Source organism: Dendrobates tinctorius, unplaced genomic scaffold, assembly GCF_039654945.1.
Source record: "Dendrobates tinctorius isolate UK_male_01 unplaced genomic scaffold, ASM3965494v1 ptg000007l, whole genome shotgun sequence".
Classification (NCBI taxonomy): Eukaryota; Metazoa; Chordata; class Amphibia; order Anura; family Dendrobatidae; genus Dendrobates; species Dendrobates tinctorius.
This window is the reverse complement of record NW_027361675.1, coordinates 25,448,847-25,520,935: the sequence shown is the minus strand read 5'-3', so window position 1 is coordinate 25,520,935 and position 72,089 is coordinate 25,448,847. Positions and strand designations below refer to the sequence as shown.

At 45.3% G+C, this 72,089-nt stretch overlaps 1 protein-coding gene and 1 long non-coding RNA gene across 4 annotated transcripts; one reads left to right on the top strand and one right to left on the bottom strand.

Moving 5' to 3' along the window:
- The first annotated feature begins 25,819 nt into the window (after positions 1 to 25,819).
- Positions 25,820 to 45,020, top strand: LOC141086618 (uncharacterized). Its single transcript, XR_012231624.1, has 3 exons — positions 25,820 to 28,129; positions 35,297 to 35,393; positions 44,885 to 45,020. It is a non-coding gene; the product is annotated as an uncharacterized lncRNA (long non-coding RNA).
- Positions 38,627 to 53,241, bottom strand: MTFR1L (mitochondrial fission regulator 1 like). 3 transcript variants are annotated; one of them, XM_073572805.1, is made up of 6 exons: positions 53,030 to 53,241; positions 46,799 to 46,903; positions 45,586 to 45,692; positions 44,755 to 44,963; positions 38,928 to 39,228; positions 38,627 to 38,822 (listed from the first exon to the last, which is right to left on the bottom strand). In XM_073572805.1, the coding sequence occupies exons 1-6, from the start codon at positions 53,204 to 53,206 to the stop codon at positions 38,711 to 38,713; spliced, it is 1,011 nt and encodes a 336-aa protein (XP_073428906.1). In that variant the 5' UTR covers positions 53,207 to 53,241; the 3' UTR covers positions 38,627 to 38,710. The 3 variants fall into 3 exon arrangements, with proteins under 3 accessions (XP_073428906.1, XP_073428926.1, XP_073428916.1); XM_073572825.1 differs by lacking the exon at positions 53,030 to 53,241 and adding an exon at positions 52,793 to 53,023; XM_073572815.1 differs by lacking the exon at positions 53,030 to 53,241 and adding an exon at positions 48,541 to 48,615.
- Between the last annotated feature and the right edge of the window lie 18,848 nt (positions 53,242 to 72,089).

Here is a 72,089-nt window from a genome sequence, read left to right as displayed (position 1 = left end):
CTTCAGGAGCCAAGATGTGAGTATTCTTCAACATAATGTCTGTGTGTCCTGTACAATTTTATAATGTACTAATGTATTTTTTGTTTTCATTTCAGCATGTCTTCTTCTGGATCACTGTATTCGCCATCTCGGCAAGAACTGGCACAAGCTGATCGTGAGGTGAGGATGTTGCTGCCTTTGGGTAAGTATAGCTGCCTCTAGAAATGTGTTTTAATTTTTTCTTTCTTTACAGACATCGGACACGGGCACTGAAGATGAAGTGCGGGAGCGGTCTGAGCAGGAGCAGTCTGAGCGGGAGGATTCTGAGCGGGAGCAGCGTAGTCAAGTCGTGGCGAGGAGACGCAATGTTATATATTATTTTTTTTTTCTGTCTTTATTTATCTTGCTTTTTCTCTGTTTCTTTTTGTATCTGTTTCATTTTCCAAAATTCAAAACATTATAATATTATTTTTTCTAGGTTCCACAACGGGATGACGAAGAAGTAGTGTACATCGACAACGAGCATCTGATCTGCCTTGTTGAGGAGCGTATCCCGTTGTGGGACAGCCGTAACCAGCAGTACAAAGACACAATGGTGACCCGGCAGCTCTGGAATGAGGTGGCCGCAGCGATGATGGATGGCTGGGACAGCGCCTCTCCAAGTTCAAAAAGGGCGTTCAGTAAGTATAAAGATGCTCTGTGATACTGCATTGATTTTTGGACCTGATGTTGCTGATGTGTTTTTTTGCAAGATATATTCTTGCATTAAACACATCAATGCCTTGTGGAATACATTGATTGATTTTTGTTTTCAACTGCTGCATTGATTTATGGTACTGATGGTGCTGGTGTTTTTTTGGCAAGATATATTCTTGCATTGAAAACACCAATGCCATGTGGAAAACAGTGATTGATTTTTGTCTTCAACTGCTGCATTGCTTTATGGTCCTGATGGTGCTGGTGTTTTTCTGGCAAGATATATTCTTGCATTAAAAACACCAATGCCATGTGGAATACATTGATTGATTTTTGTCTTCAACTGCTGCATTGCTTTATGGTACTGATGGTGCTGGTGTTTTTTTGGCAAGATATATTCTTGCATTAAAAACACCAATGCCATGTGGAATACATTGATTTATTTTTGTCTTCAACTGCTGCATTGCTTTATGGTACTGATGGTGCTGGTGTTTTTTTGGCAAGATATATTCTTGCATGTGGAAAAAAGTGATTGCTTTGTCAACTGCTGTTTTGATCCGGTTTCACTCTTGCTCCGGATGATACTGTCGTTTTAGCTGCTACATATATTCTAGCAGGAAACATAACAGTGTCCTCAGTATCAACAGTGACTGCATTTTGTCTAGAATTTTATTTGTGCTGCAGCATTTACTGTTTGCAAAGTTCTATCTGGTGTGTGTGCTGATAATTAAGTTGCCTAAAGTGTATTTTCTAATTTTTTTTCTTTCTTTTGTCCCCAACAGTGAACAAAATCCACACACGTTGGCGCTCGATGAAGGACCGCTTCAACACTGATGTTCATGCTGAGGGACAGGTTCGGAGTGGTTCAGCGGCAAGGTACAGAAGAAAGTACCGCTATTATCGAGAGTTGGCTTTCCTGAGACCGGTCCTTGCCAGCAGAGCGTAAGTTTTTTTTTTTGGTTTGTTATTGCTATGTGCTTTTCTATTCCACAGCTGATGCTTCTTGTTAATGCATGATACTAATGGTTTTCCTTTCTTTCCACAGCACTTGGAGCAGCACCCTGCAACCTGTCCCGGGAGCGGTTCTTCATCGATCGACCTCAGACCCGTCCCAGCCATCCGACAGCCAGGAAACATCTTGCAGGTCAGCAACACAGACAGCTGGTGACCAGGAAGCTGGTCCATCAGGTGTTCCCCTGTCCCAGGTCTCTGTCACTGGTTATGCGGGCACTACCCGCCAGCGACAGAGGGCCTCGGACAGGCCTGTCATGCCCGAGTTCATGCTCTTGAACGAGGCCTTTAAGGGCAGCCTCAGGGCGCTGTCCGCCAGAATGGAAAGCGGTTTTTCCCTGATGGAAAGTGGTTTCAACCACATGGAACACCGCTTCCACTCTGTAGACCAGCGCCTTGACCGTCTGGAGGCCGACCTCAACAGACCAGCGCACCATTTTTTCAGTAAAATTGAACAGGGCATGGCGGAACACCTTAGTCCTGAGCAACAGCTGAGTGTTACAGGCCTGCAACACTTCTTACTTGCAGGCTATGCGGCAGAATCGATATGTGCAGCAGTGAGTGGTGTCATTTCCCACAGTTCCACCGCTGACTCGCTTCACCACACTACCGACTTCTGCTGCATACGACTGCACGGCCACCTGCATTCCCAGCGAAGCCAGAAACCACTACACCACCCCAAGTCTGAGTGCTGCTGGACACTCCTCTGCCACCACCACTATAGCAAGCGCTGCTCCTGTATGGAGCACCACCACCGCCACAGCACCACCAGTTTGGAGCCAAACCACCACAGAACCTGCTTGGGCCACAGACACCACCAGTCAACACCAAAGGAGCACTGCCAGCACTCTTCAGCAACAGAGCACCGCCAGCACTCCTCAGCAACAGAGCACCGCCAGCACGCCTCATCAAAGGAGCACCACCACCAATACTCCTCCTCGGAGTCCCCCAAGAACTTTGGCTGAGATACCAGACAGGCAGCCTCCTGCTCGGAGCACCAGCCAAACTTTCTCCCCTTCTAGGAGCACCGCCACTGCCACTTCTATCAGCACCGCTACCGCCACCACAGAGCAGCAAAGGGGTGATCCGCATTCCCTATTTTACGGGGCAACGACACAGTCCACCATCACCAGGCGGTCGACCAAAGTAAGGCGGTCACAGGCTGCAAGTCGCTCCGGGCAGGATATTCCTGCGCCAAACAAAAAAAAAAAAAAAACTTTGTTCGTCCATCCACCCTCTCCTCCTAATATGTCTCAACCTGCCTCCATGTCCATTCCAGAGCTCCCTTCCCCCAGTACTTTCGTCGCCCCTTCTCTTAGAACCCCTTCCTCAACCTCCAGTCGTTCCTCGTCTCTCCACACACCCAAAGTATCCCAATCTTCCCCCAAACGTCATTCCTAATAAAAAAAAATTTTTTTTATTTTTTGTTAAAAAATAAATGTGCAATTGTGCTTTCAAAATATTTTGATTGGTTACTGTGTCAATCACCGATTACACACACTGCGCGGTACACTTAGCGTTTTTGTCACCAGATATCTCCATTACTGAGACATGTTTCTTCTGTCAGTCTTGGAGATATGTACGTATTGTCAACGAAACAAATCTGCATGACTTGTCTTTTCAACAACAGTCTCTACTTTCTTGTAATATTGCACAGACTGGATCCAGCATACTTCCACAACTCTAGTCCTCAAGATACACCATCAGATCATGTTGTATGGAATCCTCTTTTTTTTGTGCTCTTGTGAAGCAGTTAGCAACGGAGCTATAGATTTCATTACAACATGATTGGTGTTGGACCTTGAGGAGTGGATTTGGGGAACCCTGCTGGATCCAGTCTGTGCAATATTACTAGAATGTAGAGACTGCTGTGGAAAAGACAAGTCATGTAGATTGGTTTCGTTGACAACACATATCTCCTTGACTGACACAAGAAACATCAGTACGGAGATATCTGGTGTATTGCACACACTAAATTATGGAAGGGTTCCCCAACTACAGTGTTAAAAGCCAACAAGCAAATCATGTTTTTTAGTAATTCGATTTGAGTTACAAAAAAAAAAAAAGGGAAACATGATCTGTTGGTTGACATTTAGGACTACATTTTTGAAACCCTGGCATAGAGGATAGGATGGTGTTGAGTGCAAGGCATATCTATTGTTACCTTCCTTTTTTTTTCCGTTCGCATTTAACTATTAGAGAAAAGGCTAGGAACTATAGATATACCTTGTAAATAACCACATACTCTATTACGTGTTTGTGGAAGAAACACATTACTGATGGTGAAAATAAATGTTATATATACTTCCCAATACCCTGACCTTGCATCACTATCACACCTGGGCAGGTGAATTCAATTTGAACCTGCAGCGTTGCTATAATTCTCCATATATTTTGCAGAAGAGTGTAGCGATGCTGCAGTTTAATCTGTATTGTAATGGCCATTTGTGATAAGTATTCAGCATGACACAAGGCCTGGGTATTTTACCTGACACAGTTGTATTATCTCCACCATCGCTGTTAATTGAACACACTGTAGAGATTATAAAGGTAATACAGCTTGTGTGTGTATGTCACCTACTCAGGAGTATTAGTGAATTCATGATGCACAAAACTCACCATCATAAATTCACTGAGACACCCGGCTACTTGCTAATGGTATTGGGAGTGTAAAAACAGAGAATGCACTCAGTACAGGTAGCAAAACAGTTTTTTTTATTGACATACCAACAACATGCAATAACATTTTTTTACACCATTTGCTCTTGCCATTCCACCCGTCCTACATCTGAGTTGAAGTAGGCCACAAATTGGTCCCTAATTTGGCCAACTTCGACGGATGATCTGAGAGGGTGCTGTGTAAATTCAGGCAATGGATTAGGAGCAATATCATCAAGATCAAAGTTCGGGTGTTCTCGAGAAATTACAAAATTATGTAGAACAACACAAGCCTTGACCACCTCATCCACTGTTACCAGTTTCAGATTAATAGCTGTGCCAAGAATGCGCCATCTAGATACAAGTATAACAAATGCACACTCTACTGTTCTCCTGGCCCTGGTGAGCCTGCAATTATAAATTCTTTTGTGGAGGTCCAAGTCCGGCTGGAGTAGGGTTTGAGCAGGTTTTGGCACATCTGGAACGCTTCATCACCAACCATTACAAATACCTGTAGCGGACCTTCGGTGTTGGGAAGAGGCCGTGGCATGGGGAAATTGAAGTTGTTGCCATACAACCTCCTGCCCATGTCAGAGGTCTTAAAAGCCTGGGAGTCATTCCCACAGCCAAATGCTCCAATGTCCAGTGCAATAAACATACAGTCTGTATCCGCAATGGCCATCAGTACAGTTGAAAAGTACTTTTTGTAGTTATAAAACTCAGAGCCTGTTCTTTTGGGCTTGATAATCCTGATGTGTTTCCCATCCACCGCTCCCAAACAGTTAGGGAAATTGCATACAGTCCAGAATCTGTCGGCGATTTCCAACCACTTTTCTGCGATTGGCATGGGCATGAATTCGGGACAAAGAACGTTCCAGAGAGCCCGGCAGGTGTCCGCAACAATTCCAGACAAGGTGGATATTCCAATCCGGTACTGGAAGTGCAGTGTAAAGAGGGTCTCTCCAGTAGCCAGGAATCTGTGACACAAAGAAAAAAAAAAAATTAATTATTTGTGTATAGGGATTTTTGTACACACCTAAAATTCAATAAAAAAAATATATATCTTCAGCCTTTTGTTCAATACATGCCATAAAAAAATTACCACAGCCTTTTGTTAACTACATGGAAGTATAATTCTGCCAGATTTAGAGTACATGTCACAACAAAGAAAATTCGGCAGACATTGGTTTTGCAAAACTACATACCGTAATGTGACCAGGAGCCGTTCCTCAGGAGTAATCGCACGCCGGAGCAGCGTGTCCTGTCTCCGGATGACTTCTTTTACCCGAACAAGCAAATAGTGAAAGGTTTCTTGGGTCATCCGGGTATAATCCGTAAATTTCTCCGGGTTTGCCTGGAGCTGGCTGTAGAGGGTGTGGTACGCTCCACGGCTCTCCCGGAGTTCAATAATGGGATGTATCCACATACGCCGCTGCTGCCGTCTTCGCTGCCTCTCTCTCTCCCTCTGTTCATGGCAAGCAACGGCATAAGCCTGAGCCATCCTCATGTCCAGATCCAAGTCAAGGTCAAAGCTCTTCCAGCGTAGATCCATGTTTCTCAAGTCAAATGCAAGCAAATGTGAAGAATTCAGCTGTAAACAGGGGCTATATAAAGAATTTCAATAAGACACGCCCACTGCTGTCCCATTGGTGGAGTGTGTTGCAAGAATTTTTCAAGGATTTTTTTCTCCAGTTTATTGCGCATAAAAAATGCAAACGCATGAAAAACGCTTACAAACGCATAAAAACGCTGCGATTTTTTGTAGTTATGCGCACAATAATGCTTCAAAAAACGCAGCTTTTACAAGCCTTTGCATGCGCTTTTGACATGCGTTTCATGTGCGCTCCAAACGCAGCGCAAAAAAACGCTAGTGTGAAACTAGCCTAACTTTGGTTTATCATCGTGATGTATTATTTTATTACATTTAAAGTTTATGTATTAATAAAGATAAATATATATTTATAATACTTTTTTGCATCTTTGGTTCATTCTTACATCTTGTTTTTATATGATTCATAACAACTAAACTGATACAAGGTAGGATGGACAGATTACCAAATAATGTCACAAGCTTTCTATCTTTTTAAATGATTCAATACTATAGACAATACTACCCGCGCTATGAATCGAGATTAATTACCTGTAATGTTGAAGCAGTGACCTCATAAGCATAAAGCCTCAAAGAAAAATGAAATTTGACTAACCAAACTGCAAAGAAAAAAAGGGGGAACAGACACTTTAAATGTGGCAATACAAAACCAATTACCCAATATACATAAAAGGTGTCAAGGTTGCGCTCTAATGCTTAAAAACAACTGCTACCAATATCTGTGCAGATGTAACTAAGAGTAATTAACTGGGGGAGCCATAAATAGTGCAGTGCTATAAATGTGGTCCGTGCTTAACCCCAATATGACAATTACCTCTAAAGAGGAGTGCAGTAAAAAACGCCAAATGTTTCACCGCTGTAAGCGGTCCTATAAGCGGTAGCACTATAATGAAGTAGATAGAGGCCAATGGCGTGTACTTAGCTTGTACTTCACTTGAGGAGACTCCCAGTTATTGGATGTGAACAAAAAAGTCCCCGAGGTCTGTTACCGGCCGTTATCTGCACAGATATTGGTAGCAGTTGTTTTTAAGCATTAGAGCGCAACCTTGACACCTTTTATGTATATTGGGTAATTGGTTTTGTATTGCCATATTTTAAAGTGTCTGTTCCCCCTTTTTTTCTTTGCAGTTTGGTTAGTCAAACTTAATTTTTCTTTGAGCCTTTATGCTTATGAGGTCACTGCTTCAACATAACAGGTAATTCATCTCTATTGATTCATAGCGCGAGTAGTATTGTCTATTGATTATTGAATTTTATCCCTTGTGGTGTGGGTTTTTTTTTTACTCGCTGCTGAATCAATCTTGTACACTAGCGCCGTTGGTTTATTTTTATGATTCAGTACTATGCATTCCTTTAAGTCTTGGTCGGTAAGAAAAGTCCCCCATGAAGAAAATACTTTCTTTAACCACAGCCGGATAAGGCATGGATTTCAGTGTGATGATGTCAGGGCCTCACTTTGCTCAGGAACCTCCAGTGAACACGAAGAATGCAAAGATGCTTTGTGGGAGGTAATGTCACAGATACCGTATTTTCCTCCACACTGACCCATGCTATCTATGTTGTTTCTATTATTTAACAATAGATTTTGTATCCAGTAGTTACTAGTGGAAAATCACTGTACTATACACAGAGGTTCAGCTGTATTATGGGGTGTACGCCGTAAAACACTTTAATAAGTCGTAACAATTTTGTGCAACTTGGAACTTGCATACAAATATTTTGACTTTTGGCCTTTACACACCACTCTCGGCCAATATGGGTGTAAGATGGACCGGGCGTGACTATGTCTGCCCATCAAATTTATGAAATAGTACATCACCATAGAGGTGTAACTTAAGAAATGTACTCCAGTCCCCGATGCCAGTTAACAAATTTGTTTATTTCATTAACCCCTTTCTGTCATGTGACATACTATCCCGTCCATGTGCCCTGGGACTTAATTCCCAGGGACGGGATAGTACGTCACAGCGATCAGCGGCGCCCACGTGGTGAGCGCCGCTGATCGCGGCCGGGTGTCAGCTGATTATCACAGCTGACACCCGGCACAATGTGTCAGGGGCGGTCACGGACCGCCCCGACACGTTAACCCCTTGCACACCGCGATCAAACATGATTGCGGTGTACTCGGGGTTAAAGGGAAGCATCGGCAGGGAGGGGGCTCCCTCCGTGCTTCCCTGAGCCCCCCACAGCAGCGCAATGTGCAGCACTGCTGCGGGGGCTCCATCCCTGCAGGTCCCCGAATCCAAGATGGCGACGGGGACCTTCGGGGGCCTGCAAGGAGCTGGCTTCCTCATGCCTGCAAAGCGATCTGTCACAGGACAGTGATGTCCCACCTGGGACAATGTAATACAGTTAAAAAAAAAAAAAGTAAAAAAAAAAAGTGTAAAAATAATTTTAAAAAAAATCGCTAAATAAATTAAAAAAAAAATAATAATATTCCCTAATAAATTCATTTTTTTGGAAAAAAACAAACAAACAATAAAAGTACACATTTGGTATCGCCGCGTCCGTAACAACCCACCCTATAAAACTGTCCCATTAGTTAACCCCTTTAGCGAACCCCTTAAAAAATAATAAAAAACGAAGCAAAAAATAATGATTTATTATCATACCGCCGAACAAAAAGTGCAATAATGCGCGATCAAAGAGACGCATATAAATATGCATGGTACCGCTGAAAACGTCATCTTGTCCCGCAAAAAATGAGCCACCATACAGCATCATCAGTGAAAAAATAAAAACGTTATAGCTCGCAGAATAAAGCGATGCAAAAATAATTATTTTTTATATAAAATTGTTTTCATTGCATAAAAGCGCCAAAACGTAAAAAAATGACCTAAATGAGGTATCGCTGTAACTGTACTGACCTGAAGAATAAAAGGGCTTTATCAATTTTACCGTACGCGGAACGGTGTAAATGCATCCCTCAAAAGAAATTCATGAAACGCTGGTTTTTGTTCATTCTGCGTCCCAAAAATCGGAATAAAAAGCAATCAAAAGATGTCACGTGCCCAAACATGATACCAATAAAAGCGTCAACTCGTCTCGCAAAAAATAAGACCTCACATGACTCAGTGGGTCAAAATATGGAAAAATGATAGCTCTCAATATGTGGTGATGCAAAACTATTTTTACAATAAAAAGCGTCTTTTAGCGTGTGACAGCTGCCAAACATAAAAACCGCCATAAATAGTAAATCAAACCCCCCGTTATCACCCCCTTAGTTAGGGAAAAATAATAAAATAAAAAAAAGTATTTATTTCCATTTTCCCATTAGGGTTAGGGCTAGGGTTAGGGCTGAGATTAGGGTTAGGGGTGTGTTGGGGTTAGGGTTGGAGTTAGAATTGGGGGGGGGGGTTTCCACTGTTTGGGCACATCAGGTGCTTTCCAAATGCAACATGGCGTCTGATCTCTATTCCAGCCAATTTTCTGTGAAAAAGTCAAATGGTGCTCCTTCCCTTCCAAGCTCTGCCATGCGCCCAAACTGTGTTTTACCCCCACATATAGGGTATCAGCGTACTCAGGACAAATTGCAAAACAACTTTTGGGGTCCAATTTCTCCTCTTACCCTTAGAAAAAACGTCAAGTGGCGCTGCTTCCCTTCTGAGCTCTGCCATGCGCCCAAATAGTGGTTTACCCCCACATGTGGGGTATCAGCGTACTCAGGACAAATTGCACAATAACTTTTAGGGTGCTGTTACCCTTGGGAAAATAAAAATTGGGGGTGAAAAGATTTTTTAATTGTACCGCTGTACGTTATAAACTTCTGCAAAGCCCTTGTTGGTTCAAAGTTCTCACTACATATCTAGATAAGTTCCTTGGGGGTTCTAGTTTCCAAAATGGGGTCACTTGTGGGGGGTTTCCACTGTTTAGGTACATCAGGGGTTCTCCAAACGTGACATGGCGTCCAATCTGAATTCTAGCCAATTTTGCATTGAAAAAGTCAAACGGCGCTCCTTCCCTTCTGAGCTCTGCCATGCGCCGAAACAGTGGGTCCCCCCCACATATCAGGTATCCAGGTATCAGTGTACTCAGGACAAACTGCAAAATAACTTTTGCAGTCCAACTTCTCTGGTTACCCTTGGTAAAGTAACAAAAATTGAACCTGAAGTATTTTTTTTGTGAAAAAAAGATAAATGTTCATTTTTTTTTTTAAATATTCAAAAAATTCCCGTGAAGCACCTGAAGGGTTAATAATCTTCTTGAATGTGGTTTTGAGCACCTTAAGGGGTGCAGTTTTTAGAATGGTGTCACTTTTGGGTATTTTCTATCATATAGACCCCTCAAAGTGGCTTCAAATGTGATGTGGTCCGTAAAAATAAGATGGTGTTGCAAAAATGAGAAATCGATGGTCAACTTTTAACTCTTATAATTTCCTAAGAAAAAAAAATTTGGGTTCCAAAATTGTGCTGATGTAAAGTAAACATGTGGGAAATGTTACTTATTAAGTTTTTTGTGTGCCGTATCTCTGTGATTTAAGGGCATAAAAATTCAAAGTTGGAAAATTGCGAAATTTTCAACATTTTCGCCAAATTTCCGCTTTTTCACAAATAAACACAAGTTATATGAATGAAATTTTACCATGAAGTACAATATGTCACGAGAAAACAATGTCAGAATCACCAGGATCCATGGAAGCGTTCCTGAGCTATTACCTCATAAAGGGACAGTGGTCAGAATTGTAAAAATTGGCCCGGTCATGAACGTGCAAAGGGGGGTTAAAGGGAATCTGTCAGCAGGATTTTGCTTCCTCATCTGAGAGCAGCGTGATGTAGGCAAAGAGAAGCTGAATCTTACGATGTATCACTTAGGCCTGTTTCACACTTCCGTTTTTGACCATCAGTCAAAATCCGCCTTTTGTGCAAAAAACGGATCCGCCATTTTTTTGGGCGGATCCGTTTTTTTCCCCATTGACTTGCATTACTGGCGGATCTTGACGGATGGCCATCCGTTGGATCCGTTTTTTTGCAGATCCGTCAATTTTTTTGCGTCCGCCGAGATGCCTGGACGGACCATGTAACGTTTTTTGTGGTGAAGGATCCACATCTTTATACAGCGCATGCCCGGAGGAATGAAGTCAGGAGGAAATTTAACCCCGAAATCATTTCTGGCGGCCAGAGAAGAAGAAAAAAATTCTCTCTCTCTCTCTCTCTCTCTCTCCTTCCCGGGCAGCGATTCCTTTAAAATTCTTCATTCGGCGGATCCGTCAAAAAACAGATCCGCTGGCATCCGTTCACATCAGTTACGAATGGATCCGCTTTTCCGCCTTTTTGGCGGATTTTAACTGACACAAATAACTGAAGTGTGAAACAGGCCTTAGTCTGTTGGGTGCAGCCGTTCTGACACAATCAAAGTTCTTAGATCCAGCATGAAGCAGGGCTGAGAAAGCTAACTCCGCCCACATTAAGCTCTCCATGTACATTGTATATTAACAGGATGCTGAGAGAGAGAGAGCGCTCTGGGCATGAGCACAGGGTCGAATGGTGCATGCGGCGGCCAGATCAGGTGTAAGCCTGATCCGGCGGCCGGAATGTGCCATAGAGTAAGGCTGGAGTCACGCTTACCTGCGCAAAATACGGTCAGTATTTTACATGCGTAATACGGATGACAGACCCCTAAATAGTGCTCCGTATGTCATCCGTAATCAAGGTGTGGTCGCGTATTTTGCGCATGTCAGCATCCGTATGTAATCCGTATGGCATCCGTATGGTGAGATTTTCTCGCAGGCTTGCAAAATGGACATATAATGGAGCCCTATGACAGTTTTAATAAAGAAATGAAAGAATAGATATAGACACATAGAATGCATATATATATATATATTTATATATATATGTATTCTGTGTGTTTATATCTATTCTTTCATTTCTTTATTAAACTTGTCAGTGTGAGTTTACTGTATAGCGCACTGAATTGCCGGCTTTGCTAAAAGACACCTGGTGCGTATTTCTCGCAAGTCACACGTGTGGTCCGTGTGTAATCCATATTTTTTGCGCACCCATAGACTTGCATTGGCGTATTACGGCCGTAGTACGCTGACAATCGCAGCATGCTGCGAGTGGCACGGAGTGTAGGATACTGAGGAGAAATATACGCCTGGTGCGAGTGACCCCATAGAGAATCATTGGTCCATGTCTAATGCGTGCTTTTAGCGCCTCTCACTCTCCCGTATTCCTCGCCAGTGTGACCCCGGCCTAACATTGTCCCGCAGAGCTCGGAGGGCCGCATCCGGCCATGTCCGGCTTTTTGCGCCGGACAAAAAAATGCTGCAGCATGCGTCCTGTCCGGCCGCTGGACGGAAGAATTCTGCCGGATCCGGTAAAAAACGGAACAAACGGAAGCACATGCGGCGCAATCCAGTGCATGTGCTTCTCAATAACAAAAAAAAAAAGGATTTTTTTTTTTTTTTTTTTTACACACATGCCGGATTGTGCCTGACGGCACAAATCGGATGTGTGAAGGAGGCCTTAATGAATCAGTTCATCTGGACCTGGGTCTAAACTGAGCAAGTGCCAAATACTAAAAAACTCATACATGTTCCTTCATAATGTCTTTTTGATTCATTTAAAAATTTAGCTGTTGAATTCACCTACTGTATATAAATGTTAATATTTTCAACATACTGATAATTAGAAGGGTTTTCTCATCAGAAACAACCCCATTTTAAATTAGACCTGCCAGGCAGTCACCACAAATTCCCCCCACACCCCGGCCTTTCAGATAAGTGGTTGTACATGCAAAGGATGGCTGAAGTCCACCAGAACTGAATCGTTCGTACAGAGCTGCTCCCCATTTGGCTTATAGAACACATTTCCTAGCAATGGACTGCTCCCCAGTCCACCCTCCAAAAAGGCATGGCGATCTATCTAATTTTTTTTCACAAGATTTCTGGCTAAAAAAATGCTTTGAAAAGTCAGTATTTTTTTGCGCAACGCCCCAGCTCTGACAAACTGAGCAACCCACGCTCATCAAATACATGGTGACTGACAGCATTTGCTAAGCCACAAATCTTACTCCAGTGTGGACTGGAGTAAGATTCGTGGTGAGGAGCACAGCAGTACTCGCTTTGCCTGATTAATTAAGAGCGATATCTCCAAGGCCGAGATCATACTTCTGTGTGTGATGCGAGAAACTCACACGAGTCTCTCGCATCAACACCCGGCGCTGTGGCTGCATAGAAATACATGCAGCCGCAGCTCCGGTCCTGAGCGTCGGCAGCAGCGCCGGGTTGTTGATGCGAGAGACTCGTGCGAGTTTCTCGCATCACACACGGTAGTGTGATCCCGGCCTAAATGAATCCGTAGAATCTACTCCAACACACCCTCTCTTCAAGACCGCCAAGAAAATTGCCAGTCTTGATGAACAACTCATCTTAAATTTTTTCTTGCTGTCCTATTCTTCTGTGTATCTAATAATATGTTGCATGGTACATGGCTTTATGGAACTGCATTTGTAACAACACCATAATATTTTTTTTTAACATGCAAGGTCAGGGTGGGATTTCAAATTCTGCCTTGTAGACTCATCAGCATTTATATCCCAGTATATAGTTAAGATATTACAAAAGTTTTTGCTTTACATACACTACTGTGCAAAAGTGTGGCAAAAAATGCTGCAAAGTAAGAATGGTTTAAAAACTAGAAGTGTTAATAGTTTATTTTTAGAAATTAACAAAATGCAAAGTAAACAAAGAAAAGAAGAATCTTTATGAAAATCCATAATAGGTATGACCACCCTTTACCTTCATTAATTCTTCTGGGTACGCTTGCACACAATGTAATCCCACAAAGATGATGAAGAGATCAGAGCTCCGTAGGAGCATCATCATCATCACTTCTAGGACTACTTGTTCTTCTTTATGCTGAAAGTAGTGCTTAATGACTTTGGCTGTATGTTTGGTGTCGTGGTTCGGCTAAAAAATAAATATGGAGCCAATCAAATGTCTCCCTGATGGTTTTGAAATTCAGGCTCTCGAAGTTTAACAATTTTGGTGTCAAGTACTATTCCCACACCCTACAGGATTGTTTTGTAATGTATGGCTTTCCAGCTGTAGCAAAACTACAACTATATGCTCCAGACAGTCAGGTTATCCTGGGATTTAAAGTTTTGCAATGATAGGAAAACCATAGTTGGAAAATGCTGCTCTACAGACTAATAAGTATAATTAGCTATACTCTTGAAAAAGTCACATACTTCTGGCATAGACTGAAAAACTCCAGACAATGTTGGGTTCTAATAAGACTGTCTTAAAGTACACATGTCAAACTCTGTCTTGTGGATCAAATCTGACCAAGAGGGTGAATTTATTTGGCCTGCGAAGCCAGCACCCCCCGATTATAGTATATAGAGGACTATGTGGGGCCATTATTCCATATGGAGGACTATGTGGTGCACCTTATACTATATGGAGGACTATGTGGGGCCCATTATACTGTATGGAGATCCATGTGGGGCCCATTATACTGTGTGGAGGTCTGTTTGGGAATCACAGTTGGGCCATCATACTGTGTTGAAGCCACCATACTTTGCTGGGGGGTACAGTAAGGTCACCATACCGTGCGTGTGGAGGGTACTGTGGAGGAATTCACTGTGGAGATATGATACTGTGTTGGGGGGAAATTTTGTTGGCATCATACCTTATTATCTGTATTATTTTTTGATTCAAGATTTTTCATCCTTTCAGCTATAACTTTATTTTTCCGCCAATGACACTGTATGGTGGCTCATTTTTTGCGGGACAAAATGACATTTTCAGCGGTACCATGTTTATTTATATACATTTTTTTGATTGTGCGTTACTGCACTTTATGTTCAGCGGTATGATGTTAAAACATTGTTTTTTGCTGTTTTTTATTTTTATTTTTTGAGGGGTACACTTCTAGGGGTTAACTAATGGGACAGTTTTATAGGGCGGGTCGCTACAGACGCGGCAATACTAAATATGTGTACTTTTATTGTCTTTTTTTATTTCCAAAACATGAATTAATTAGAGAATTTTTTTTTTTTTTTTAATTTAGTGATTTTTTATAAATTATTTTTACATGTGGTTTTTTTTACTTTATTATTTTGTTCAGCGATCTGACAAAGGCACTGCAGCAGGCTTCCTTGGTGCCTGCTCTCTGCAGGCACTGAGGAAGCTGCCTCACTGCAGGGTCCCAAGGGCCGCCGTGGCCATTTTGGATCCAGGACCGATGCAGGGAAGGAGACCCTCAGAGCAGCGCAGCACATCGCGCTGCTCGGGGGGTCTCAGGGAAGCAGGGAAGGAGCCCCCTCCCTGCCTATGCTTCTCTAATCCCCCAGTACACTGTGATCATGTTTGATCTCAGTGTGCAGGGGTTAATGTGCCGGGGGCGGTCCGTGTCCACCCCTGACATCTAGTGCCGGGTGTCAGCTGTAACATAGTAACATAGTTAGTAAGGCCGAAAAAAGACATTAGTCCATCCTGTACAGCCTATAAAATTCTGTCAGTATAAATCCCCAGATCTACGTCCTTCTAAAGAACCTAACTATAACTGTAAGATACAATATTGTTACGCTCCAGGAAGACATCCAGGCCTCTCTTGAACCCTTTGACTAAGTTCGCCATCACCACCTCCTCAGGCAGGGAATTCCAGATTCTCACTGCCCTAACAGTAAAGAATCCTCTTCTATGTTGGTGGAAAAACCTTTTCTCCTCCAGACCCAGAGAATGCCCCCTTGTGACCGTCACCTTCCTTGGTATAAACAGATCCTCGGAGAGATATTTGTATTGTCCCCTTATATACTTATACATGGTTATTAGATCGCCCCTCAGTCATCTTTTTTCTAGACTAAATAATCCTAATTTTGCTAATCTCTCTGGGTATTGTAGTTCCCCCATCCCCTTTATTAATTTTGTTGCCCTCCTTTGTACCTGCTCTAGTTCCATTATATCCTTCCTGAGCACTCGTGCCCAAAACTGTACACAGTACTCCATGTGCGGTCTAACCAGAGATTTGTACAGAGGCAGTATAATGCTCTCATCATGTGTATCCAGACCTCTTTTAATGCACCCCATGATCCTGTTTGCCTTGGCAGCCTCTGCTCCAGTTAAATTTATCATTAACTAGGATCCCTAAGTCCTTCTCCATGTCAGATTTACCCAGTGGTTTACCGTTCAGTGTGTAATGGTGATATTGATTCCTTCTTCCCATGTGTATAACCTTACATTTATCATTGTTAAACTGCATCTGCCACCTTTCGGTCCAAGTTCCCAACTTATCCAGATCCATCTGTAGCAGAATACTATCTTCTCTTGTATTGACTGCTTTACATAATTTTGTTTCATCTGCAATAATCAGTTGTGATAATCAGCTGTGATAATCAGCTTTCACCCAGCCGTGATCAGCTCCCCCAGGGGCGCCGCTGATCGCTTAGACGTACTATCCCGTCCCCAGTCATACGGGCCCAGGTACTGTGTACGGGATAGTACGTCTCATGTCAGAAAGGGGTTAATGTGGCATTGCTGTAATAGTACTAACCTAAAGAATAAAGCTGCCTTATCAATTTTACCACATGCAAAATGGAGAAAAAAAACAAAAAAAAACAATTTTTGATTTGCTGGTTTTTGTTCATTCTGCCTCCACAAAAACTGGAATAGAAAGCAATCAAAAAATGTCATCTGCCCAAAACTGGTACCAATAAAAGTCAGCTTGTCCCTCAAAAAAAAAAAAGCCCTCACATGACTTTGTGGGCCAAAATATGGAAAAATTATAGCTCTCAAAATATGGCGATGCAAAAACTTCTTGCAAAAAAAAAAAAAAAAAGTCTTTTTGTGTGTGACAGCAGCCAAACATAAAAAAACCTGATAAATCTGGTATCCCTGTAATTGCACCGACCTGAAGAAAAAAGTCGCCTAGTCACTTATACTGCACGAGGAATGGTGTAAAAAATAAAACCAATTCTTCACCTGCTGTGGATTTGTTCATTCTGCCTCCCAAAGATCGCAGTAAGGCTCGGTGCACATTTATCCTGCATGCTACACTGAGTGCATGCACCAGTTTTTCCATGTAAATCTCTGAAATACTTGATTCAGACAGGACCACCGGCAGAAGGTTCCCTATAATGAGGCAGATGGAGTCACTGTGGACACCATAGGACCTGTGATCTGTCGGTGTCCGTCTTTTTAGGCATGCATAAAAACGCGGTCCACCATAATTTTGTGCACCTCTGAAAGGAAAGACAATGCTGAACAGAGGCCAGAGTCCATAGTAACACTGCCTCATTATAGTGAATGGGGATCCATGGGGTGTTTCATCTGTCATGTAGCGCGGAGATTTAGAGGGAAACCCCAAAGTATGTGCTCAGCGTAGAAAGCTGTATAATTGTGATCCCAAACGTTATGAAAAATGTTGTCAATAAAAGCTTCAACTCAATCCACAGAAAAAGCAAGCCCTCTTTCAGGTCCGACATTTGTTAACAGAAATATAGGAGGCTTCCATGTTACTGGTAGCACAAAGGCTCTGGAAAAGCAAAATGGCTCAATGTACCCAAAAAGAAATTCAGCGAATTCTGCGCTCCCAAATCCAAATGCCCCCCTCCCTCCTGAGCCCCAGTGTGCATAAACCACCTTTAGCGTTCACATTTGGAAGGGAAATAATTTCCAAAATGGAGTCACTTGGGGGTGTGGAGGATTCCACTCTCTAGCACTTAGGGGGCTCTATATATGGAGTCCGCAAACTATTCTAGGAAAATCTGCGCTCCAGGAGGCAAATAGCACTCCATCCCTACCAAGACTCTCCGTATGGCTAAGCAGTAATGTACAGCCACATATGATGTATTTCCATATTCAGCAGAAAATCTGTGGCAAATTCTGGTGCCAATTTTACCCACTTGTGTGAAAATGTTAAATCTGGGGCTAAAACAAATTTTTTGTGGCAAAAATGTAATTATTTTTTCTTCACTGCCCAGTGGTATAAAATTTTGTGACACACCCTTGGTATCAATACGATCATTACAGGCCTAGATTAATTCATTGAGAGGTGTAGTTTGTAAAAATGGGGTCACTTATGGGGTGTTCTACTGTTCTGGCACCTCAGGGGCTCTCCCAGTGGGTCATGGCAACCTCAAACCGTAATAGTAAAATCTGCACTGTAATATGGTGCTCCTTCCCTTTTGAGCTTTGCACTGTGCCTCAAAAGTAGTTTTCACCCACACATATGGTATTGACCGACTCAGGAGAAATTGCACAACAAATTCTGGGGTCCATTTTCTTCTTTTACCTTTGAGAAAATAAAAAAATTGGGGCTAAAAGAAAAGTTTTGCGTGAAAAATTTATTTTTTAAAAATTGTCTTAGCTTTGTTATAAACTTCTGTAAAGCACTTGGTGGTTCAAGATGCTCACCACACATATAGATAAGTTCCTTGAGGGGGTCTAGTTTCCAAAATGGTGTCACTTGTGGGGAGTTTTCACTGTTTAGGCACATCAGAGCCTCTCCAAAAGCAACATGGCCTCCGCTCTCAATTCCAGCCAATTTTGCTCTCAAAACATGAAACTGTGCTCCTTCCCTTCCGAGCTCTGCTGTGCGCGCTCAAACAGTGGCCTTTCTCCAAACATGGGGTGTTGGTGTACTCAAGAGAAATTGAACAACAATTTTTGAGGTCCATTTTCTCCTGCTACCTTTGATAAAATAAAAAGTTTGGTGCTAAAAGATAATTTTTGTAGAAAAAAAATGTCATTTTTAATTTTCACAGCTCTACGTTATAAACTTACGTGAAGCACCTAGTTGTTCAAGGCACTCACCAAACATCTAGGATAAGTCCCTTGAGGGGTATAGTTTCTAAAATGCGGTCACTTGTGGGGGGTTTTCGACTGTTTAGGCACATCAGGAGCTCTCCAAACGCGACATGGCATCTGTTCTCGGTTCCAGCCAATTTTGTATTTATTTTATTTCACTTTTCCAAGCGGTATGATGATAAAGCATAGTTTGTGACACAACCCCCATCTGTGGATGTCGGGCACTCAGACAACCCTCATGGAGTCGGTTTCTAACCGTTTGTGCAGACACATGCACATTTGTGGCCTGCTGGAGGTCATTTTACAGAGCTCTGGCAGTGCTCCTCTTGTTCCTTCTTGCACAAAGGCTGAGGTAGCAGTCCTGCTGCTGGGTTGTTGCCCTTTTACGGCTCCCACCACATCTCCTGGTGTACTGGCCTGTGTCCTGGTAGCGCCTCCAGCCACTACACTGACACTGCAAACCGTCTTGCCACAGTTCGCATTGATGTGCCATCCTGGATGAGCAGCACTACATGAGCCACTTGTGTGGGTTGTAGAGTCCTTCTCATGCTACCATGTTTGTGAAAGCACAACCAACATTCAAAAGTAACCAAAACATCAGCCAGAAAGCATTGGTACTGGGATGTGGTCTGTGGTCCCCACCTGCAGAACCACTCCTTTATTGAGGGTGTCTTGATAATTGCCAATAATTTCCATCTGTTGTCTATTCCATTTGCACAACAGCATGTGAAATTGATTGTCAATCAGTGTTGCTTCCTAAGTGGACAGTTTGATTTCACAGAAGTTTGATTTACTTGAAGTTATATTCTGTTGTTTAAGTGTTCCCTTTATTTTTTTGAGCAGTGTACTTGGATGGGTAAGTCTCATCCGATTTACAGAAGAAAATTGTGCATGCTGAAATTTATTCACACACAGATTGTCAGTGAAAAAAAAAATCACTCATAGGTGCTGACTGATTGAATAACATTGGTAATGTTCGTTTTTCTTTCAAGGCCAGCAATTGGACCGAGAAAACACGTGAACGAGCCTGAAAAAGCTTTCCCAGTCTGACATCTATGTGAACTAAAAGATAATAACCATGCAATGGTGAGGAGACCAATTTTGAGCCTTTACTGAAGAAGAACAAAGACACGTTACACAAAGTTGTAATAACGTAGATACACGTCCATCTGGCATACAATGGGTCTGGCATGAGTTGTGTAAATAAAAAGTGCAGGTTCAAATACTTTCAGCAGTGAATTAATAATGGTAGGTAACATGCAATGTCAGGTATACTGTAGCATGCAAAAGAACAAACTAAGAAAGTGCCTTAGCATATGAGCAAGTCTATCTTCCTTGTCACTGGTGGCAGAGGAAAAAAAAAAGAAATGTAAATTTTAGAAACTGTTTCCATTCACGGTTGTTTCCCAGGAGCCTTAAGGCCCCGTTACACATAACGATGTCCCAGCGATCCCACCAACGATCCAACATGGATGGGATCGCTGGGACTTCGTTAGACAGCCCCTCCAGCGATCAGGACCAGCGAGCAAGCTGGTTTCTAATGTAAATGTGACACCCTAGAGTCCGGTTGTCACAGTGACATTGCCTCCCTCTAAGAGGTGAAGTCATGCTAGGAGGCAGAAAAGGGACCCCCATGCCAGGTAACAGATTAAATCACAATTCCTGCTGCAGGTCAGAAAAGGGAGCCGCCTTATAAATTCTGGCCAGCAGAGGGGGTTGGTGAGTCAGCTAGAAATGAGCTGAGGGAGTTGTCATGGAAACGAGAGCAGCTCTGAGCTGAGAGAAAATGACAAGACAGTTAAAACGTGAGGTAAAAAGGATCTTTCTGGAAGATCCTGTCAGTTCAAGACAGGGAGCTGATCTGAAAGGAGGGGGAAGGACAATAGCAGAGGGAAGAGGCTTTGGGGAAGCTAAAACTGCGTATAGCAGACCCAAAGAGTGAAGCGCTAACAGAGAGAAAGAGGATGCCAGAGTCCTAGGCTGACAGGAGCTGTACGCCCTGATTGCCCAATCTGAAAGTACAGGGGATTGTAAATTCCTGTGCGACATTGAACACCTGAGGGCACGGCAGCAGATAAGGAGCCTGGGGCCAACGGTGAAAAGGATGGTACCCGTGGAATAAGCTCATGCTGAGAGTCATACAGGTTAGTGAAATCAGCACGCAATTGAGGGTTGCAGCTTAGTTATAAACAGCAGAGACCCACACCCAAAGCGCAGAAGGAAGGTCCTAAACCCCCACCTGGCAAGGTGGATCCCCTGAATGCCTCCAGGTGAGCCGGACTCATTCCATCACCTGTATGTGGTACTCCAGATTGCAACTAATTACCAGTAAAAGGTAAAGAAACTGCACCTCTGTGTCCTCCTCATTTCTCTGCACCCCAACGTTCACAGCCATTTTGACTATTAATCTAACATCTTTGCCCTGGGACTATTGCTCTACCTGTGGAGAGCTATTTTCAGCTAAGCTGCGCCACATCAACAGTCTCAGGGGAACAACACCGCAGCGCTGGTTGCCTCTGACCTGAAAACCACAGGTAGCGTCATGTATTTAACCATCTATAAACTTTATCTTCATTTTTACCATATCACCAACAACTTTTCCCCTTCCCCTTTCATCATTTTATTAAATGGATGCCCCAGGGCCACGGACCGGGTCGCCGACGCCGTCCCCCATTGAAGTCGACGGGCCCGGTACCGAGCACCCCACAGCCCTGCACAGTGCGCGTTCTCTCTCACGCCATCCCGGGCGCTCCATAAACATCGGGTATCCAGGAGCCGCGGCTCTTGGATACCCGCTGTTTACCTTGGTAACCGGCGTACACTCTGGTTTCCAAGGTAAACATTGGGTATCTAAGAGCCGCACGGCTCCTGGATACCCAATGTTTACATTAGAAACCAGCGTCGCTGATCACTGGTCTCGCTGCCAATACGAGACCAGCAATCAAAAAAATGGCCCAGGACGATCGAGCACAATCAGCGATACCCAGCAGGGGGCCGGTCGCTGATCCCCGTCACACACAGCGATCTCGCTGGCGAGATCGCTGTGGCATCACCAAATCAGCGATCTCCCTAGCGACATCGCTGTGTGTGACGGGGCTAAAGTGACATACAAATAGTTTAACAAGACTAGAGATGAGTGAACCTTTCAAGGTCAAGTTTGAAGGCTGGGTAAAGTGCCAGAATTAATTCAGCCCTGAAAGCAGCTCATTCCTCAGTGGTTCTCAGTCTGGATGGTCACATCTTGGCACTGTCCAGGTTGAAAACTGTTTATCCCCCAGACATGGATTACGGTGTGGGACAGAACGACTGACAGATGAGGGATATTGTTGTATTTTTTTTTTTATTTTATTACAGTAGACCGTGGCTTTAGTGTTATTTTTAAATAAAAAAGGAAAAATGTGTCTTTATTTCTAATATAGGACTTTATTCAGGCTGGGTCTTTATTTACCATACAACTATAGGATTAGTAATGGATAGGTGTTTTATAGACGCCTCTCCATTACTAAGCCGTGGGCTTGATGTCACAGGAAAATATAAAGGTGACAAACACTACAAATATGAACCCCACTTGCCACCGCTACAGAGCAAGTGGGAAGAGCCGGGCAAAGCGCCAGAATTGGCGCATATAATAGTTAGGCCTTTTCTGGGTGGCTGCGGGCTGCTATTTTTAAGGTTGGGGAGTGCAATATCCAAGGTCCCTTGCCATATTAAATGAAATAGATCATGGGGAACCCTCTATTCTTGATAACCAGCCTTGTTGAAACTGACATTGTAGCCCGCAACTGTCAGGTTTGCCTGGCTAGTTATCAAAAATACAGGTGAACCCACGTAATTTTATAAAAAACTTCTTTATTTTTAGTGCTTCCTCTTGCTGTTAACAGCTGAATACAACTCTCAACATTGTCCAATGCTAGCGCTGATCACAGCGTGAGCAGGAGACAGTGATGTGAGCTGTCTTCACGTCAGCACCCGGCGCGGGGGAACAGCGCAAACAGTACCGCTGCTTTCCAGGCACCTGTACGTGTCACATGGATGACATGGAGAGATGTCATCAGTGTGCATTTGTGTGGGACGCATTGTGGTCTGTGCTGCTACCGGAAACACTGATGTCTGAAAGAGCCCTTGGTGAACTCATTTACCAAAGATTTTTGCCGATTTTTTTTTCTTTTTTTATGAAAAGCTTGGGAATCCAAACAGGAATGTGAATATGCAACGCTTGTGCCAAATTTGAGATTGGCTAACGTTTTCCAAATAAGTTCAATCATCTCTAAACAAGACCTTTTCTCAGTTTTACATTATCTAATTTAGACTAATATGTTCTATATAGCCTAGTCTAAATGGGAAGTGTCTACCAGTGGTTAGAACTGGTAGTGCACGTTTTTGTCTTTTGTATGCTTTTTGCACAAGATGTTTCACTTGTGTGGGAAAACTTACACTTGGAAAGACAAGCTGTAACAGGGAGATAAATTAAAAACATGTTAAGGGGATAAAAAGATACCAGCCCAAAGCAAAATAGCTAAACAAGCAAAGTACTAAATAATTATTCCAAAGTCCAAAGCTTCAAAACTTATTTGTTGGATAAAGGAAAATATTTAACAAGACATAGCAGGAAAAAAAAAAAAAATCTATAAGGAAAACCTATCCTGTGTTTAAAAAAAAAAAGTACATTTATTTTTGTTTTTTTGTTCTATTGCATTTAAGAAAAAACGAGCTACTTTGCATTCTATGAAGAACTAGACTGTTGTGTCTACAAGAGCAATGCAGGCATGTGTGTATGCACGGTTACAGACAACACAAAAACCCTGTGTTACCCTAGAGTAATACACAAATGGCTGTATTGGCTATCTGAACCATCCAGGACAGAGAAGTCCTTTATTTATTGCTATAAGTTGCCTTTGACCCTGTTGAAAACAGAGAAACTACCTTCTTACCCAAATTACCTTATTACTACGCTTTTGTCTTTTTGCTATTATATTCTATGCCATGTGACGTATACGGCCCACGATGTTCCATTTCTAGGTAGCATTATGCCCTGTTAAGTTAGATATGCAGGATGATGCAAAATTGGTTACGAATGGCAATACTTTGTGTTATGTGACTTATGAGTGATGTGGGCAAGTAGTCACATTAGAGTTAATAGTGTAGAGCAAGGTGGCAAAGATTCACGTGACTAGCCAACAGGAATCAAAGTACCACTATTAAAAGGGTTGGCTGCTACTTTATTATTGATGGGCTTTTTATTTATTTAGGTCTATGATATCACATGATTAAAAACCGACTAGCTGAATCCTTCTAAGATCTATGGAGAAACAGGAGGTCAATTTTCCCTGAATGAATCATCATAACTACAATTCTACAGCAGCTGGGTCAGGAGTCGGTGGCAAATTGGAAGAAGAAATGAGCAGACTGTCCTAAGCATCACGAAAAAAGAGGGGGAGAAGCCAGCGCTGCTTGTGGTCAGAACGTAATACAAGAAGTGTGAAAACACACATAGGTTTCAATCTGTATTCAAAAATGAGACATTTAGCAAAAAATTGATCAATTGTTTGAGCTACCCCGCCACGTCAAGGCAGTCTCGTATGGGGAGTCCTACTCTACGTTTTTTATATTCGCTGTGCCATTACGGCCTCCTAAATGTATAAAAGCAAGACCTCATTACATGCACACTGTACCTCAAGCATTTCAGAATCGCTCCTATGGCACCAGAGAGGACAAGCGCAGATAAAGATTAGCCAGGTCCATGCAGACATTTCAGGTCCAACCTCCACACTGCCTGTCCAGCACCACATGATAAAGGACGATCCAGGCCCAGATACAGGTGCGTAATCAAATAAAGCCTAGGGCAGGGCAGGGCTGCCGTTTAATGTGAACAGCAGCCTAGATCAATCACTGAGAAAACAGAAAGAATGGCGTACATGACCCAGCGCGCACGGCTACAGTGGTGGTCAGCCACAAAACCAATATCAAGAAAAAAGAGGGGGAGAAGCCAGCGCTGCTTGTGGTCAGAACGTAATACAAGAAGTGTGAAAACACACATAGGTTTCAATCTGTATTCAAAAATGAGACATTTAGCAAAAAATTGATCAATTGTTTGAGCTACCCCGCCACGTCAAGGCAGTCTCGTATGGGGAGTCCTACTCTACGTTTTTTATATTCGCTGTGCCATTACGGCCTCCTAAATGTATAAAAGCAAGACCTCATTACATGCACACTGTACCTCAAGCATTTCAGAATCGCTCCTATGGCACCAGAGAGGACAAGCGCAGATAAAGATTAGCCAGGTCCATGCAGACATTTCAGGTCCAACCTCCACACTGCCTGTCCAGCACCACATGATAAAGGACGATCCAGGCCCAGATACAGGTGCGTAATCAAATAAAGCCTAGGGCAGGGCAGGGCTGCCGTTTAATGTGAACAGCAGCCTAGATCAATCACTGAGAAAACAGAAAGAATGGCGTACATGACCCAGCGCGCACGGCTACAGTGGTGGTCAGCCACAAAACCAATATCAAGAAAAAAGAGGGGGAGAAGCCAGCGCTGCTTGTGGTCAGAACGTAATACAAGAAGTGTGAAAACACACATAGGTTTCAATCTGTATTCAAAAATGAGACATTTAGCAAAAAATTGATCAATTGTTTGAGCTACCCCGCCACGTCAAGGCAGTCTCGTATGGGGAGTCCTACTCTACGTTTTTTATATTCGCTGTGCCATTACGGCCTCCTAAATGTGTAAAAGCAAGACCTCATTACATGCACACTGTACCTCAAGCATTTCAGAATCGCTCCTATGGCACCAGAGAGGACAAGCGCAGATAAAGATTAGCCAGGTCCATGCAGACATTTCAGGTCCAACCTCCACACTGCCTGTCCAGCACCACATGATAAAGGACGATCCAGGCCCAGATACAGGTGCGTAATCAAATAAAGCCTAGGGCAGGGCAGGGCTGCCGTTTAATGTGAACAGCAGCCTAGATCAATCACTGAGAAAACAGAAAGAATGGCGTACATGACCCAGCGCGCACGGCTACAGTGGTGGTCAGCCACAAAACCAATATCAAGAAAAAAGAGGGGGAGAAGCCAGCGCTGCTTGTGGTCAGGCTTTATTTGATTACGCACCTGTATCTGGGCCTGGATCTTCCTTTATCTGTGGTGCTGGTCAGGCAGTGTGGAGGTTGGACCTGAAATGTCTGCATGGACCTGGCTAACCTTTATCTGCGCTTGTCCTCTGGTGCCATAGGAACGATTTTGAAATGCTTGAGGTACAGTGTGCATGTAATGAGGTCTTGCTTTTATACATTTAGGAGGCCGCAATGGCACAGCGAACATAAAAAACGTAGAGTAGGACTCCCCATACGAGACTGCCTTGACGTGGCGGGTTAGCTCAAACAATTGATCAATTTTTTGCTAAATGTCTCATTTTTGAATACAGATAGAAACCAATGTGTGTTTTCACACTTTATGTATTACGTTCTGACCACAAGCAGCGCTGGCTTCTCCCCCTCTTTTTTCTTGATATTGGTTTTGTGGCTGACCACCACTGTAGCCGTGCGCGCTGGGTCATGTACGCTATTCTTTCTGTTTTCTTAGTGATTGATCTAGGCTGCTGTTCACATTAACAGCGGCCCTGCCCTGCCCTAGGCTTTATTTGATTACGCACCTGTATCTGGGCCTGGATCTTCCTTTATCTGTGGTGCTGGTCAGGCAGTGTGGAGGTTGGACCTGAAATGTCTGCATGGACCTGGCTAACCTTTATCTGCGCTTGTCCTCTGGTGCCATAGGAACGATTTTGAAATGCTTGAGGTACAGTGTGCATGTAATGAGGTCTTGCTTTTATACATTTAGGAGGCCGCAATGGCACAGCGAACATAAAAAACGTAGAGTAGGACTCCCCATACGAGACTGCCTTGACGTGGCGGGGTAGCTCAAACAATTGATCAATTTTTTGCTAAATGTCTCATTTTTGAATACAGATAGAAACCAATGTGTGTTTTCACACTTTATGTATTACGTTCTGACCACAAGCAGCGCTGGCTTCTCCCCCTCTTTTTTCTTGATATTGGTTTTGTGGCTGACCACCACTGTAGCCGTGCGCGCTGGGTCATGTACGCTATTCTTTCTGTTTTCTTAGTGATTGATCTAGGCTGCTGTTCACATTAACAGCGGCCCTGCCCTGCCCTAGGCTTTATTTGATTACGCACCTGTATCTGGGCCTGGATCTTCCTTTATCTGTGGTGCTGGTCAGGCAGTGTGGAGGTTGGACCTGAAATGTCTGCATGGACCTGGCTAACCTTTATCTGCGCTTGTCCTCTGGTGCCATAGGAACGATTTTGAAATGCTTGAGGTACAGTGTGCATGTAATGAGGTCTTGCTTTTATACATTTAGGAGGCCGCAATGGCACAGCGAACATAAAAAACGTAGAGTAGGACTCCCCATACGAGACTGCCTTGACGTGGCGGGGTAGCTCAAACAATTGATCAATTTTTTGCTAAATGTCTCATTTTTGAATACAGATAGAAACCAATGTGTGTTTTCACACTTTATGTATTACGTTCTGACCACAAGCAGCGCTGGCTTCTCCCCCTCTTTTTTCTTGATATTGGTTTTGTGGCTGACCACCACTGTAGCCGTGCGCGCTGGGTCATGTACGCTATTCTTTCTGTTTTCTTAGTGATTGATCTAGGCTGCTGTTCACATTAACAGCGGCCCTGCCCTGCCCTAGGCTTTATTTGATTACGCACCTGTATCTGGGCCTGGATCTTCCTTTATCTGTGGTGCTGGTCAGGCAGTGTGGAGGTTGGACCTGAAATGTCTGCATGGACCTGGCTAACCTTTATCTGCGCTTGTCCTCTGGTGCCATAGGAACGATTTTGAAATGCTTGAGGTACAGTGTGCATGTAATGAGGTCTTGCTTTTATACATTTAGGAGGCCGCAATGGCACAGCGAACATAAAAAACGTAGAGTAGGACTCCCCATACGAGACTGCCTTGACGTGGCGGGGTAGCTCAAACAATTGATCAATTTTTTGCTAAATGTCTCATTTTTGAATACAGATAGAAACCAATGTGTGTTTTCACACTTTATGTATTACGTTCTGACCACAAGCAGCGCTGGCTTCTCCCCCTCTTTTTTCTTGATATTGGTTTTGTGGCTGACCACCACTGTAGCCGTGCGCGCTGGGTCATGTACGCTATTCTTTCTGTTTTCTTAGTGATTGATCTAGGCTGCTGTTCACATTAACAGCGGCCCTGCCCTGCCCTAGGCTTTATTTGATTACGCACCTGTATCTGGGCCTGGATCTTCCTTTATCTGTGGTGCTGGTCAGGCAGTGTGGAGGTTGGACCTGAAATGTCTGCATGGACCTGGCTAACCTTTATCTGCGCTTGTCCTCTGGTGCCATAGGAACGATTTTGAAATGCTTGAGGTACAGTGTGCATGTAATGAGGTCTTGCTTTTATACATTTAGGAGGCCGCAATGGCACAGCGAACATAAAAAACGTAGAGTAGGACTCCCCATACGAGACTGCCTTGACGTGGCGGGGTAGCTCAAACAATTGATCAATTTTTTGCTAAATGTCTCATTTTTGAATACAGATAGAAACCAATGTGTGTTTTCACACTTTATGTATTACGTTCTGACCACAAGCAGCGCTGGCTTCTCCCCCTCTTTTGTCCTAAGCATCACGTATGGCATCCCACCGTTTTGCCTAGAATTAAATACAGCCTCATGTAAGATCTGGTAACTATCAAGCTCAATGCCTCCCTGTGGGTACAAATGTTAAAGTGGCATCTTTATACTTCTGCATTATTTCCAACATACATGAGTGGGAAAACACTAACACTTAAGGGCCACTGTATTCTAGTTACTCTATGGTGTGCACCAAACTACCCCTAAATAGCCTCTTTTTGGTGACCCACAAACAGTGCAAAAGGAAATGTGCAGGGGAGAAGATGACATGAATGCAAGATTCTTTGTTCTTTGTCATCATGGAGAGGCATAATCCTGCATAAAATCAGCATACATAAAGGCATTATATATTTAAATTGGTATTGCTACCTTAGACATTTATGGCATATCCACAGGAATTATGGCTGGCTTTTGTTGTTAATTCCAAGAAACCAGGTGGATACATGGTCATCTCTAAATTCAATCTCCACCTGACACAAGCAGTTCTCCAACAAAGCAATACAGGTCTCTGGGGGACCCTGTTCTGGAGAGGAGTGTGGCTGCCCATGGCTGTACCCACATTATATGGAATGTTCTCTGGATATGCCGTTAATGCCTAAGGTAGGAACGCTTTAATCAAGATCATTTTTAAATGTTTTTTTCCTCCTAGAACATCAGAACAACAAATAACAGTGCTTGGCACACCCATTTATTTATATCACAAGCAGCGATCCTACAAGTCACAATCAACCCTTTAACGAGTCTTGTAATATGACTTAGGATAAAAGCCAAATCAGAATCTCAATTTGCAGACAAGGTGTTTCGGGCTATTGGCCCTCATCAGTGAAAAGTATAAGAACTGAATTGGCTAGGTGAGAGGCTCTGGACTGTGGTCCAACAGGTGGCGCTACATAGTTCAAGTCCTCTTTCTCTCTGAAGAGGCAATTTGCATATTAAACTTCCCAGGGGAGCATTGCACGGCGAATAAGCCTCCTTGCTTTGACAAGCTAGCCCTTGGATGTCACTCTCCACAAGGAGAAACCTTTCTCTTTGTACCTCAGTCCAGAGCCTATCACCTAGCCAAATCAGTTCTCATACTTTGCACTGACGAGAGCCAATAGCCCAAAACACCGTTCTCTGCAAATTGAAATTCTGACTTCGCTTTTATTCCAAGTCCTATTACTAGATTTGTTTAAGGGTTAATTGTGACTTGAAGGATTGCTGCTTCCAACAGGTGGTGCTATACTTAGAGATGAGTCCTTTTTCTCTCTGGGAGGTAATTTGCATACAAGTGTTCCCCTTGCATGGAAAAGACTTCTGTATTTGTCTCTAACAGCTGAGTGATGCTGCCACCTGCTGGCCACACTAATTATACTTGTTCTAAAATAAAATTCACTTATTGGTATCAGTGTTGTGGAGTCAATGTCAGAATAAAATGGACTAACTCCAACTCCTAAAATATATAACTTGGGTACAGTAGTTCAGTGCAGGATGTGCTGAATATTTTTTCACAGTAATTTGTGAAAGTTATAGAATGTCCTATATTAAATGTCTGTTCTGTTCCTGATCTAAGGATCTGGGCTTTTAGTTGAAATGAATCTGTGCTGCATTTTATGCACATGCTTAGTAGTGACCAGTGCTGTAGAGTCGGAGTCAGGGAAAGTGAGTCGGAGGTTTCAGTTATAGACTATAGAGTCTATAGCCCTGATTGGAATCTAAAATAATGACACCATTTTCTGCACCACTTAATAAACTAATGCGTCGTGAGCGACATTGGCCCAGACGTGGAAAAACTAGAATAGGCAGCCCCCCACCTTGCTGGTGTCGTCTGGTAAAGGCCTAGTGTCATTTGGCTGACGATCTTTGGGATCTGGATCCCCTCGATCTGGGCTGCTGAGTAAGCAATCTCCCCAATGGGTTGGCTCTGTATGAGACCTGCCGGTCCCTATCCTGGTTGGGGCGGCCTGAGGTGGCGGAATTGGCTGCTGTAGTCCACCCGGTGTTGCGAAAGGCCCGAAAACGTGCCTGAAACGGGTGACGAAAAAGCGGTTAAACCCTTTGTTGAGGGAGAAACCCGCTCTTTCCTCCTGTGGAGTCGGAGATAAGTTGATCCAACTTCTCCCCAAATAGGCGGCCGCACTCATAATGCAGGGAAGTCAAGGACTTCTTAGAAGAAGAATCGGCTCACCATGTCCTTAACCATAGGGCTCTTCTGATTGAAATTGCATTAGTGGCAGCAAGTGCCGAGCAATTGGCCGCATCCAAAGACGCATTGATTATATAGTCTCCGGCCATCGCCATCTGACCTGCGACCTCCAAAATCTCTGCAGGTAGATCCTGCTCCTGCGCGACCTTAATGTTTCTGACCATGATATCATAGCCTTGGCTACCCAAGTTGCTGCGAACGAGGGAGCGAGTGCTGACCCTGCCGCCTCATATACTGAGCGAGCTAATCTCTCTATAAGGCGATACGTGAGATCCTTAAATCGAGGAAACACTAGGGACTTTATGCCACTTTATGCCCCGTAGCCGCTGTTGGATCATCAATCCCCAGGGTCTGATTGACGGCTTCTATGAGGCTGTCCACTGTTTCACATGACCCTGGAGTGTCCAGGTCAAGGGGCTCATCTGAGTCACAATCTGAGGTCTGCTCGCTAACAACCTCTGGTGACGGGGAGCGAGAAGCAGAGCTTACGGATGCCAAGGCACTGGATGGGCTGGGCGACACCGTGTGGATTCGTTTCCTCCGGGTCTGCCTGGAGTGAGAGCGGCCCCTGCAGGCCGGAGGCTTTTGTGAGGTGGAGATTCCCTGTAAGGCCGGCGAGCCATTGTCCCTGCCCCTATCTGGGGCTTGAAGGGACTCTATTGCTCTCGTAAGCAACGCCATGGACTGTGACAGTGATTGGGCCAACTCCGGGGATTTGACACATTGGTCACGGTCGCAGGGAAGGGCTCCTGGGCGCTTTTGGATTCGCAGGCTTCACATAATCGCTTGCTCTGCGCCCGCGGAAACGCAGCCCGACAAGATGCATGCAGCGTAAAAGAACGTGTGCGTCTTTGCCTTTTCGGACATGCTGTATCTGTCCGCTGCCGGGGAGGGGAGGTAGCACCTCGTTTCCCCTGTAGCGCAGCACTTACCCCAGTCCTGCGCCCCCCCGTCCTGGCTGCTTCCTTCAAAATTGCGCGCCACTAGCTGTGGGAGTGAGGCAGCATGTAAAACCGCTCTAGGGGCGGTGCTTCCGTTCTGCGGCCTAGCCGCACTCCGAAGCCGGGGCCTAAATTTCTTCGCCACCGCCCAGTACAGGGCGGGCCGCCGGAAGTGACACGCGCCTCCAGGGGCGAGACTTCCGGCCGCAGCCTAGCTCCCTGCCCGACCGGGGGGGCACACGGTACACAAAAAGCATGGTGCCACTAACTGCACGGCGCCGCCTGACGGATCCAGCCACTCTCAGCCTTGCATGGCCGGTGGCTTCCGCCGGCTGGGGGCTCCAGCCCTGAGATCTTCGCAGGAGCCCTCCCAGACCCTCTCCTCACCGATGATCCTCTTCAGCCTAAGCGCAGGTATGTGAGGGGGCCTTGATAAAATAGAATGGTGCAGGCACCCTAGCTCCATCTAACCCCTTCAGGGGGTGAGGAGAGGGACCGTCCGTCACCTTGCAGCACCGCAGTCTAAGCATTGGTGGAGCAGTGGGGGGCTGCACAGACTAGTCTTGCGCTTCTATACAGCCCATGGTTTCAATACCTAGGGGTGGTCAGAGCTAAGTCCGGCATTGTGTCCCATGACGCGGGAGAGGATACGTGGAGGGACACTCGCTTGTGCTCGCCCGTTGTTGGTTTGGGGAAATCGGACCCTTTCAGTAGGATCCATTGCCCCTGTCACATCTTCATGGAAAAAGACGAAAAAAGTCTGGAGAAAAAGCCAGACGTGTGCCTCCATGGACACTAAGCAAAAAACTGATTTCCGCCCACAATAGGGGCGAGGGTGTATACGGCGGAGGAGGAGCTAACCTTTTTTTCACTTGGTGTCAGCTTCCTAGCGGCAGAAGCATACACCCACAGTATCTGTATCCCCCAATGAGGCGAAGGAGAAAATAGATGCAGCACAATTACATCATATGAATATTCCCTAAAGCGGACAAATAACTTTTACAAAATTATTAAGTCACATCACTCAAAGGCTGCTGGATTTTAAAAGTTTATTTCAAAGTATACTTTTATGTTATACAGTAGATAGTCCAGTAATTGCAGCAAATAAGCAGCCTACATAAAAGCCATGGTGGATGGGCAAGTAGCAGCTTACTTATTTGCAATTCACGCTACTCCCATCATTGCATGTATTAAAAGACACACTCGATAAGAGGATACTCATTACTGGCATAAAAAGGCATTTTCTGAGAATACCCACTGTTTTTAATCCCTATTTAATAGAGGTGCAAGTAATGAAAAAAAAAAATAAATGCATGCACAAAACAGAAACAAGTACAACCTGTATGAAAAACTGCAATTCTTCTTTAACGGTTGATTCAAATGTATCACTTCCAGAAACCACAGAGAAATCAGCATGTACTCCTGGGTACGGCGCACCTGCCTGGCTCAGCATTTTGCTTTTTAATCTTGCTATTACAATACATTTCTTTAAATGCCATTACAGATTTTGGTGTGTTAAGATGTAAAAATAAAAATAACTTCAAGATCATTAAAAATTATCTTAAAGGGAACCTGTCAGCAGGTTTGTCCCAAGTGAGATAAGACCACCACCTTTCAGCCATGATATACAGAATTCTAATATGCTGTGTATATGCCCCCAATCCGGACTGCAAGACAAGAAAAACACCATTTATAATATTCACTTATGATGGGCGTCGCGGTCTTGGTCCATCGCCTCCTCTCCTTCTGTGCTTCGCGTGGATGATGCATCCCTATGTCATCCACAGTGTTCCCTGGCAACGCGCTCCTGCACTGGCGTACTGCTGTCCCTTTCGTGTGGATGATGCATCCCTATGTCATCCACAGTGTTCCCTGGCAACGCGCTCCAGCACTGGCGTACTGCTGTCCCGACTAGGGCATAGTACAGTATTGTATTGAGCATGCGAAAGCCGGGGCTCTTCCACATTCCGCCACATGTGCAACGCAGTACTTTGCTTGGCCCTAATTGGGGCAGAGAAGTACTCGTGCACAGGAGCACGATGCCGGGAATACTGTGTGGATGACGTAGGGATGCATCATCCACACAAAGCACAGGAGGACGGTATTGAAAGAAGGGAGGTACTGGACCAAGATAGCGATGCTCATCAGACCCAACTGCCCTATAGGCGAGTATTATAAAGGTCTTTTTCTTGTCTTATATACAGCACATTAGAATGCTGTATATGAGGGCTGAAAGGTGGTGGTCTCTAATATGGGACAAACCTGGTGACAGATTCCCTTTAAATGAGGCAAACTGCACAATTTCGTACTTTATATTGAATACTGTGTTAGACCAGAAAAAGGCGCTTTCAGAAGCAGAAGCCCCTCTTCTCCACGGGCTGCGTTTCACATGGTAACTTACTCCATTCACCTGAATGGAACTGAGCTGCAAAATCAAAAGGCAAATTTTCCTTACCTCTTAAATTTATTATTTTTTGCCATTAAGCAAAAATCCATCAGAGGCAACGTTCATATGAGCATGTGAAAAAAAAGGGACTATTTTAATCCATTTTTATAAAATGGCCATTTAAAACAAAACGATCAATTAGTTTATGATCTTAACTGCAATTTATCCGTAAAAATTGGAAGCTATAGATACAGATGATCTGTATGGGGTCTGATTTTTTTATGCATAACTATAGACTTGAATAGGCAAGTCTTATTCAAAATATGGACGAAACTAGTGTATGCTGCGATTTTTCTTTATGGTTATGCGCAGATGGTGCGGATCCTCCCGCAGATTTTTCCGTGCGGATTTTACTAAATCCGCAGGTCAAATGACCTGCATTTTTCCTGCGGATTTCTTACTTTTTTTTGCGGTTTTACTGCATGTTTTGTGCGGTTTTACACCTGCAGAGTTGTAGAATGTAGCAGGTGGAAAACTGCAGCAAAACCGCACAAAAGAAGTCACATGCTGCTTTTTTTTTCCCGCGCAAAAAAACGCGCAGAAAAATCCGCAGCATGTGCATAGAGGTTTTTTTTTTTTTTTACATAGGCTATAATGGTACTGTACATCACCTGCAGTTCTGCTGCAGATCCGCAGCGGCAAATCCAGTGCGGATCCGCAGTAGAAACCGCACCGTGTGCACAGACCCTTACATGGACACTTGAGTTATTTCACACAGTCCGTCTGCACAGCCTTACTGAATAACATTGGTCAGCGTGCACTCCAATTTTAAGCACACCCCTACAACCATTCTGCAACATACAGGCAAAGATTGGTGGATGTAGGATTTTGTTAATGGGGTTTTGCCACCATCATGTATAATTTTTTCTATTTACTTCTATTAAAAATATTGAATATATTAATCTTTAAATTTGACCATAGACATTGGATAATTATCTGAACATGACAATGTTGACGCTGTCATATGTGTTGTAAATCTCACCCCCAGATAACAATTGATCGGTCCTTTTGAACTTTTACATGGCTGGAATTTATAAGTGCTGTTGATACCCTATAGAATTAGTAATATTGCCCATCTCCTCATTCCATGTATGTAGCGGTCTCTAGGTGGCAGAGCATGCTCAGCAAATCTTTATTCTCTCTCCGGCCACTATTGCTGCACTCAACTGTAAAAGTAAACGGTAATTCTCAGTCTCGGCTGGCATAGTATATACTGAGCCGCCTGGGAACGGAGGAATCTAATGTCACTGCTGTGTGTGATGACCACAACAAATTTACTGTGTTCTTTCAGCCATCTAAAAAAGTCAATAATATAATTTTCTTCTTAAAAGGGTTGTCCAGGCTTGGGTTCATGTGACTGCAGACTTGCGAATCCTCACAGCGCGCTCTATCAGGATTCTCCAGGCCCGGGCAGACATGTGACTGCAAGTAAGTGATTTATTTGCATACATAGGGTCACGTGCTGACTAGATGTGCGCAGCCTCGCTCAATACAAGTGAATTCGGCGAGGCCAGACACGTCCAGTCAGAATGCAGCAGGATGAAAATCGACGGCTGTGCGTGCGTGCCGTGATGACTCACAAGTCTGTAGTCACAAAGCGACTTGAGAATTGAATCCCAAGGCTGGACAACCCCTTTAAATAGATGTATAAGATGATGGCACAACTCCCTTTATAGAAATATCATCTGCAGGCATGATAAGTGATGACTACGAACAGCTGATGCATAGCGCACGCTCATACTATAAATTTCAGTCAAGTAATAAAACTGAATAAAAAAAATCCAACATTGTTCATCTCAGATAATCATCTAATCCCTAATAGTCAAATCTAAAGATGAATATATGCAGAATGGATGAAATAAGCGCAAACAAGGTCTGTACACTAATTAATATCATCCAAAGCAGCCAATTGTCTCATGTGTATGGGGCCCTCCCGCGGCAGATGATCAACATTGGTCATTTTCCATATTGGACTGTTTGGCTGCACCTCTCTCGTAGAGCGCTTCTATGTATGGGGGAAGATGAATGAGATGACAAATTATCGTTTATGTATGGGGCCCCCAAACCAAAACCAGAATACAACCTAGAAGAAAGAAGACAATCTGTCTCTTGATTACATACCTAGATCATTAAACTAAGAAATACACTCAAAATTTCCAAAAAGATGTAACATGTTACTACAACAACACTGCAGGGGGCGCATCACCCAATTATAACAGCAGAGTTCCTGTGCATGCTGTTCTACAAGAGCATGTAACAGTTTCCTCCCTCACAAGTACTGCCCACTAGTCAATGGCAGAAATGGGTGAGGTTATAGCGATAGGAGCAGATAACAGGCAGACTGATGCAGCCACTATATGTAATAGTACAGCAAGTCTATGAATCGGTGAAATTCTGCAGTCACTTGTGCCACCCTGACCCATTATAAAAATCTAAAATCACAATTAATTGTGACCATCTATAGCAGATGCTATGCCTCTTTCTTTGAAGGAGCAATTTTGATCTCATTTTCGATTACATTATTTCCTATATAACGCAGCAAATATCTGTAGAAAGATGAAACCCCCAAAGGTGAGAAATACCTGGAGAAAAATTACTCAACAGGTTAATCGTTTTTTTCGTTTTTGCGCTCCCATTTCAATGTGGCCGTATAAGGACTTGTATTTCTTTGGACAAGTTATAGTTTTGAACGACATCATTCACTGAAAAACGGAACAAAACAATTCCGAGTGCTTAGAAGTAATGGAAAATCTGTCTTTGCTTTTTGGGTTCTGCTTTCACAGACTTCGTTGTGCGATAAAGATAACCGGGCTACACGATAATCCAGATCAGTGCGATTACAGACATACCAATCATGTATAGTTTTTTTTTTTCTTTATTATTTACTTGGTGGGGAAAAAAATTGCTTTGTATCAATGTGTCATTATTTGAGACCTATATTAGAAGGTGACGCGGTGCTCACTGCTCCAATCTGGTGCTCAGAGGAAAAATTAGAACATATTATAGAAAAAACCTCGGCACACAGTATAGTATGAATCCAATATTTATTCTTCCTGAAAAATACGTATCATGGGACCCAGATAATACAGACAAAAAAAAAAAAAAAAAAAAATCAACGTTTCGGCTATTCAGCCTTTCTCAAGATTTTATCTGCATAAGCAAAGGTCCATGTATCTCACGATTAAGAATCCCTCCACATTCAATTCATATAGGTGATCAGTGAAGAAAATCCTTCAACAAAGTGTTCGTCCTAGAGGCATAACGGCAAGCGCCAATGTGAGTTGCGCTTGCCGTTATGCCTCTAGGACGAACACTTTGGTGAAGGATTTTTTTCACTGATCACCTATATGAATTGAATGTGGAGGGATTCTTAATCGTGAGATACATGGACCTTTGCTTATGCAGATAAAATCTTGAGAAAGGCTGAATAGCCGAAACGTTGATTTTTTTTTATCTGTATTATCTGGGTCCCATGATACGTATTTTTCAGGAAGAATAAATATTGGATTCATACTATACTGTGTGCCGAGGTTTTTTCTATGATATTATCTGAGACCTATTAGTGTTTTATTTTCTCTTTGATGGATCGGTGTTGTCTTGCAAGATGGAAGCCCTCACAAGCTGATTTTATTTTGGGGTACATACAAGATTTTGGTAGCTTTTGTAGAGAGGTATGTGGACAGGAAAAAACACAATTCTGGAGGTTTATGGTTATTTTTTTTCCCCTCTTTCTTTACTATATGGTCATTTACTTATATTTTGCTAGATCAAACTTTTATGGACACGGTTACTACATTTTTTTTTATAATTCATAATGGTGAAAAAAGGGAGACGATTCAAATTTTGTATTTTTTTTTTGTAAACTTTTTAGTCCCCTTTGGGGACTTCAACCTGCACATATCGGCTAGCTTGTCCTATATTGCAATACAAAACTATTTCAGTATATAGAGATAATGATCTATAAAGCCCAGCCTATGGACGGGCTTCACAGGAGGACTAAAAAATAGTGGTGAAGAGAGCCTTCAGCAGACCCCTCGTTTGCCACGACAACCAATCCACATCCTGCGATTTGGTTTCAGGAGGCAGATGGGAGCTGGGGCACTGGCTCTCACAACATTAACATACAGCCATCAGTGATGGAAAACAGCATCTAAATCGTTAAACAGCAGCAATCTGAGCAAGCTCCGGTCACTGCTGTTACAGGCACATGTCGGCTATGTAACAGCTCCTGAACCTGGCTTCATACATGGGGATCTGGCATAGCACATACCATGACATCACATATTGGTAAGGGGTGAATAGGATTCAGTTCTAGTGTAACAATCTATGCATTCTATAGAACGATAGCCATGTCAAGAAACTTACGTTCACACATGATGGAAAAATTCTGTTTTGGACACTGCAATAGATCTACAGCAGAGTTTTGTTTGCTATGAATTTTGCTTCAGAATTCACTCTAGGTGTTCTAAAGTGTGAAATTCATAGGGAATTGGCACAAAGAATACACCTGCTGCAGATTTAAGATTCGCACCGCATCAGTTTCCATGCAGATTTAGGAACGGGCCTTTACCGTATTGGTGATGAAGCCCTTTTTACCTAAGTGGTGAACTATGGCAGGAGTGGAAAAAAAAAAAAAAAAAAAAAAAAAACCTGAAAAAAGGTGTGCTGAACTCTCATGTCCATTTATAACAAAATAAGTGACCTTTACAGAAATCTACGACATGAAAATAATTTAATGGACTTATTTAAATGTTCTTTTTTTCATCTTGATCACCTAGTGCAAACTTTTGTCTCAAGACCTCTGAAATAAGATTTATAGGATCCTCTTCTTTATGTAAACCCTGGTTTCGATTAGACCTAGGGAGGAAAAAAAACAGCTCAAATTATACACACAAAAACTGTACAGCGGCAATACTATACTGAGACACGATGAGGAGGAATACAGCAGCAAATTCACATTACCAATCTCTGTTCACTTTCATCTTGTGGATATCCTTCAGTATGCCCATCATATCGGCAAAACTGTTGGACTTTGAGAGGCAGAGCGAATCTTCGTCATCAGACATGCTGGCCTCCAGTTGTTTCTGGTGGCTGAAGGAAGATTCCATTAAAGAAGCAGTGGAGTATTCAGACACATCCAACTCATCCTCTTCTGTAATGTCACTGATTACAAATGACGTCGACTGGAAAGAAGGCCCGAAGTCTGGAAAGGAGGTATTCGTGTCCACGTTTGCTGTTAAAGAATCTGTTGACCCTGGAGAAGCTGAAAGAATAAGGGTATAAATAAAATGTTAGGTCCCAACATTAAGCTGCTATAGTATTGTAGTGCATCAGTCTGGAAATTATGTATCACATTATAGTAGGACTCACATGTATCAATTGAGCCTGCACACTGCAATATCCATGTAGGTAACACTAGCAGTGAAAAATAACTCTACAGCAAAAAAACAATAACACTTTACCAACCTGCCATGTACTGTATGCGTAGATACAAAAATCATATGATACACATATCCTAAAATCTACATTATAACTTAAAAACACCTTGTATCATTCTCAGGCACTTAATCTTCGACTTACAAAAAGAGGTTAAAGGAAATAAGAGATAATTAACCCCCTCACAACTTATGATGTATATTTACATCATAGGTCGTGTCCCTGACTGATGCGGGCTCCAATGCTGAGCCCACATCTTTTACCACACCAGACGTCAGCTGCCTTTAACAGCCGCAGGTGGAGCAGGAAGTGCATCATTTCGGCTGCCCATCGGCATCCCAGTCACGTGATTTTGGGGTGTCGATGGGTTATCCTTGCCTGCAGAAAATCCCCACACCGGTCATTGTGATACTCCTGTGAACGTCAGCTTGTGGCTAGCGTTCATAGCAGACTGTGATTTCTACGATTATAGCACACGCGATAAGGCAATCGCAGCATCAAGTTTCCTAAGGGGACTATAAACCCCTTCACGACCTTGGCAGTATCCACACGTCATGGCTGAGAAGGGGTTCCCTGACCGTTCCCGTATGGATATGCCCTGGTGATAATATGACACCATGACAAGGAGGCACAGTGATTGTATTAAGGTGCCTGCTGATTCTGACAGCAGGGCACCTGTACTCGTTGCCACAGGAAGATACCTACTTCCAACCTATGATTGGTGTTAACAACAGCATCACTGGCCCCAGAACTGATAGGAGCAATTGGACGAAGACGTGATTTGAACTCACAGTGACTGCTCTGCACCTGCTCAATGCAGCTTGCAGACCAGTCACTCTGTCGTTCTGCTGCAGATCTGCTTGGCTTTGTTATGCCAGAGACTTTTTGAAGCCTGCGCCATCACTTCTGTTCCTGTCCTCTGCTTTTTACTAATCTCAATTATCCTTTCCCCACCCCCACTTCTGAAACAGAGCGCTAATCAGTACTTGATCGCTCGTTTTTTTCGTGTATCCTGCAGCTGCAGAGCATTAGCCAGTGACGCACATCACTGATCAGCGTTTGTGCTTGCTTTCGGCCAGGAATTTTTCCCAGTCCATTTTTTCTCCCTGTTTGCACTACATCTGTCCTACAGCTGTCGAGCACTTATCAGTGATGCACATCACTGACCAACATCCGGTAGTAGTTTTTTTTTTTTGCGAAAAAAAAAAAAAAAATAAAAAAAAAAGTTTCTTTAGATTAGTTGATAGGGCCAGATTAGGGACAATCAGTGCATACTACAGAATTTTTTTTACTGAAGAGTAAGGATTATTGTCAGTTAGTTGAGGGCGGTTTTTACGTTTCTTTATTTTACTTTTATTTTTTCCTTCTAGATTCATCTTGTCTATTTTTTCTTTTTCTTATATTCTAAGGCTATGTGCACACGTAGTTTTAGGTGCTGCGGCTTTGTCCCTGCGGATTTGGGAAAATCCGCAGGTCAAAAGACCTGCGGTTTACCTGTGAATTAGCCCTGCGGTTTCACACCTCTACAATGGAGAAGGTGTGAAACCGCAGCAGAATCCGCACAAAAAACTGACATGCTGCGGATTTGAACCCGCAGCAAATCCGCATGGAAAATTCCGTAGCATGTGCACAGCGTTTTTCAGTTTACCATTGAAAACAATGGTACTGTACAATGCAGCTAAATCTGCTGCGAACCCGCAGAGCCTGAAACGCTGTGGATCCGCAGCAGAATCCGCACCATGTGCACATAGCCTAATTAAAAAAAAAAAAAAAGAAAGAGTTTATACACAAAAACCACACATCTGAATAAAAGTTTGGCTATTTTACACACACACACACACACACACACACACACACACACACACCCCCCAATCACGGTAGTCAGCCAAGGAGGCATATGACTTCCTTGCCTTCGACACGGATAGAGGAGGATGCCACCTTCCTTTCTTTTTCCTTCTCAGGTGATACCGAACCTCATAGTCAGCACTTACCATTCGTGACCCCGTATGGACCTCACCCCCTAAAGATTAGGAGCCACAGATTCCTGATTTTGTGGCGTAAACAGGAATCAAATTTGACACCACTGGCCTCACAGAAATAGACTTTTTGAAAATAATTTTCTGTATGCATTTTGTAACCTCGTGGTGGCCAAAACAAATTTGTACACCCAACAATTTTTGGCCCCAAACCCCACTTCATTATCAAACTGGACTCCCATATATGCAGTAGAAAATGAGAATCTCTTTATATAGCGCCAACATATTCCGCAGCGCTTTACAGTTTGCACACATTATCATCGCTGTCCCCAATGGGGCTCAAAATCTAAATTCCCTATCAGTATGTCTTTGGAGTGTGGGAGGAAATCGGAGTACCCAGAGGGAACCCACACAAACATGGGGAGAACATACAAATTCCTTGCATGATGTTTCATCCAGAGCTTCGTCAATATTGGAGTGTTCATGACCCGTAAACGATTTGAGGCTATCCACAAATTTTTGCATCCCCGGGTTGACCCCAACTTTAAATCGACTTTTCAAAGTTCAGCCGGTCATTGATCACTTCAGCAATTAATTTGATAAGGTGTACAACTGCCAAAGGGACATCTGCGTGGAGGAGTCCCTAATACCTTTCAAGGAGAGGCTCAAATTCCAGCAAAACCTGCCCAGTAAGAGGGCCAGGTACAGAATTAAGCTCTACAAACTGTGTGAGAGTACCTCAGGGTACACCTACAGGTTTAGAGTTTACGAAGGGAAGGACACCAGGATTGAACCCCCTGAGTGTCCTCCTTTCCTGGGAGTGGGAAAATTGTGTGGGATTTGGTGCACCCTCTGCTGGATAAAGGTTATCACCTCTACACTGAATTTTTATACCAGCATCCCACACTACAAATCCCTCTCTGCACGGGGTACTGTCTGGAAAAATCAAAGAGGCCTCCAAAAAACGCTACATGGGCAGATGCTCAGAAAAAGTGAGAGCAGAGCCCAATGTAGCGACCACCTGCTGGTGGTCAAGTACAAAGACAAGAGGGATGTCCTTCTCTTGACCACCATGCACAGTGATGGCAGTGCCCTCTGCACTGTAGCAAACCGACCTGTGTACTGGGGTACAATAAAAACATGGGGGGGCCTTGATTTCTCCGATCAACTCCAACCGTACAATGCTTTGAGGAAGGCCAAGGTGTGGTACAAAAAGCTGGCAGTTCACATCGTCCAAATGGCAATGCTCAACGCTTTCCTGCCGTCATGATGTGCACGCCACACCGATACGTCGTACCTTCAGTTCCAGGAGGTAGTGGTTAAGGCCCTGATATTTGGCACTCCAGAAGGAGGTTTAGAGTTTATGAAGGGAAGGACACCTGGATTCAACCCCCCCTTAAATGCCCACCTATGCAAGGAGTGAGTGGGAAAATTGTGTGGGATTTGGTGCACCCACTGCTGGATCAAAGCGATCACCTCTATGTAGATAACTTTAATACCATTATCCCACTGTTCAATTACCTCTCTGCGCGAGCTACCGCAGCCTGCGGTACTGTCCACAAAAAAAAAAAAAAAAAAATTAAGGACTCTCTAGGACACTAACTGGGGAGCGGCTTAGAAAGGGCAACATCAGAGCCCAATGCAGCAACAACAGGAGTTGAAAAGCACTGGCTTTTGTTATCACATACAGTATACAGGGGCATCATAACATGCTAAGTTTCCCCAGACTAGTCGACTCACCAATGCACTACTCAAAGGGTTCATTTACTTATTATAAATAGACTTTTAGAAATAATTTCTAAAAGATCTGTTTGTATCCAAAGTAATAAAAGGACTGTTAACAGGAAATTTAGATCAATAGATACAAGCAAAGAATGACTGTTCAAACTAAGGCCCGCCGCTCAGTGTTTCATTTAAATACATCTTAAATACCAATTTAAGCCATAAATAGCCTTAAATAGCCAATTTAAATACATCTTCCTATCTGCTCGTTTTCCTCAACCTCCACCCCCTTATTTGATTGACAGCTCTGGCATCATAGAGCCAGAGAAGGCCAGAGATATATGGAAAACAAGTATGTGAGAGGGTGCATTTAAATTGGCTCCGCCATGAAGCACCGCGCGCCTATACTTGCTTTGAACAGTCATTCTGTGGTAGCAGAGTCCCTTTAAGGATATAAACATTCAAAGTGCAAATATTGATAAAATAGACTTTTTTTTTTTTTTTTTTTAATAAAACAAAAGGTAAAAACATTTCAACCCAGATTTACCACCAGCAATGCACAAAGTGGAATGAAAAAAACCCAAACAAACAGTCTCAATCACTGACATATGTTGAAACATTCAGAACGTGACATTTGAAAAATTGGGCTTGGACACTACTGCAAAAAAGTTGCCGATTTGCTGTTTTAATTATAATGTTTCCAATAAAAGGATAGAAGTCTACTTCTAGGTTATATGTACTCCAAAAGGATGCAACTGACAAAACTCATCCCAAAAACAAAACCCAAACGGTTAATGAAGCACTCCCATTGAAACTTATCTTAATATATTGAAATCATCATAATAAATAGCACTGTGTACTTACAATTGCTCATTTTGCCTTTCTACCCACATAATGCTGGTTTTCTTTTAGGTCTATGACATCACGTAATTAAAAACTGACTACCTGAATCCTTCTAAGGCTAGGTTCACATTGCGTTTAACCAGCCCGTTCAACGCATAGCGTTGACGGGCTGGTTAAAAGGTATTGCATAACGCTATCGCATTATGCTATACCCGCTAGCACAGATGATTCATCTGTGCTAGCGGTGACGGAGCCTCAGACGCTGCAGCCCGCGTCCGAGGCTCCGTCACTGAATGACGGCTCATCGCGAACGCATGCCGCTTTACGGCATGCGTCGCGATGCGCCCGATAATGGGGGTCAATGGCAGCGTTAACATACTGCGTTACACCGCGTTATAACGCAGTCCATCTAACGGACTGCCAAAACGCAATGTGACCCTAGCCTAAGTGCTATGTAGAAACAGGAGGTCAATTTTCCCTGCGTGAGTCACTGCAAAAGTCAGGAGTTGAAGAGGGGAAGCATAAATGCAGGGACAAGGGACTTCCTGTTACTACATAGAGCAGAGAAAACTAAAGAATTAGTTGGGTAGAGAAGGAAAAATTAAAGGGGCTCCACAAAGGTCACAAATTTCCTGTTCATAGGAAATTTGCTGATAGATGAGGTGGTCACCCTGTCGGAATCCCCACAGAATGAGAGAATGGGGCTTTGGAGCCTACCATTCTCATGTGGACAGCTGATAACATGCATCAATGCCTTAAAGGAAAGGATTATTTAAGCACAAAAGCTTAATCTATTGCTAGCTATAGTATACCTGTGTCTGTAGCAACTATTCTAGCAATCTGGCTTCTGAGGAGACTTAGTTCATCTTGTAAGTCCGTGGACCTGTTTAAGGACATGCCTGGTTTCTTTAAACAAAACATTTTTTCTTCTTTTATCTTCAGATTGGGAACAGATGAATTTCTTTGCATCACTAATAGAGGACTCGGCCTCCACTTATGCTTCAGTGGCCTTGTGTCGCTCCTAAGAGAGAAGCCAATCAAAATATGTAACATATAACTGAAGAAGACCTCCGATTCCAGAAACCAGCCAACGCTGTGAAAGCTATAGACAGTCATTTTATCATTGGGTCATACATCATTTATTAGAAAGCCTCATCACTCATCTAAATGTAAGCAATAGATAAACATTACGTGCGGAAGGAGGGAACCTAAAAGCAATACGAGAATAATACTAGCAAATGGGAGGATAACTAATGAATTAATGGAATCTTGAAATGTACACAATTACAAAAAAAACTGCTGAAAAAGACGAAATAAGACTGTTTGCTGGCTCAACGTCTGCAGAAGGACCAGTGAAATAAGCCTGGGAAGATGTACAGTACGTCAATAAATGTGTATGCATGGTAGAGTGGGACCACCAATGCTTCCACTACACAAACCCAAAGTGTGCAATGTGCTCAATAGCTTTACCTGAAGATATAGTTAACCCCTACCAAAGCTACTGGACATTCAAGCCCTTAGATCAAGCCAAACCAAGGTGCGATTTCCCAATATTATGGGTTGCCATGACCAAGGTACCTAAACTAGTGACATGCTGCTTTTAAAGAAAAGTTAAATAAAACTGAGCCATGGAAAGCTAATACCTAACTCTTGCATATGTTTCATCATCGTCTGCAGCTATCCACTTAATGTCAGCTAGGGTGGGCACCATTGGTGCGTCAGTGAAATACACGTCAGAACCAGGGAGCGCCTGCAAGAGAAAAACAAAGAAGTTACTAAAAAGAAGACTTTTGCTAGAAAAACATTACAGAAGACCATATAGTAAGGAATAGGATATTTTGGTTTTAGGTGGCAGAACAAAAGGAATGCGGAATGTGGTGAAGACAAAGATTGGGTACAGTAGTTCCGGAGCACATTTTCTGCAGCCCAATATCTACTCATTACAAAGTTTACAGTGGACTTGGTCTACTTTTTGCATCTTAGGAAGAACACGTCTGTTTGTAATTCCATCTTCTACAAAGAAAAAAAAAAAAATCCTTTAAGGGCTTATTCAGATGTTACTGTTCGTCATCAATGTGCTGTCATTTTTTCTACTCAGACAGAAGTTGGGTAACATTACACTTTTCAGGGCAACTGACAAGTCTGATTTTTTTTTTTTTTTTTTTTTTTTTAAATACAGTCCATTTATCCTAAAAAAAAAATAAAAAATAAATTAAACAGACATGTCCTACTCTGGTACATTTTGCGAGCCAAACATTCTCATTTATGGACTGGGATATACTCGTGTATAAGTTGACCCGAGTATAAGCCGAGGTATTTAATTTTTCCACGAAAAACTGGGAAAATGTATTGACTCGAGTATAAGCCGGGTATGCATTGTTCCCTCATCCCTACTCTGGTATGCATGGCTCCTCATCCCTTGTCCTGGTATGCATGGCTCTGATCGGCCGGCCGCAGGAGCTGCTGGAAGCCGGAACAAGATGCTGCAAGGGCACGCAGGGAAGGTAAGTAGTTTCCCCCACACAGTTGCTGGAAGCCGACGGCTGCAACTGTGCGCACTGGAAGATAAATGAATATTCATTGCCAGCGCAGTTAATATTCATTTCTCTTTAGCAGTGGGCACAGTTACAGTCGAATCCACCAGCTCCTGTGATCATAGCTCCGCCGCTCCCACTCCCCCGTCGGCTTCTGGGACAATGACTCGTGTACAAGCCGAGGGGGGCATTTTCAGCACAAAAAAAAAAAAATATGTGCTGAGAAACTTGGCTTATACACAAGTATATACGTTACCTGGAAATTTCTGTGTTTTCTTTCTTATATGCATGAAAAATACCAACAGACACAATCCAACAATACCTCAAAGTGTGCTCTCGTACATGGCTTCAGAGGCAGGTGAGATCCGATTTTCCTTACTAGGCTACGAGACGAACCACATGGCTTGTTTTCCCACACTGGGATAGTCTGAAATAAAGATAAAAACATCTGAAAGCCACAAGATGATCAAGATCAACAGTCAAAACATTATCAAAATATATAAATTCCTCCCAATTATTAAAGGAGTTCGCCAGTGAAAAGTTACCACATACATACAGTACATACTGTACATGACAGGTAATAACTTACAGTAGCATGTAAGTCAAAATTACTGTTATTGTAAACAGTTAAGCAAGTTGATGAAATGATCTCTAAAAGGCTAACGTTAAAGATGACAAATTTCCTTTTCTTTTGCCTAAAATAGTTTGTAATTTTTAAAATGGAAAAAAATTAAAAAAATGATGCAAGTCTCCAAGGGTGCCCAAACTTTTGCATGCTCAGATAACTTTGATGAAGGTTTCAGACCTTAGCCTGTTAGGGTTATGGCTTGTTCACTACCCTAGTTAGGAAAGGTCAGGTGATGCAAATTTCCCAGCTTTCTAACCATTCACAAAAAAAAACAAAAAAAAAACAAAACACAGCAGCCATGGGTTCTTCTAAGCAGCTACCTAGCCCTCTGAAAATGAAAATGGTGAAGGGCCACAAAGCAGAAGGCTATCAGAAGATAGCAAAAGTTGCTCTCCGTTCAAAATGTAATTAGGAAGTGACAGTTAAAAAACAGTGGAGGTCAAGATAAGGTCTGGAAGACCAAGCACAATTTCAGTGCAAGCAGCTCATAGGATTGCTAGAAAGGCAAAGTGTGGTCCGATTTTCTCCATGGACTTATTGACTTGCATGGTGCGATCCAAACAAATTGTGCATGCTGTGACTATTTCCTCGAGCAGACTGAGGGGCTGGTGGGAGGAATGGGGGGGGGGGGGGGGACATGTGCACCGCCACATAGAACAACATCGGTCTGAGTGCAATCCGATGTTTAAGTCGGATCACACTCAGATAAAAAAAAAAAAAATTATAGTCGCCTACATGAGCCCTAACAGGGATAAAAGTTCCCGGCTCTGCTGATCAGCACAGGTCCCAGCGGTCACCAAGTATTCACCTATCATTGGTAAACTCATTTAATGCCCTTTTACACAGGTCATCGCCCTTGGTTCTTTTACTGACCATCTCTTAAGTGGAGTAATGAGACTATGTAGGACTATTTCATAACCAGCCCTCCGGGTGGGTTATGCACCATGGCGCCCACAATGCACAGTCCTTGTCTGCATTGTGCCAGAGCCAGTTTAGAACTTCGTAGCACTGACCTAGAGGAAGAGAATTACTACGTCCTACGTGCATAAGTACTCGGCTGTCCGGTTTTGTGAGGAAAGCAGGCTAAGTCTGAAGTGCATGGAGAGCCTGTTTGTTGGGTTCTCCATGTATGTGCTGTGACTCAGCCGCGACACATCCAGCAGCAGAGATGATCACCCGGGGCGATCCAGGAAGCCGGGTTCCCTCTGCAGCTTATTTGGTAAGCGCTATAGCTTGCCGAATAAGAGGGAACCCGAGCAAATTTGCTCATCTCTACTCATAACATGAGCGACTACAGCCCGGACAGGCCTATCGTTTGTCAGATGGACTAGGATAGCCTGCACCCTATAGTGCCCGATACATGTCATCATACTCTTCAGTAACAACCGTTTTACAGTTAGGTGATAAATCAAGCTATCTGTAAGATCCCCACTTACTCTCAGGACAGGTGATCTTATATGTGTGAAGTTTCTCTTTACGTGTTTGCCTGTTGACATTTTATGACTTTTTTTCACTAAAAAAAAAAAAAAAAAAAAAAAAAAAAAATTAAACCGCATTTTTGACTGCCTATAATTCATGAATGATGAACAGCATTTTGAAGAACTTTACAAAAGAATTTTGTGGATATTGCCTGCGCGGCTGTACGAATGAGGATCCAGACGTATTTGGAGAAAAAGAATGGTGGTTTTATTCAACGCGTTTCGAAGTCTATAAGTGACTTCTTCAGGAGATCCCACGTTGTCGGATAAGACACTATTTTGCGCTTTTTCTCTCCTATAGTTTTTTTTATTTTGAAGAACTTGGCATGCGCATGCTTTCTTCAGTCATGAATTAATGGCAGAAAAATCTGGTATAGAAGAAGGTGCCGCCAGATATAAGAGCGTTCAGCTTACCTGGCTTATTTAGATTATTAACCCTCCCACTTAGGATATGGTCAGATTGTGTCCAGCCTCAAGCGGATGAAACTTCGCCCACCATGACGGTCAACTGCTGCAATTGATTGTGTGGCCATTCACCCTCTGTAGGTGGCTAATGTTTTGGCCACACGGCCTCAAGAACAGGCAAAACTCTAAGGCCACGATCACACTATCAGTATTTTACCTCAGTATTTGTAAGCCACAACCAGGAGTGGGTGATAAATCCAGAAGTGGTGACGTGTTTCTATTATACTTTTCCTCTGATTGTTCCTCTCCTGGTTTTGGCTTACAGATACTGAGCAAACACTGTGCATGGCCTTAAAGTGCGTTCTTACCTGCTACGTCTGTCTCTCTCCAGACTCGCTGAAAGTAGCCAAAAAGTGTAAGAGGCAAACAATGTCACCTAACCTAAATACCGGCTAGATTAGGGTGTGTGCAGGTATATTTATGGCTCATGAGACAGAGAAACACACAGAGGACATCCCGACTGAGGCCGCCAGACACTAAACTGAGCCTTTTAGGGCACATTGCACAGTGGGGGGAAAAAATTGCAACATTTGGTGGGAGATTCAGGAAGAGAATTTTATTTGTGGCTGGTTTGCCATTATTTGCATGAAATGTATCAAAGTGTTGCACAAAAGTGGCTTAGAGGTTGGCACTGTTGCTTTTCAGCACTGGGGTCTTGGGTTCAAATCCCTCCAAGGACAACAACTGCAAGGAGTTTATATGTTCTCCCCATGTTTGTGTGGGTTTCCTCCGGGTTCCTCCCACATTCCAAAGGGAATTGCGATTGTGAGCCGCAATAGGGACAAATGATAATGTCTGTAAAGCGCTGCAGAATTAGTGGCACTATATAATGTAAGTGCATACATACAGTAATAAATTTGGCGCCTCTTTAGATTAAAGCGATTAGAATGGACACTTTTTTTCAACCTTGTTAAAAAGTAACGATTTAAAGGGTTGTTCATTCTTTTTACATATATGCACGTAAAAATTATTTTTGAAATTGGGTATTCATTGAAAATTTTGCTTTAAAAAGCCGTGTCCCCTGTAGAATCATGCTTGGTGTGTTCTGTGGTCATAAGTCAGCTGAGAGGAGCTCAGAAAGAAACATAAAACATACATATACCGTATATATATATACTCTCAGGTAAGACTGTCAGAATCAGCTCGCTGATGGATTTTTAATTAACTCATTCTGCAGCCGGCAATAAACAGTACAACACAGAGGGTATGGAAAGAAAATGCTGCAACTTTTTTTAATGTAGCCAATTTACAATAATAATGTGCAGCCTGAATAAAAAGAAATAATAATAATTGTTCCCAAAAGTAGGCAACTCCTGTAACTGTCTTGCTCAGCTCACTATGTTATCTTTTCCACCCACCTTTTTTTCTTTTAAAAGCACAAAAAAGTAGAACATTTTTGAGCAAAACTGCAACAATTTCTACTATTTATTCCAAGAGCTGGCACTAGTGATGAGCGAGTATACTAGTTGCTCGGGTGACCTCCGAGTATTTTGGAGTGCTCAGAGATTTAGTTTGTGTCGACGCAGCTGCATGATTTGTGACTGCTGGACAGGATGAATACATGTGAGGAATGCCTGTTTGTTAGGGAATCTCCACATGTATTCAGGCTGTCTAGCAGTCGCAAATCATGCAGCTGAGGCGACGAAAACTAAATCTCCGTGCACACCAAAATACCCGGAGATCACCAGAGCATGCTCAGGAAAACCCAAGCAACGAGTATACTCGCTCATCACTAAAGGGGGTTTTACACATAGCGATATCGCTAGCAATATCGCTAAAACGTCACCGATTTTGTGACGTTATAGCAATATTGCTAGCGATATCGCTATGTGTGATACTTACCTCCGACAAGCTCCCCCGCTGGTTATCGCTGATCGCGCGAGATCGGGTGGCTCCATTTCTCGTTGTCGGCTTCCTGCTGTGTGAGATGAGCGACGCTGGACGCGGGCGGGAGGACGTCTTCATCGCTGTGTGTGAAAGGGGAGTATCGTGCGCTGTGTCGCTGCTGCATCGCTGTGAGATCTTTCTGTGTGAAAGCTCACTAGCGATCATTTAGCGATGCACCAGCGATCCTGACTGGGTCGGATCGCTGGTGCATCGCTAAATGTAAAAGGGCCTTAACTGGCACAAGGGCCTTGATAAATTTCCCCCTTAGATAAGAGCCAGGCTTAGGCAGCAGACCATATTCATCAATCACATCAAATGTTTGCACCAGGATGGCCTAAAGGTGCCCAAGGCAAGCGCCTACGGATTAGGGTGGCCAAGGCTAGCTGATAAAATGACTGAAATGGGGACAGAGATTGTCAATTCAGGGGTACAGCTATGCATCAGTGAGGTGTGCAGGGCAGTAGTCGTGGTTTTTGGAGGGGTTGCTCCATCTCACAATCTTGCAGGTTTCTACAATGACTTGTGTAGTTGTAGGGAGGTGGACCGGACCAAAGGTACCTGCATGCTGGGTCCGGAACTTGAGAGGCTGCATCCTTTTTCCCTGGGAGGAAAGATTAGGGAGGCAGAGCTTCCCCTGCAGTCTGGGGGAAGCTTGAGGGAGACAGAGCTTCCTGGAGTGACAGGAGGGTAGGGGGAAGCTGAAAAGAGCACGCAGCTGCTGGCACCAGCAGACTGGAGTGCAGAGGGCTGCGCTGAGAGAACGGTGAGTGGCGCGCCCTGCCTTTCCTCCAAGAGAGTTCCGGAGCAGTGACAGGCAGTTCTGCACCAGATGACAGAGACCGCTGTGCAGAGCCGTGTGAAGGCGGGCCAGAGAGTGCAGAGCCGTGCACACAGAGCAGTGCCACGCAGACCAGTGTCCGCCTTCAGCGGGGACCAGGGAAAGCGGGACATACAGTGTGTGTCCAGTGACTGCCAGAGAACCATGTGCTGTGCCCTACGTGACCGTGAGTACCGCACATGTGCTGCACAAGAGAGACCGTATAGCAGACTGACACTTGCGCCTTCACTGGGTCAATAGAGAGTTGCCCTGACATTTTTGACCAGGCGTCACTAGTGGAAATAGTTGAGGAGCCACCTTGGGCCCCTACAGAACTGTGGCCTGTGCCTTTAATTAGCCACGTAAATATATGGCAAGGGGCAGTGGAAGGTGCCGGAGACCGACCACTGTCACCAGAAGACGGACCAACGCCTACAGCGACCTCCAGCAGGAGACGCAGCGCCCGCTGTTGTCAGTGCTATTGTACTGGTCCTTTAACACCGTTTAATTCTTTTATCTCCCTGCGTGGAGTAATTTCCCCTGTATATAAACCTGTTAACCCTTGCTCTGCCTGCGTCCCGTCACTGCATCCCACGCTCCCGCTTGCTATCTTATGCTGGGGTTCACATTGCATTAAGGGGGGGTGTTTAACGCATCCGTTACATAGCGGCATTAACGCACCCATACACTACAATAGACGAGCGCATCACTAACGCATGTCATAATCGGCAAGCGTTAGCGATATGCCGTCATGCTGTGACGGACCCTCGGACGCGGGCTGCAGCATCCGAGGGTCCGTCACTGCTAGCGCAGATGAAGCATCTAGCGGGATCGCATAACGCGGTCATAAAAAGAACTTGCGCTTTAAGCTTTACGCATGCGATGAAGAGACTGCAGTAACGCAATCTGAACCTAGCCTTACATATTGTCGCAATAGCGGCACATCTCATCCAGGACGCTGTAGCAGTGAGTGGCTGTGTCGTGATAAGGCTGCAGACGGACCAGCCGATGTCACGAGAGGATGCCACCACCATCCCTCACCTTGGATCGCTTCCTCCGACCACTTCTCCGCCCCTCAACGCTCTCGGGGGTCGCGCAGTCCTCGGCTCCATCACCTGGCACGTCCCGGGAGGCCATGGGGAGATAGCGGCGCGTGTCTGGTGCAGAGGACGCCGTGCCCTTCCGGCTGTGTGACTAGGCACCGCTACTGGGCTCTGTTATACCGGCCTCGAAAACACAACGGTGCCCTGTCTGCGTGCGCGCTCCTGCAGTAGTTACCTTGTGCGCATGTGCGGGAGTGTGCGCGCCTCCGTGCACCGTACTGGTGTGAGGGGGCGCTGTAGCTACAGAGCTGACTGACGTGCAGCGGGAAGATGTCATCTTCTGGCCCCCGGGGCTCGCAGTGACAGCAATGCAAATGTGGCCGGTGCAGCTGTGGGGTGTCTCTGGTATCATACCTGATAGATACAGCCCAGCAACTACACACTATACTCTGCTCTTAAAGGGGTTTTCCACACACCTGCTCCCTTGCTGCAGTTTGTTTTAAAAAAGAAAACTAAATTGGCCTGGATTCAAGACCAGTGACTCTGAGGCTACTTTCACACTAAAAAACACCAAGGGTACCCATAAAACCGGAAAAAAGTAGTTGCATAATACAAAATATTTTTATTAATGTGCAAAAATAGTAAGAACAATGGCAATGGAAAAATATGCAATACACAGTGCCTGTATTAACCGGTCATAAAACAATATATGGATACAGTGGATGTTCAAATGTCTATAGCAAAGAAAAAATAGGCATCAAAGGTAGAGAATTAACCCCTTAAGCCCCAAGGGTGGTTTGCACGTTCATGACCGGGCCAATTTTTACAATTCTGACCACTGTACCTTTATGAGGTCATAACTCTGGAACGCTTCCATGGATCCCGGTGATTCTGACATTGTTTTCTCGTGACATATTGTACTTCATGTTAGTGGTAAAATTTCATTCAAATAACTTGCGTTTATTTGTGAAAAAAAACGGAAATTTGGCGAAAATTTAGAAAATTTCGCAATTTTCCAACTTTGAATTTTTATGCCCTTAAATCACAGAGATACGGCACACAAAAAACTTGATAACTAACATTTCCCACATGTTTACTTTACATCAGCACAATTTTGGAACCAAAATTTTTTTTTGTTAGGAAGTTATAAGGGTTAAAAGTTGACCAGCGATTTCTCATTTTTGCAACACCGTTTTATTTTTACGGACCACATCACATTTGAAGCCACTTTGAGGGGTCTATATGATAGAAAATACCCAAAAGTGACACCATTCTAAAAACTGCACCCCTTAAGGTGCTCAAAACCACATTCAAGAAGTTTATTAACCCTTCAGGTGCGTCACAGGAATTTTTTGAATATTTAAAAAAAAATGAACATTTAACTTTTTTCACTAAAAAAATACTTCAGGTTCAATTTTTTTATTTTACCAAGGGTAACAGAAGAAATTGGACTGCAATTTGTTATTGCAATTTGTCCTGAGTACGCCGATACCTGATATGTGGGGGGGAACCACTGTTTCGGCGCATGGCAGAGCTCAGCAGGGAAGGAGCGCCGATTGACTTTTTCAATGCAAAATTGGCTTGAATTCAGATCGGACGCCATGTCGCGTTTGGAGAGCCCCTGATGTACCTAAACAGTGGAAACCCCCTACAAGTGACACCATTTTGGAAACTAGACCCCCCCAAGGAACTTATCTAGATATGTGGTGAGAACTTTGAACCCACAAGGGCTTCACAGAAGTTTATAACATACAGCCGTACAATTAAAAAATCATATTTTTTCCACAAAAATGATCTTTTCACCCCCAATTTTTATTTTTTCAAGGGTAACAGGACCCTAAAAGCTATTGTGCAATTTGTCCTGAGTACGCTGATACCCCATATGTGGGTGTAAATGACTATTTGGACGCATGGCAGAGCTCGGAAGGGAAGCAGCGTCATTTGACGTTTTTGGCTGGAATTGAGATCGGACACCATGTCGCGATTGGAAAACCCCTGATGTACCAAAACAGTGGAAACCCCCCACAAATGACACCATTTTGGAAACTAGACCCCCCAAGGAACTTATCTAGATGTGTGGTGAGAACTTTGAACCCACAAGGGCTTCACAGAAGTTTATAACATACAGCCGTACAATTAAAAAATCATATTTTTTCCACAAAAATGATCTTTTCACCCTCAATTCTTATTTTTTGAAGGGTAACAGGACCCTAAAAGATATTGTGCAATTTGTCCTGAGTGCACTAATACCCCATATGTGGGGGTAAACCACTATTTGGGCGCATGGCAGAGCTCGGAAGGGAAGCAGCGCCATTTGACGTTTTTGGCTGGAATTGAGATCGGACACCAGGTCACGTTTGGAAAGCCCCTGATGTACCAAAACAGTAGAAACCCCCCACAAATGACACCATTTTGGAAACTAGACCCCCCAAGGAACTTATCTAAATGTGTGGTGAGCACTTTGAACCCCCCAGTGCTTCACAGAAGTTTTTAACGCCCGGACTTGAAAATAAAAAAATCGTATTTTTTCCACAAACATGATCGTTTAGTCACCAATTTTTTCATTTTCCCAAGGGTACAAGGAGAAATTGGACCCCAAAAGTTGTTGTCCAATTTGTCCTGAGTACGCTGATACCTCATATGTGGGAGAAAACTACTGTATGGGCACACGTCGGGGCTCGGAAGGGAAGTAGTGACGTTTTGGAATACAGACTTTGATGGATTGGTCTGCGGGTGTCATGTGCGTTTGGAGAGCCCCCGATGTACCTAAACTATTGAAACTCCCCACAAGTGACCCCATTTTGGAAACTAGACCCCCCACGGAACTTATCTATATGTGTGGTGAGCACTTTGAACCCCCAAGTGTTTCACAGAAGTTTATAATGCCTGGGCGTGAAAATAAAAAAATCATTTTTCCCACAAAAATGATATTTTTGCCCCCAATTTTTTATTTCCCTAAGGGTAACAGGAGAAATTGGACCCCAAAAGTTGTTTTACAATTTGTCCTGAGTAGGCGGATACCCTATATGTGGGGGTAAAACACTGTTTGGGCGCATGGCAGAGCTTGGAAGGGAAGGAGCACCATTTGACTTTTTCAACGCAGAATTGGCTGGAATTGAGATCAGACGCCATGTTGCATTTGGAGAGCCCCTGATGTGCCCAAACAGTGGAAACCCCCCAATTATAACTCCAACCCTAACCCAAACACACCCCTAACCCTAATCTGAGCCCTAACCCTAGCCCTAACCCTAGCCGTAGCCCTAACCCTAGTCCTAACCCTAGCCCTAACCCTAATGGGAAAATGGAAATAAATACATTTTCTTTTAGTTTTATTATTTTTCCCTAACTAACGGGGTGATAACGGGGGGTTTGATTTACTATTTATGGCGGTTTTTATGTTTGGCGGCTGTCGCACGCTAAAAGACGCATTTTATTGTAAAAATAGTTTTTGCATCACCACATATTGAGAGCTATAATTTTTTCGTATTTTGACCCACCGAGTCATGTGAGGTCTTATTCTTTGTGGGATGAGTTGACATTTTTATTGATACCATTTTCGGGCACGTGACATTTTTTGATCGCTTTTTGTTCCGATTTTTGGGACGCAGAATGAACAAAAACCAGCGTTTCATGAATTTCTTTTGGGGGGGTGCGTTTACACCGTTCCGCGTACGGTAAAATTGATAAAGCGGTTTTATTCTTCGGGTCAGTACGGTTACAGCGATACCTCATTTAGGTTTTTTTTTAATGTTTTGTCGGTTTTTTGCAATGAAAACAATTTTATATAAAAAATAATTATTTTTGCATCGCTTTATTCTGCGAGCTATAACTTTTTTATTTTTTTGCAGATGACACTGTATGGCAGCTTGTTTTTTGCGGGACAAGATGGCGTTTTCAGCGATACCATGGATATTTATATGCGTCTTTTTGATCACGCGTTATTGCACTTTTTGTTCGGTGGCATGATAATAAATCATTATTTTTTGCTTCGTTTTTTATTTTTATTTTTTAAGGGGTTCGCTAAAGGGGTTAACTAATGGGACAGTTTTATAGGGCGGGTCGCTACGGACGTGGCGATACCAAATATGTGTACTTTTATAGTTTTTATTTTCAAAAAATGAATTTATTGGGGAATATTTTTTTTTTTTTTTACTAATTTATTTAGCGATTTTTAAAAAATTATTTTTACACTTTTTTTTTTAACTTTATTACATAGTCCCAGGTGGGACATCACTGTCCTGTGACAGATCGCTGATCTGTCACATCACAGATCACTGTGACAGATCAGCAATCTGTCACAGGCAGTTCTGCAGACTTTCTCATGCCTGCGCTTTGCAGGCAGTGAGGAAGTCAGCTCCCTACAGGCCCCCGAAGGCCCCCGTCTCCATCTTGGATCCGGGGGCCTGTAGGGAAGGAGTCCCCCGCAGCAGCGCTGCACATTGCGCTGCCGTGGGGGGCTCAGGGAAGCACGGAGGGAGCCCCCTCCCTGCCGATGCTTCCCTTTAACCCCCGGTACACCGCAATCGTGTTTGATCGCGGTGTACAAGGGGTTAACGTGTCGGGGGCGGTCCGTGACCGCCCCTGACACATTATGTCGGGTGTCAGCTGTGATAATCAGCTGACACCCGCCCGCGGTCAGCGGCGCTCACCACGTGGGCGCCGCTGATCGCATTAGACGTACTATCCCGTCCTTGGGAATTAAGTCCCAGGGCACATGGACGGGATAGTACGTCTAATGGCAGAAAGGGGTTAGTATCTCCCAAATACATCCGTTATAATTTTACAGCCCCAACCAATATGCAGCTAAAAGATTCCCTAAAATATTATCACTTTTGGAAGTGCATTGAGCAGCAGGGTGGTGTGCTGGTAAAAGGGAAAAAAAAAATCTTTTAAATCTTCTGCCTGAGCGAGTGTGAATGAGCTGAGTGTGACCTGAGCGTAAGTGAGAACGATGGCAAGTGTGACTTGTGATTCAGTGACTTTGGATTCAGGGAGTTTCCAAGGGAGGTATTACTGAATTGCTGTTATATTTTATTAATACTTTTTATTTATTTTTGCTTATCTTATTGTCTGGTGCAATCTTCATTAGGATGTGCTCCACTATTGCCAATGCCATCCAGTGCACGTCTTGCAGCATGTATGAAATCCTTGAACAGCCGGTCGAGGGTGCATACTGCTGTGCGAGATGTGAGCACGTTGTGCATTTGGAAGACCAGATACTGGATCTAAATGTGCAGCTGGCAACACTGAGATCCATAGACAATATGTAAAGGAGTCTTCTGCTCACTGAGCAGACGCTCAATGGGATAGATGAGGGGGGGATGCTAGGTTGGAGCTGCAGGACAATGAAGCAGCTAGCTGGGTGACAGTTAGAAGGCGGGGTAGAGGGAAGAGCACCAGGGAGGCTAGTCCTGATCTGGCACACCCCAATAAGTTTGCTAAGTTGGCAGATGAGGGGAGTGTCAGTGCAGGAGTAGCACTGCTGCAGCAAGGCATGTCCTCTGAAAGCCGGAGGAGTGTCTGCTCCAGTAAGGCTACTTTCACACATCAGGTTTTCGGCGTCAGGCGCGATCCGGCGTCGTGCCGGAACGCCGGATCCGGCAAATGTTTAGTAAAACCGGATGTGACGGATCCGGTTTTCTGCCGGATCCGTCTTTTTCTTGACAGACAAAACCGGATCCGTCTCATCCGGTTCATCCGTTTTTCTATCCGTTTTTCGACGGATTACGCCGGATCCGGTTTTTAAAATTGACCCTTGTGGCCTTCCGAACGGGATTGGCTACTGGAAAACTATATATAGAGTGTTCCTACAGCCCTTCTTTGACAGGTTGTCGAGGAGAAAGTGCAGGTTGGAGAGAAGAGCAAGTTACTGGCGAAGATGGATGTTGTCATTGGAAATATTTTGAAGAATTTGGCGGATTTTATAGCGGAGGCGAATCGTTTGAGGGTGATTGTTCTGGAGAAGGAGAGAGCGAGACAGCAGCGCATCAGGCATCGTAGACGACGTTTGTGGATCCACCCCATCACAGCCAAGAGAATGACGCGTGGGGTCTATTCTACACTCTGCATGGACCTTCGACGAAACCCGGATAAATTTTTTGGATATGTTAGGATGAAAATGGAGAATTTTGATTACTTGGTGGAGCGCATTGCACACCTCATAAGAAAAGCGGACACCTATTGCCGCTTCTCTGTTTCACCCGCAGAGCGTCTGATGGTGACTTTAAGGTAAGCCACATTTATTGGATGTGATCGCATCAGAGCACACTTTCACTGCAATCTTGTTGGTGGTAGTTTGTATCTCAAAGTGTTATAGCTCAGTTTTGGTATGTAATGCTGTGATTTAAAACTAATTTATTGTTTTTTAATTCCCCACAGATTTCTTGCAACTGGAGAATCCCTTTCGTCACTGCATTTCCAGTACAGACTCGGGATTTCCACCATATCTGGAATTGTGAAGTACACATGCCGTGCACTGTGGGACTCCTTAGCTGAAGAGTTTTTACCAGAGCCCACAACAGAGAGGTGGAATGAAATTGCTGACAAGTTTCAACAGATATGTCAGTTTCCCAACTGCTTGGGCGCTGTGGACGGGAAACATATCCGCATTGTAAAGCCAGCTGGATCGGGATCGGAATATTTCAATTACAAGAAATATTTTTCAATTTTCCTCATGGCCATCGCTGACGCGGAATACAAATTTATTGCGGTTGATGTTGGGGCCTATGGCCGCTCCAATGACTCTCAAGTTTTCAAACTGTCTGCCATGGGGCGTAAACTGTATGGAAACACCTTCCAGTTCCCACCACCTAGACCGCTGCCGCAAACATCTGGTCCACCTATGCCATTTGTCTGTGTAGGGGATGAAGCCTTCCAGCTGTCAGAACACCTTTTGAAACCGTACTCTAGCAGAGGATTGACAAGACCAAAACGCATTTTTAATTACCGCCTCACAAGAGCAAGAAGAATGGTTGAATGTACCTTTGGTATTCTGACAGCCAAATGGCGGGTCCTATTGACTGCGATCAACCTCAAGACAGAAACTGTGGACGAGGTGATCAAAGCGTGCGTGGTACTCCACAATTTTGTTATCTGCAAGGAACCCATTTCCATTGAGGACACCTCTGAAGAAACCACCTTGCAAGATTACCATGACATTACCACTAGAAGTTCTGTGACGGTTTCAGTAATGAGGGACAATTTTGCACTATACTTTATGTCACCTCAAGGCAGAGTACACTGGCAGGATGACAGAGTGTGAAAGATTTGTGCCCTAACCAAACTTGTGTACCTTCTGTACCAACAGTATATACCTTTGCCAACCAAAGTTGGCTATCTTGTCATGGTCTCTATTTTTAGCTTTAGGCCACAGGTGTGTACCTGGTTGTGTTTTATGCAAAGTATTTCACCTTTTAACAAAAGTTGTGTACATTGTTAGGAAATCACCAACAATAAACACAACTTTTTAGGTGAAATACTTTGTTCAAACACAACCAGGAACACAACTGTGGCAAAAAGCTAAAATTTACCCACAGTTATATACCTAGTTTTGAATACCATTTCACCTTTTAAATACCCTGTATTTAACCTTTTTCGCCGCAGAAAGAAATGACAGACAACCAGTGTAAAATAATTTAACTTTTATTGAAAAATGTTTTTTTTAGTAAACTTTTTTAAAATTTTAATAAACTTGTTTAATAAAGCTTTGAAACCATAAAACTGGTCATTTTTATTTACATACACACATTATAAATCTGTGTAGTGTGTGGTGGAAATACTGCTGGAGGGGCTGCGGGACACTTCGACACTGGGAGTGTGGAGAGAGGACTGGGATCGTGGTGGGGAAGGAACAGTTAGAGGTGAAGGTGTGGAAAAAACTACAGAATGGGTGGACATGTGGGAAGCAGAAGAGGTGGTGGGTGGTGGAGTGGAGGGTTGGGCAGGGACTGTAGGAGCAGATGATGTTGATGGCAAGTTGTATGGGGAAGGAGTTTGGTACGGGGCAGGTTGCTGGAAGTGGGGAGATGTCTGGTACGGGGCAGGTTGCTGGAAGTGGGGAGATGTCTGGTACGGGGCAGGTTGCTGGAAGTGGGGAGATGTCTGGTACTGGGGAGGTTGCTGGTACTGGGGAGTTTGCAGGTACTGGGGAGGTTGCTGGTACTGGGGAGGTTGCTGGTACTGGGGAGGTTGCTGGTACTGGGGAGGTTGCTGGTGCTGGGGAGGTTGCTGATGCTGGGGAGGTTGCTGGTGCTGGGGAGGTTGCTGGTACTGGGGAGGTTGCTGGTGCTGGGGAGGTTGCTGGTGCTGGGGAGGTGGATGGTATGTAATAGGAGGGGGAGGATGGAAAGTGGCTGGAGGGGGTGTAGATGTAATAGAAGGGGGAGGATGGAAAGTGGCTGGAGGGGGTGCAGGTGGAGGAACTACTGTGGTGGGAGGAGGAGGTTGGGAGGTAACTTGCTGGAGAGCAGCGTGGCATGAATGCATTACATGCATCTGCTGGGCAGGAGAGAGCGTTTCCATGCGCTCCACAACAGACCTGAAAAAGGTGTGGTTTGGCGAAGATCTTGCTTCTGAATGCATGGTTTGCAGAAGTGTCTTCACCTCCAGAATGCTGGAGTTGATCTGCTGATAGCCTGCGGAGATTTGCTCTGACAAGACTTTTAGACAGTTCTGGAAAGATGCATTCAGATGCAAGAACTCTGGCGCATAAGTCTTTTCCTGACCCCTCTGCCGCTGCCGCCCAGTACCCGCAGGTGTACTAGAGGTGGCAGGGGCAGAAGGGTGGGGTAAAGGGAAAGCGATCTCCTCACCAGCAGCTTCATGTAATGTAGGCGGCCACGATGCTCCTGTGCTGGTGGACGGGACAGATGGGTCGAATGTGTGGGAAGGCTGGGAAGGTGCAGATGTACCGGGGCGGTCGAAGTGTCCCTCGGTGCCGGTCTCCTCAGGGATCGCCTCAGAAGGGTCCAATCGTGCAGGCTCCCGAGTGCTGCTCACCGTGCTGTGGAATAAAGAGAAAAAAAAACAATTAAAATAGTGACATGGTATGGCCCTTGCTGAAAAAAAAAAGTTACATCTAAACATTTTTTTGTCACATGTGGTGTGTAATATTTACCTTCTGGTGAGCATTGTCTCCCGGAGGAACGACAGGGCTCGTGCGTACTTGTACTTGCTCCTGCGTCCTCCAGATCCACTCGGGGCCCGCATCTCTTTATTGAACTCCTTCTTGAAACGATCCCTCACAGACCGCCACCGCTTCACAATTCTCTCCCCTGAAACGAGAAAGGACAAAGTGGTTAGTATACAACATCAGTGTTTCCCAAACTCCAGTCCTCATGGTCCCCAGGGGTCATGTTTTCAGGATTTCCAAAGTAAATAGAAATCCTGAACACATGATCCGTGGGGACCACGTGGACTGGAGTTCGGGAAACACTGGTTTAAATCAAGCAACCGGTACTGTATATACTTACACTCTTTAATCTGGGCCCGAGCTTCGAGGTCCTCCCAGCGGTCCACAAGGAGTGAACAGATTTCCTCCCAGAGTCGTCGGGTAACGATCAGGTCAGCGTGGCGGCGGTCAGCCATATTCCAGAGCGGCTCCCTTTCTCTGACGAGATCGATGAGGCGGTCCACATCAATCCCTCCATCCTCACCGTCAGAGTCGGGAGCACGCTGTGAAGGCTGTTAAAGAAAAAGACAAAAATAACATAATTAGCCTCCACAAAAGAAATGAAATAAAAAGTGCAAAAAAAACAAAGCAAAAATATTTATACTTACACGCTGGTGACCGCCGCGTTGCTGTCGCCGACGACCCTGGGAGGCACTGCGAGGACCTCTTGGCCGAGCACCAGATTGGGAAGACTAGAGAAGAAAACAAAAAATGTTATGTCTTTGGATGTAGGCATTTGTTTGCTGTGTGTGGTCTGCAGAACATTGTTTTCTATGTGTTGTGTGTAGTGTGATGTTGTGTTTCTGCGTTTGATGCAAAAAACTTACCAATTGTGAGCCCACTCCAAGTGTCTGTTCACCCCTTCCTTCTTCTTCTGGGAGCTCCTCTTCATCTTGTGATTCCTGTTTTGAAATAAAAAGCAATGAATACACATATATTACAGAGATGATGGATTTTGGAAATAAAAACTTACCGTCAAACGCTGACGATGCGAGGGAGGGCTCCCAGAAGATGTGCTGTCTTCCTAATGGCCAGACTCCATGGCTGTGGGTGGTGTTTCTGCTGCTGCCATTGCTGCTGCTGCTGCTGCATCTATTGGGCGGCTGTTGAATAAAGAGAAACAAAGGGCCAATGAATATCTTGATATTCCATAGCCCTAGTTTGGAGGAATGGGGGATTTGATAATTACCGTCTCTCATCTGCTGCTGGACTCCACTCCCGTTGTTCAGCATGCTGCTCCATTTGGGGTGGTGCTGATGGTGCTGCTGCTGCAGATGTCTGCTGCCTTCTCCTGCTCCTGGTTCTTGGCTTGGGTGGCATGTTGGGTGTGGCTGAGGGTCCCATTGTCTTGCTTTTATATATGTCCTGTGGGCAGAGCTACTGAGCATGCTCAGACCAAAGAAACCGGATCAGGCGCATTGCTGCGCTTATAGGCTTTCATTGTATGAAAAAGCTGGACACGCCGGATCCGGCGTGTCCGGCTTTTTCGCCGGAGACAAAAAACGTTACAGTAGCCGTTTTTTCCAGACGCCGGATCGCGTCACATTGCCGGATCCGGCGAAAATCGGATGAAACGCATGGCCATCCGGCTCGATCCGGCTCTAATGCAAGTCAATGGGGGGGAAACCGGATCCGGCATTGCATTTCGCCGGATCCGGTTTTAGTCAAAAGCGCTGGATCGCGCCTGACGCCGAAAACCTGATGTGTGAAAGAGGCCTAAGGGGGGAAATAGGAGAAATTCCGTCTGATTGTCAGATCACAATGAGAGGAAAAAAAAAAGTTGTCGGATCACACAGCTGAATAATAAAAAACAATTCTTCTTTATTTCACACCATCATAAAAACGTGTAGCTATATCCACAAATAGATAAAAACAGAGTCACATTCTTACGCGTTTCTGGCTATCAGCCCTTAGTCATAGAATGTCAACTTGGTGGGACAATACACATGATTGGAATACAAGACTAGAAGGATACAACTTATTTACTAGAAACAGACTTGATAAACGAGGAGGAGGTGTCGCATTGTATGTTAGAAACGCGTGTATCTGCACAGAGATTGAAGCTTCAGAGACTGGGAGTTCTGTGGAAACTGTTTGGGTAAGAATACAAGGACAGAACAATGGAAAGGACACCATTGTAGGCATTTACTACAGGCCGCCTGTGCAAGCTGAAGAGATGGATGAACTCTTTATGCATCAAATGGCCAAGTTCTCCAAAAAATATGACATAGTTATCATGGGAGATTTCAACTATCCTGACATTTGTTGGGAATCTCTCTCAGGCAAAACTAACAGGTCAAGGAAATTCTTATCCTCTCTTGCTGACAACTTTATCTTCCAAAAGGTAGGGGAGAAAACAAGGGGAACTGCTACCTTGGATCTAATCCTTATAAACAGGGAGGAAATGGTACTGGGACCCTAGAAGGTAGCGACCATGCTATTTTAGAATTTTGGATAACTAGAGGAGGAAGACATGTGAAGACTCAGACTTCAAGGTGTCACGTCGCCGTCAGACTCGGGGCCGGCTGTTCCGCCCTCAGCCACTAGGAGGCGACGGACTGTCACGCCGCCATCGGGCTCGGGGCCTTCTGTCCAGGCCTCGGCCACCAGGAGACGCCGGACTGACATGTCGTCGTCGATCTCGGGGCCTGCTGTTCCGCCCTCAACCACTAGGAGGCGCCGTGGCTCGCGCCCGAGTGAGGGCGGCAACAATGAAAGGGCTTCTGCGTAGGCGTCTACTGGACGCAGACTCCGCTCCTCTGTCAGTTATGAAGGGGCTGGTGCATCATCATCTGGTCTGGTCCTAGGGGCAGTCCTGATGACATCACCAGCCCGGGAGCCTGTGAGGGACTACCTGATCCCTCAAATACCTTGGGACTGGGCTTGCAAGCCACCGGATATATTCTTGGTTCCCCCTACGTGTTACTTGTGATTGCCTATCGTTAACTCCGACCTCAGCCTGAACTTCTGACTACTCTGTTTCCTGCCGTTTTTGTACCTTGCAGTTCTCCCGATTACTGACGCTGACCTTGGCCTGGATTCCTGACCCCCTCTACTGCCTGACGATTTTGTACGTCCACTACTCTCCCGGTTTTTGACCTCTGCCTGGACTCTCGACTCTGCCTCTGCCTGCCGTTTCTGTACCTCCACTGCTCGCCTGGTTTCCGACTCCATTTTTGGCTCCCTTCTTGCTTTTCTATTGCGACCGTTCTGCTCTGGCACTCTGCTCCTGTTCAGACAGCGCTTCCTGGGCTCTGCAGTAAATCCAGATCCCTGTATAGGGGTAAAGGGTGTCGGTGCTACTCGGGGCGCTGCCTGTCTGCAGCCCAGACTTGCAGACGGACGCGACACAAGGTTAGATTTCAGAAAGGCAGATTTTAAGGGATTCAGAAAGAGAATTGGAGGGATCCAATGGCTGGATATCCTTAAGGACAAAAATGTCCAGGAAGGATGGGAAATCTTGAAAAATGAAATTCTCAAAGCACAATTGTTAACAATTCCGAAAAGAGGGAAAAGCATTTAAGGAAACCAGGATGGATGAACACAGAACTAAAGCACATGCTAAAAAGGAAGAAAGAAATGTTTATAAAATGGAAAGAGGGAGGCATATCTAAAGAAGAATATAATGCTGTCTGCAGAACCTGCAGGGCACAAATCAGATTACTAAAGCTGACAATGAATTGAGGCTTGCAAGAGATGTCAAAAGTAATAATAAAGGATTTTGGGGATATGGCAAAAGTAAAAGAAAAGTCAAAGATGCTATAGGATTTTTATAAGATGAAAATGATGAAATGGTAAGACAGGATGTTGAGAAGGCCGAACTTTTAAATTCCTATTTTTCAAACCACTATATTGTAATCTGAACGCTGCTAACTTATTATAGTGGTTTGAAAAAACCACTATATTGTAATCCGAACGCTGCTAACTTATTATAGTGGTTTGAAAAAACCACTATATTGTAATCCGAACGCTGCTAACTTATTCTTCTTCTTCTTATTATAGTGGTTTGAAAAAACCACTATATTGTAATCCGAACGCTGCTAACTTCTTCTTATTATTAAGTTGATTTCCGCAATTAATGCGGCCCGAACCGCTACACGCACAGACTCCGTTGAGGTGTCGTTTCGAAGCCAGCGTCCATGAGAGGTGTGCTAAGTATTTTTCGTGTCGATCGGATTTGTAGTTTTTGCGCAATTTGCGTTTGAAAATTTTTTTTCCCGTCATTGGAATGCACTGTCTCCAATGCCTTCCAATAGGAAATGGCAAAACGTGCCCTGAGGCGATTGAAATGACAGTTGAGCTCATTGATATGCGCAGGCAGACCCAGTTACTATGCCAACGCCTACGAACTTCACTTGAACCCCAGCACAGAGCCTCTGCCACATAATATCAGCTCTTAAAGCAAAACCCACAGCACAAATGCAAATCTAGCTTCATCACATGACACATGCCCCTGAGAGAGAATGTGTGCGCCAAAGTGGATTTAAAAGAAGCCCAGTGAGCCAAATAGCTCTTAAAGGGCCAATGCGCCAAAGTGATTGTTAAAGGGCCAGCGCACCCAAATGAGTCTTAAAGGGCCGACACACCAAATCGGAGACTGAGCCACCCCGGCCTCCAAATCGGAGGCTGAGCCACCCCGGCCTCCAAATCGGAGGCTGAGCCACCCCGGCCTCCAAATCAGAGGTTGAGCCGCCCCGGCCTCCAAATCGGAGGCTGAGCCGCCCCGGCCTCCAAATCGGAGGCTGAGCCGCCCCGGCCTCCAAATCGGAGGCTGAGCCGCCCCGGCCTCCAAATCGGAGGCTGAGCCGACCCGGCCTCCAAATCGGAGGCTGAGCCGCCCCGGCCTCCAAATCGGAGGCTGATCGGCCCCGGCCTCCAAATCGGAGGCTGATCGACCCCGGCCTCCAAATCGGAGGCTGATCGACCCCGGCCTCCGAATCGGAGGCTGATCGTCCCCGGCCTCCGAATCGGAGGCTGAGCCACCCCGGCCTCCAAATCGGAGGCTGAGCCACCCCGGCCTCCAAATCGGAGGCTGAGCCACCCCGGCCTCCAAATCAGAGGCTGAGCCACCCCGGCCTCCAAATCGGAGGCTGAGCCACCCCGGCCTCCAAATCGGAGGCTCATCGACCCCGGCCTCCAAATCGGAAGCTCATCGACCCCGGCCTCCAAATCTGAGGCTCTTTGACCTCGGCCTCCAAATCGGAAGCTCAACGACCCCGGCCTCCAAATTGGAGGCTGAGTGGCCCCAGCCTCCAAATCTTACCCAGAGTGGCCCCAGCCTCCAAATCTGACCCAGAGAGGCCCTGCCAACCAAATCGGACCCTGAGGGGCCCCGCCCACCAAATCGGACCCTGTGGGGCCCCGCCCACCAAATTGGACCCTGAGAGGCCCCGCCCACCAAATTGGACCCAGAGTGGTCCCGCCCACCAAATTGGACCCAGAGTGGTCCCGCCCACCAAATCGGACCCAGTTGGGCTCCGCCCACAAAATCAGACCCAGAGGGGCCCTTGCCACAAAATCAGACCCTGAGGGGCCGCGGCCACAAAACCGGACCCTGATGGGCCCCAGTCACAAAATTGGACCCTGATAGGCCCCGGCCACAAAATCGGACCCTGAGGGGCCCCAACCACAAAATCGGACCCTGAGGGGCCCCAACCACAAAATCGGACCCTGAGGGGACCCAACCACAAAATCGGACCCTGAGAGGCCCCGCCCACCAAATTGGACCCAGAGTGGTCCCGCCCACCAAATTGGACCCTGAGGGGACCCACCCACAAAATCGGACCCTGAGGGGCCCCTGCCACAAAATCGGACCATGAGGGGCCGCGGCCACAAAATCGGACCCTGAGGGGCCCCAACCACAAAATTGGACCCTGAGGGGACCCAACCACAAAATCGGACTCTGAGGGGCCCCTGACACAAAATCGGACCCTGAGGGGCCCCGGCCACAAAATCGGACCCTGAGGGGCCCAGCCCACAAAATCGGACCCTGAGGGGCCCAGCCCACAAAATTGGACCCTGAGGGGCCCCGCCCACCAAATTGGACCCTGAGAGGCCCCACCCACCAAATCGGACCCTGAGAGGCCCCACCCACAAAATCGGACCCTAACGGGCCCCGGCCACAAAATCGGACCCTGAGGGGCCCCACCCACAAAATTGGACCCTGAGGGGTTCCAGCCACAAAAATCGGATCCTGAGTGGCCCCGGCCACAAAATCGGACCCTGAGGGGCCCCAGCCACAAAATCGGACCTTGAGGGGCCCCACCCACCAAATCAGACCCTGAGGGGCCCCGGCCACCAAATCGGACCCTGAGGGGCCCCGGCCACCAAATCGGACCCTGAGTGGCCCCGGCCACAAAATCGGACCCTGAGGGGCCCCACCCACAAAATCAGACCCTGAGGCCAAAGTGGCCCCTGAGAGGCACCCACAGTTAAATCGTATCCTGACTTGAAAGTCTTGCAGGGGCAGCAGGCAAGTCTCTCTTAAAGGGGCAGCCCGGGCACCATTTCAAACCACTATCTGTACTTCCTTCAGGAAATACACATCTAGTTATAGTGGTTTGAAAAAACCACTATATTGTAATCCGAACGCTGCTAACTTATTCTTCTTCTTCTTCTTCTTCTTCTTCTTATTATTATTAAGTTGATTTCCGCAATTAATGCGGCCCGAACCGCTACACGCACAGACTCCGTTGAGGTGTCGTTTCGAAGCCAGCGTCCATGAGAGGTGTGCTAAGTATTTTTCGTGTCGATCGGATTTGTAGTTTTTGAGCAATTTGCGTTTGAAAATTTTTTTTCCCGTCATTGGAATGCACTGTCTCCAATGCTTTTCAATGGGAAATGGCAAAACGTGCCCTGAGGCGATTGAAATAGCAGTTAAGCTCATTGATATGCGCAGGCAGACCCAGTTACTATGCCAACGCCTACGAACGTCACATGACGCCCCGAGGACAGAACTTCTGCCACATAATATCAGCTCTTAAAGCGAAACCCACAGCACTAATGCAAATCTAGCTTCATCACATGACACATGCCCCTGAGAGAGAATGTGCGCCAAAGTGGATTTAGAAGAAGCCCAGTGAGCCAAACTAGCTCTTAAAGGGCCGACGCGCCAAAGTGATTGTTAAAGGGCCGACGCGCCAAAGTGATTGTTAAAGGGCCGGCGCACCGAAATGAGTCTTAAAGGGCCGACACGCCAAATCGAAAGCTGATGACCACAGGCTTCAAATGGGAGGCTGATCGACTCCCCCGGCCTCCAAATCGGAGGCTGAGTCACCCCGGCCTCCAAATCGGAGGCTGAGCCACCCCGGCCTCCAAATCGGAGGCTGAGCCACCCCGGCCTCCAAATCGGAGGCTGAGCCACCCCGGCCTCCAAATCGGAGGCTGAGCCACCCCGGCCTCCAAATCGGAGGCTGAGCCATCCCGGCCTCCAAATCGGAGGCTGAGTCACCCCGGCCTCCAAATCGGAGGCTGAGTCACCCCGGCCTCCAAATCGGAGGCTGAGTCACCCCGGCCTCCAAATCGGAGGCTGAGTCACCCCGGCCTCCAAATCGGAGGCTGAGCCACCCCGGCCTCCAAATCGGAGGCTGAGCCACCCCGGCCTCCAAATCGGAGGCTGAGCCACCCCGGCCTCCAAATCGGAGGCTGAGCCACCCCGACCTCCAAATCGGAGGCTCTTTGACCCCGGCCTCCCAAATCGGAGGCTGAGCCACCCCGGCCTCCAAATCGGAGGCTGAGTCACCCCGGCCTCCAAATCGGAGGCTGAGCCACCCCGGCCTCCAAATCGGAGGCTGAGCCACCCCGACCTCCAAATCGGAGGCTCTTTGACCCCGGCCTCCCAAATCGGAGGCTGAGCCACCCCGGCCTCCCAATCGGAGGCTGAGCCACCCCGGCCTCCCAATCGGAGGCTGAGCCACCCCGGCCTCCAAATCGGAGGCTGAGCCACCCCGGCCTCCAAATCGGAGGCTGAGCCACCCCGGCCTCCCAATCGGAGGCTGAGCCACCCCGGCCTCCCAAATCGGAGGCTGGGCCACCCCGGCCTCCCAAATCAGAGGCTGAGCCACCCCGGCCTCCCAAATCGGAGGCTGAGCCACCCCGGCCTCCAAATCGGAGGCTGAGCCACCCCGGCCTCCAAATCGGAGGCTGGGCCACCCCGGCCTCCAAATCGGAGGCTGGGCCACCCCGGCCTCCCAAATCGGAGGCTGAGCCACCCCGGCCTCCAAATCGGAGGCTGAGCCACCCCGGCCTCCCAAATCGGAGGCTGAGCCACCCCGGCCTCCCAAATCGGAGGCTGAGCCACCCCGGCCTCCCAAATCGGAGGCTGAGCCACCCCGGCCTCCCAAATCGGAGGCTGAGCCACCCCGGCCTCCCAAATCAGAGGCTGAGCCACCCCGGCCTCCAAATCGGAGGCTGAGCCACCCCGGCCTCCAAATCGGAGGCTGAGCCACCCCGGCCTCCAAATCGGAGGCTCTTTGACCCCGGCCTCCCAAATCGGAGGCTGAGCCACCCCAGCCTCCAAATCGGAGGCTGAGTCACCCCGGCCTCCAAATCGGAGGCTGAGCCACCCCGGCCTCCAAATCAGAGGCTCTTTGACCCCGGCCTCCCAAATCGGAGGCTGAGCCACCCCGGCCTCCAAATCGGAGGCTGAGCCACCCCGGCCTCCAAATCGGAGGCTGAGCCACCCCGGCCTCCCAAATCAGAGGCTGAGCCACCCCGGCCTCCCAAATCGGAGGCTGAACCACCCCGGCCTCCAAGTCGGAGGCTGAGCCACCCCGGCCTCCAAATCGGAGGCTGTGCGACCCCAGCCTCCAAATCTTACCCAGAGTGGCCCCACCCACCAAATCGGACCCAGAGAGGCCCTGCCCACCAAACCAGACTTTGAGGGGCCCCGCCCACCAAATCGGACCCTGTGGGGCCCCACCCACTAAATCGGACCCATTTGGTCCCGCCAACCAAATCGGACCCAGAGTGGCCCCGCCCACCAAATCGGACCCTGAGAGGCCCCACCCACCAAATCGGACCCAGAGTGGTCCCGCCAACCAAATCGGACCCAGAGTGGTCCCGCCCACCAAATAGGACCCAGAGGGTCTCCGCCCACAAAATCAGACCCTAAGGGGCCCCACCCACAAAATCTGACCCTGAGGGGCCCCAACCACAAAATCGGACCCTGATTGGTCCCAACCACAAAATCGGACCCTGAGGGGCCCCAGCCACAAAATCGGACCCTGAGGGGCCCCACACAAAATCGGAACCTGAGGGGCCACACCCACAAAATCAAAGCCTGAGAGATCCCCGCCAACAATTCAAGCCCTGAGGCACCCAGGCCAAGTAATCGGATCCTGAGGGGCCCCACCCACCAAATCAGACCCTGAGGCCAAAGTGGCCTCTGAGAGGCACTCACAGTTAAAACGGATCCTGAGTTGAAAGTCTTGCAGGGGCAGCAGGCAAGTCTCTCTTAAAGGGGCAGCCCGGGCACCATTTCAAACCACTATCTGTACTTCCTTCAGGAAATACACATCTAGTATTACAATTATAATGCGCCAATCACAAGTTATTCAGTTGATTTCCGCAATTAATGCGGCCCGAACAGCTACACGCACAGACTCCGTTGATGCGTCGTTTCGAAGCCAGCGTCCACGAGTGGTGTGCTAAGTATTTTTCTTGTCGATCGGATTTGTAGTTTTTGCGCAATTTGCGTTTGAAAGTTTTTTTTCCCGTCATTGGAATGCATTGTCTCACTGCATTTCAATGGGAAAGTTTTGCCATAGAAAAACATTGGGCAGTCGTGAGGCGATTCAAATGGCAGTTAAGCTCATTGATATGCGCAGGCACATGCTGTTACTATGCCAATGCCTTCGAACTTTACATGACCCCACCAGGAAATAGTTTCTGCCAGATAATATCAGCTCTTAAAGCGAAACCCAAAGCACAAAAGCAAATCTAGCTTCATTACATGACGCATGCCCCTGAGAGAGAATGTGCGACAAAGTGGATTTGGAAGCCCAGTGCGCCAAACTGGCTCTTAGTCTGTGTGCACACGCTGCGGATTTAGGTGCAGATTTTATAAAATCTGCAGGTGAAACCGCAGGTCAAAATACCTGCGGTTTTACCTGCAGATTGCTCTGCG

Bases quoted from the DNA above. Each gene is read 5' to 3' on its own strand.
- MTFR1L (XM_073572805.1), bottom strand. From the start codon at position 53,206: ATGATACCAGAGACACCCCACAGCTGCACCGGCCACATTTGCATTGCT. The intron at 44,964-45,585 runs GTATTAGCTTTC...CTTCTCTCTTAG, and splicing joins GAAACATATGCAAGAGTTAG to GAGCGACACAAGGCCACTGA. The intron at 38,823-38,927 runs GTAATGTGAATT...TTTCCTCCCTAG, and splicing joins ATGAAAGTGAACAGAGATTG to GTCTAATCGAAACCAGGGTT.